The sequence below is a fragment of the Mustela nigripes genome, chromosome 10, assembly GCF_022355385.1.
Source record: "Mustela nigripes isolate SB6536 chromosome 10, MUSNIG.SB6536, whole genome shotgun sequence".
NCBI lineage: Eukaryota > Metazoa > Chordata > Mammalia > Carnivora > Mustelidae > Mustela > Mustela nigripes.
This window is the reverse complement of record NC_081566.1, coordinates 63,451,445-63,516,391: the sequence shown is the minus strand read 5'-3', so window position 1 is coordinate 63,516,391 and position 64,947 is coordinate 63,451,445. Positions and strand designations below refer to the sequence as shown.

The following is a 64,947-nucleotide window of genomic DNA, read 5'->3' as shown; positions in this document are numbered from 1 at the left end:
GGATACATATGATAAATGCCAAAAAAAATGTCTCCCATTGGCCCAGGAACAAATACAGTTAAATCCTACACGCTACTGTGGTCTTACTCACAGCTTCCCTGGGGGCCTGTCCCGACCAGCCCGAGTTTTAAATGCTCAAGAATTTAGATGGAGTAGCACCATGAGCCAGACATTTGGACAACACAGCCTGGGACAGTCCGTGGTAGTCTCACCTTCCAGGGCCCGCCGTGACCCAAACCTGATTCATTCACCTCCACTGTGGGCATTTAGAAGGGGCTTAGATAGGCCATCTCCTGTGTCCCCAACCACCACCAGTCTCATCCCTTCTGCTCCTCCCGCCCACTCCCCTGCTGAGCACCTCTCGGCAAAGCTGAAAAAGAGCTCGGTGAAGTCAGGCCCACTCGGCACAGCTCGCAGATGCGCAGCTCAGAACTCCCTGTCCCTCAGAGAAGGGTGGCATGGACATCCCTCCAAAACAAAGGTCCCTCCATTCTTTTCCAGACTTTTCATCCTCATGGGGTCTTGCCCGGTGCTCGGGTCTCTCTTTCTCATGCATTTTTTCTAACCCATTATGACGAAGCATTTATGTTCCTAAAGCATTTTGTTTCCTTCCTTCCTCAGCTGAAGAACTGGCTGAAGATTATTTATTCTCTCCTGGTCCCTTTTCCTATCCTCGAAGAGGGAAGAAGTGAGATGATCCAGGTTATTAGTGGGTCTAGAGTCAAGCCAAAGGAGGAGAGGAGGGCAAATTCTACCTAAATCGTCACATCCGACGTCCCAGGTCTAGCCCAGCACAATGGGTTACTCACAAGTCTGCCCGAAGTTAGACCTGGACCCAATCTGTCCTGACAATGGACTGCACCTCCAGGCACTAGCCAAGGTCACAACAGAGTCTACGCAGAGGTCCACCCTCAAGGGAGTCTGAGGACGGCATCTTCCTGTTTGCCTGCCTGTTCCTCCACTCTCAGCCTCCTCTAGGAAACTGTCCAGAGAACTCTAGAGCCTGTGCTCCAAGGATGCAAATTCTCTGTGGTCAAGAAGCACGAGGAAACCAGCAGCATGAAATGAAAGGAGAGGCAGTGGGCTAGCACATCCCACCAGATCCTTCTGGGAATTTGGAAGGAGACTCTGCTTTCCTCCAATTTTCCAGTGAGTGAGTTAATTCCTGGTGCTACCCCTCCAGCTCAACCCCCACTTTTCCTCTCTAGAATGCAGGCTCTCTCTATGCCTGTAATCCTGACCCCAGGCCACCATCCTCGTGTGTGTCCAGTACTAGCTCCCCACTCTGTCTTCTTCTTGTGCCTTGTCACACCCTCAATCCGCCCTTCTCCTGCCGAGCAGACGCATCACCTGTGGTCCGTCCTGACGACGCATCACCTGTGGCCCGTCCTGAGGACGCATCACCTGTGGCCCGTCCTCAGGACGCATCACCTGTGGCCCGTCCTGACGACGCATCACCTGTGGCCCGTCCTGACGACGCATCACCTGTGGTCCGTCCTGACCTGGATGCCCTCCCTCTCATCTCCCCCTCCTCAATTTCCACATGTCGTCAGCATTCCCTAATCCTTCCCCATGAGCTCTATCCTCTGACAGGCCCAATTTCTTGGCCACTCCCATCCATTCTCATCTAGGGTCCATCTATTCCAAACACCACCGTCCACATGCGGCGTTCCTCGTCTCGGGCACACTCGGGCCACTGCTCCTGTCTCGGCCCCCAGTGCCCCTGGCCGTAAGGCTGTCCGATCTCCCAGACCTCCCAGCGCCTCCGCCCTGGCCTGTGATCTCTGCGTCTGCCACTTGCTCCAAAGTGTCGGCTTGTCCGTTCCTTGGCCATCAGGCCTCTCTTCCTTTCCTCTGGATCCCATGCTCCAGATCGCTTTACTTCCCACCCCACCCCGCCTTTCCGTCCAGATCTCTCCTGCTTCCCAAATCTTCCGTCCGTAGGACCCGTTCTTCTGAACCTCCTTCCACACAGGCCACATTCCTGTCCAGAACGGCCCTTGCCTTGTCCACCTCCAGATGCCCGTGAGCTTTCTTCTCTGATGGGCACCTGTGTCTGCTCTCCCTCTGTGCTGGGGCTCCGTGCAGCTTTAAAGCTGGGGCCTTACTGGGCCCTGCTGGTGCCCCAGCTCTGAGACACCGTGGGGACGCCTGGCAATGAGGCTCCCCAGTCTTCACAGACATCACGGGGGCCCTGGTCCATAAAAGGGCAGAGGCTGTATCTAAGCCAGATACTCCAGGCCAGAGGCCAGAGAGTTAGAAGACAGACCCTTGGAGCATCAGTGACTCTGGTCACAGGCCCAGGGGCTCAAGAACCTCGGTTGTGCCTAATATTGGGAGTAAAAGGGATTTCTTTGTCCTTTAGCTACCTCAGCTCCTCTTCCCATTCAGCCTGGAAGAAGCCAAGAGGAGAACCTCGTACGGAGACTCTGTAACAGCCGGAGAAGAACGGCGTCCATCTTCTGCAAGGCCTCAGTTTCCACAAAGCGTGACCAGGAGCATCTCCCTCCCAGGCACTAAGGCTGCCCTCACACAGGAGGCCTCCGTCTGACGAGTCAGAGGAAGGCCTGCACCATTGTCCTTCTCCAAGAACATCCAAGAGCCGGTCCTAGCCTCCGTGGGACTGGCCTTCCCGAGGCTCTCCCAGCGAGCATGCGGTCTGCACACTGGACACGGGCTCAGAGGACGGGGTTTTACTTTGAGGAACCAGCTAATCTCCAGGCTCAGATTCTCTTCCTCTCTAAGGAAGGCGCGCTGCATTTCCACGGTCCTCTCTCATCCATCGAAGAGTCTAAGAAACAGCGTTAACAGGAGGCATCGTGATGATAAAAGTCTTTTTAATTAATTAATTCTTTTTAATTCTTCATCTCATCTTATCATCAGAACTCTCCTCGATCGTGGAAAGAGTGATGATCATCATCCTCATTTTACAAAAGGAAGGCCTCGACCGAGGACAGTTTGGGGCTTGCCAAAGTCCTCAGCCGGGAAGCAGTGGGCTGAGCAGAGCCTCTGGTGCTACTCAGACCTCTACCCTCCGACCTCTTCCGCCACGGGCAGGTGTCCCCAGACGGTGTGCTCTGAGAGCCAGGCATCCTGTGACACTGGTCTGAGACCCTCCCCACAAGTCTCTCCTCTGCCCTTGTAATCGAGGGGTGGTGGCCCAAGGGCAGGACAGGAGGACATGTGACGGCCACGGGTGGAGGGTAGGTCTGCAAGCCAAGCAGATCCAGGCTAAGCAGACAGAGCGTGGCGCCTGGTGAGGGTGAGTAAGCCCCTGCCCCGTGGTCTCCCCTCAGTGATTCCTTGTCCCTTCAGTCACCAGAGGTCAAGCAGAGGAACCCACGTCCAGATAAACAAATTGCCTTCCTCCAGGTCGGCTGGTCACTCACAGAGCTGCGTCCAGTCCCAGGCTTTCTGGTAGCTCCTTGAGGGCTCTTGGTACACTGCTATGGGGTCAGACCGGTGGAGTCTCCATGCAGAATGGAGTGTGGGGAAGGGACCGTATGCTCAGTCTTCGGTCATCACTGAAAATGAGAAAATCGAAAGGATCAAGTAGCCTCGTCTTGGAACCACTGAATGCCCAGAACGGAAAGAGATTTTAAAATAATTTAAGTTTCATGTTTAACATTATGCATGAGTTGAATTTTTACCATCTGATCTTATTACTTTTATAAATTAAGAAAAAAAACTAGTCTGAAGATTAAGTCGATAATGCTAAGTGCGTGAATATTTGCTCTTTATTTTGTATATTTCTGGAGTCTATAATTTTTGTCAACCCTCTCATCTGTAATTACATAGATTAGTAAACTCATGCCCACAGAAATTAAATTACTTACCCAATATTACAAAAATAGACTAACTGCTGTGGTCCGACCAGAAAAATACAGACTTTAAAGTCCGGATGGACCGAGGTTTGAACCCCAGCTCCGTCACTTACTGCCTGACAGTGAGTGCCTCAAGGAACCTTCCTGGGGCTCAGCTTGCCTATTTCTTTCAGAACTCACAGAAGCGAGAGCGCCTGCCTTGTGGGCCCATCACAAGGCATCAATGAGACAAAGAGGAGAAACCCCGGCAGCCCCGTGCCTGGGTCTCTGTTTCTACAGAGGAGCTGCTTGCTCAGGTCGCTAATGGCTTCCTCGCCATCAGATTCACAAGGATCCCGTCAACTTTCTGCAACATTTCACACCAAACCCACTTCGCTCTCCAGAACGTTCACTCCCCTGCTGTCCGTGGCGCGCTGGCCTCTCCTATCTCTCGTCCCCCCCTTCTCTGGCCCCTTCCCAGCATCCCAAAGAGCAGCGGTTATCAGACCCCCAGTCAGAATGTCCGCAGCATTTCACATCATTAAATAGAAGAGACGAGAAATGGTAGCCGAGGTTAGGACAGGAGGAGGCAGAGCACAGTAGAACAGAAAACGGCAGAAGGCATCTCCTTCTAATAAGACCCTGTATTATTTCCTGAAACATTGTTCTAGTTAAACGTACAGGTCTTTGTGTAGACATGTGTGTTCTCGGTTGTAAGAAAAAATAAATTGATTTCCTCTGTGGGTTGTGGTCAAACACACTGCCCTCAAGTGTGCGTGGCTTCTCTTATCTTCTATTTTCTCCCTAAATCATCTGAAAAGACACCTTAGCACAGATTACCCACTAGGAGCTGAGCGCGCCGCTCTTCCCACCTGACGGCTGGCCTGGCTTATTCAGCAACCTTGAAATAACCGCCCCTCTGTGACTCATGGGCATTTCAGCAGTAAAATGTACAAATCCGAACTTACATTTCCCCGTAAATCTTCTTCTTTCCACGATCTACTGATTCATTTAATGGCAGCGCCATCCACCCCTCGTCTATTAGTTTATTTATTCTGCCAACCCATGAACATGTTCTCCATGTCGAGAGATGCGCTGGGCACCGGGAGCACAGAGATTCTGAGGAAGCCACATCTGCCCTCCCCAAAGTCAGAGTCAGAGACAACAACCGAGCAGAATCACATGGGAGATTCACGCAGGGTGAATGGTAATAGGGATTGTGGACAGACTAACCCCGATGAGGGTCTGGGGAGGTTTGCTGGAGCCACAGACATTAGCTGTAGAAAGCAGGAAGCGGTGTTCCCGGGAGCAAAAGAAGGGGTTGGGTCAGGGAGTGTTTGCATGCACGGGCATGTGTGTGTGTGCGCGCACACGTGTTGGGGAAACGGGCAGAACAGGGCTCTAAGAGAGGACAGCAGGATAGAGAGAGGCCCCAAACCCTCTATCTGTGTGATAAACTACGAGAAATGGGGGGTCACGAAGCCCGGAGTCCCGGCAGAGCGTGACAGCCCGTGGCTGGAAGAACAGATCGGGGAGACCTTCCCGTGTCATGTTCGGGGCCTTTGATGTTAATCCCACAGGAGATGCAGGGGCCTCGAAGGGTTTAAAGTCAGGGAGAACTGCGATCTGAGTATTTCAGAGAGATCGCTCAGGCTACCGTGAGCTAGAACATTCCCAGAGGGCACGTGGGGTGGAGACTTCGGGCCCTCGCCAAGGTAAGACCTAACAGAGGTCCGTACCCCAGGCATAGAACCGGCTACACACAGTGGATTGAAAGGATGAGACCGATGTGACAGAAAAGAGCACGAGGGAGACAGGAGCGGCCGTCGGGTCACCCACGTGCGAAGCCTGGAGTCTGCAGCGACACCTTCCCTCAGTCGGTTCCCCGGTCACAGCAGCCCCGGAGCCCTGGGAGTTCTGCCTCTCTGGGACCCTCAGATCCAGCTGCCCCCGGCTCCTGGAATATTTTCATAACCCCTCGCTTGTCCATCTGCACCTGGCCCTTTCCCCATCCACCCTCTGCCGCACAGCCCATGGTGCCATGGTGGTTTTTCTGGAAGGAAAACCCGTAGCCTAGAGAAGAGCCTGATGGCGATCTAGAGTCTGACCCCCACCCCTCTCTTCAGGTGCCTTTACAGTCATTCCCCACTCACACCTAGCCTCATGTTGCACGATGCCCAAATACTCATAATCCCCTAAACACACACACACACACACACAAGCACTGTGCTGGCGATGCCTTGGTATGGGCCCTTTCCTCTTTCCAGAATGCCCTTCCCTTTCCCCGCTCCCACATCTGCCTGCTAACTGCTCCTTCTCCTTAAAGACTCAGGTCATTCTCCCCCAACACCCACACCAACCGCCGCAGACTGGAGCCCACCCAGCTTCACACCGCGACTGCCCCGTGCACACACGCCTCTTGGAGCACGGGGCACACGGCGCTGCCCTCACTGTATGCGCGTCTGAGTCCTGCGGGGCATGAAGCAGCAGGAGCCCCTTGTGCCTTGTCAGTCTGCACAGCGCCTGGCCAGTGGTAGTTACTCAGTAGATGTGTGCTGGGGGAGATATGGATAAACAATGGATAGAACAGGTCTCTGTCTCCCTAGCCTGGAGACTGTTCCAGAACGCCATGTGTGTTTATTTTTATAATGAAAATATGACATGGGAACCCTTAAAATGAGACCTGAGAAGTTAAGACTTTTTCCACCGTTCTGCCTCAAAGTGGTATCGAAACAGTCAGCTCTGTCCAGGACTCCAGTTTCTGCGCCCCGTCCACCGAATGTGTGGTGTTAGTGTGGGCCCCAGAAGCCCACCCTCAACACAACTTACACAGAACGAATCTCCCTCCGTCTCAAAGTACTATATCTCAGGAAAAGATCCCACGGTTCAGCATCTCCCAGGTCCATCTCTCAGCCTGAGAGCGGCGTCTGCCTTCTCCCTCTCTCCTCCCACAACCACCTCCAAACAGAGCCCCTCCTTGTGTTCCCAATGTCACCACCCCAGCTCGGAACCTCCTGACTTCATCCCCACATTTCTGTAATTACCTTTTAACAGATCTCCTTAGAATGAGCTTTTAAAATTGTTTTCTAATCACTCCACTCAGAAGCACGGGATCGCTGTAAAAATATTAAATATATCATATAAACAATTAGAGTTCCCCTCCCTTATGACTTACCTCTCACTCCCACCCCAGAACTCCTAATTTTCCAGGATCAGAATCATCGGAGCACTCCTCAAGTGCCTATGTGCCATGTACCATTCAAAGAACTTTAAATAGATTATTTCCTCACACTCTACAACCCTAGGGGATATGATGATTATCATTATCTCTATTCTCCACACGGGGAGAATAAACACTGAGAGGTTAAGCACCTTGTCCAAAGTCACACAGCCATAAGTAGCAGTTCGACTTAAACACACATTTACATGGACGTGAAATGTAACCGAGGCACATCTACTATTCGAGGCTTCTTTCTCATTTTTCACAAAAAGGATAATAGCATGTGTACCTTCTTTGTATTTTCATTTAACAATGCATCTTGGTTATCTTTCCAACTTGGTATATATAAATTCACCTCATTCTTTTTAACTGTTATGCGTTATTACAAAGTATGGATATAGTATAATTTATTTAACCAATTCTCTATTGATGGATATTTTGGTTCTTTGCCATTTTTCACTGCTGGAAACAATGACATGATTCACATCTATGCACATAAATTACGGCACTCGTGTGTGACTAGACGTATAGCACAGATTTGTGGAAACAGCACCACTGGTGTTTCAATTTTTAATTTTGATACATTCTGCCAAAATATCTCTAAGACGGCTGCCCCAATTTACATTTTCACTAACAATAAATGAAGGTGGCTATTTCCCCCAAACACTTGCCAACACTAGATGTGATCCATCATTTTAATTTTTAACAATCTGATGGGTCTTTGATACTTTTTAAAAAATTGATGGATTTTGAAAGAGAGAGAGAGAGAGACCACACAAGCAGGAGGGGCAGAGGGAGGAGAGAGAATCTCAACCAGCCTCTGTGCTCAGTGTGGAGCCAGGCAGGGGCTCAATCTCACGATCCTGAGATCTTGACCTGAGCTGAAACAAACAGCCGGATGCTTAACCCACGGTGATACCCAGGTGCCCCTAGGTCTTTGATACTTTTTAACAATCTCAGATGTCTTTGTTACTTTGACTCCTATTTCTCCAAATTCAAATGCCCTTGACCATGTTTTCAGATGTTTAATAGATAAGTGTGTTTCTCCTGAGAATTCCTGCTCCCATACTCTGTCTAATTTTCATCTGGACTGTTTGGCTTTTTATGTGATTTATTAGGTATTTTGCATGTTATCCATGGGACACTTAGCTATATGTATTGTAAATAAATTGTCCCCTGGCTATAACTTACTTTTATTATTTTTTTAATCTATGGTATCTACATTTATATCATTAAAAAAAAAAGCAGTAAAACTTGTCAATCCTTTCTTCCATGGATTCTGGGTTTTATGTCTGGCTTAGGAAGGTCTTTGCCACTCTGAGGTTAAATATATTTTTTCTACAGTGTTTAACAATTTCTTTTGGTTTTCTTTGTTTATAAAATTTAGTACTTCAGTCTAGCTGAAATTTACTTTTGCATTTGGTCTGAGGGAGATCTCAACATACCCCATGCCAGTTGGCAGATAGATCATCTATTATTCTGATACCATACATTAGACAGTCTAACCCTTAGTCAGTGACTAGAAATAGTGTATGATATAATGCATGATTCCTCACATACTAAATCTCCATACCATTTTGTGGCCATGACCTCTTCTTTCCTGCTCCCTTGAATCTGTTATGTGTTCCTGGACAATACTTCAGTGTTCTCATTGCCGTAGTTTTAAAGTAACTTAGGATAGCTGGAGCACCATATCTCTAATCTCCCCGACCGCATGTGATCTATGGTTACTCTTGACTTTCTTTATAAGGGAATGTTAGGATCAACTGATCAACTCCCATACAAATAAAATATTAGAGCCTAGGTGGTACAGTCAGTGAGGCATTTGACTCTTGACTCTCAAATAAATAAATGAATGAATAAAATCTTCAAAAACAAAAATAAAATAAAATATTGGGATTTAGCATGGGGTTGGCACTTAATTTAAAGATTGAGAGGGATGGGGCGCCTGGGTGGCTCAGTGGGTTAAGCCTCTGCCTTCGGCTCAGGTCATGATCTTGGGGTCCTGAGATAGAGCCCCGCATCGGGCTCTCTGCTCATCGGGGAGCCTGCTTCCTCCTCTCTCTCTCTCTCTGTCTGTCTCTCTGTCTACTTGTGATCTCTGTCTGACAAATAAATAAATAAAATCTTAAGAAAAAAAAAAAAGATTGAGAGGGAAAGAGAATTAACACCATCGTGAATCTGACCGCTAATCTTTAAACACCGATTCAATCACACAATATTCTGCCATGAAATTTTTCTCACTGACATTGGGATAAAGATAAGACTCTGCAGGGGCACCTGGGTGGCTCAGTCAGTCAAGCATGTGACTCTTGGCTTCAGCTCAAGTCATGATCTCAGGGTTGCGAGATTGAGCCCTGAATCAGGCTCTCTACTGGGTGTGAAACCTGCTTAAGATTCTCTTTCCCTCTCTCCTTGTCCCTCTGCTTCTTCCCACACTCTCTTAAAAAAAAAAAAAAAAAATCTGAAAACCTTTTCAGTGTCTAGTATTCAAGTCCTACCCTTTCAAATTTAGTTTAAAGCCACTTCACCAAGTGAATTTCCCTTCATTCTCATCCTCAAAGTTTTTCAAACAGAATAGTGTATTTACCGTATCCCAAATAACGCTTTGTCTCTCTTGCTAGGCAACCACGCCAGTAGGAGAAGTGGTAGCAGAGATCTGAATATAAAGGCAAAAAGAGAGGATTTTTATGACTAAATAACCTATGGAGGGGCACCTGGGGGGCTCAGTTGGTTTGGCATCTGCCTTTGGCTCAGGTCATGATCTCAGGGTCCTGGGATCCAGCCCCGCATCGGGCTCTCTGCTCAGCAGGGAGCCTGTTTTCTGCCTGCCTCTCTGCCTGCTTGTGATCTCTCTCTGTCAAATAAATATATAAAATCTTTACAAAATTATAATCTACAGCAATATGCTGTTGTCTCAGCACTTACGGGTCAGTGCTGACTTTGTGTCCAACAAGCAACATCATGGGACTTTGAAACCCAAAGCGACCTCTCACCGTGTCTCCGGTGGCATCTCTCACGGATGAGATGCATATTACAAGGGATGAGGACTGTTTAGAAGAACTGATCTCATACTACCTGACCAGACAAGACCGAAATTAAACTGAACTCTGGTTTGTGTGTGTGTTGGAGAGACTGAAGAGTCAGGAGCCAGTTGGGGAGGAAGCTGCGAGAGGCTGCATTACAGCAGAGCGGCCACACGAGGGGAGCAGAGGACCGGGAATGGGGCGGGGTCAGGGCGGCCCCACCGAGGGAGCCGAGGACCGGGAACGGGGCGGGGTCAGGGCGGCCACTGGAGGGGAGCAGAGAGCAGCCGGAATGGCTGTGCTCAAGGGAGGCGGGATCAAGGAGTTGGAACAGAATCTCTAGGTCCAGGTAGCACTTTCTACTCAGACAAGCATCTGTGGTCCACCCAGGCAGCCGGAGACAATCCCGCCTCCCTCTGCTCCAGGGCAAAGGGGCACAAAGAGAGGGACAATAGGTACTGAGCTCTTAGAGCAGACCAGGATTTCCCATGAATATGAATGTCCTCCCTCTTCACCAGGAGACCTCGAGGACAGTGCTGGTGATGTCTCCTGACTAACAAATGAAAAGACTGATCTCAAAGGAGGAGGCTCAGTGGGTCCGTCTTCAAGCACAGGGGAGCCCAACTTCAAAGCCCACAGTTTCTCCCTCTCCGAACTGTGTCTTCAGTGAGTCAGGAGTGGCTCCTCAAACTTGCTTAGGCTTCGTAGAACACGACACAGTCACTCGGCCCAACACTGGCCAGAGCTCCCATGAGTGGAGTGAAAACACCCCGAGCGTGCCCCCGTGTCCGGTTCAGCCATGGGAACAGCAGCAGCACTGGGCAGCCCAGCAGGTATGCACACGTGCGCGAACTAGTCCACGAGGAAGCCCTGGGGTGACAAATCTCATCAGGTATCACCTGGCAAAGGTTACCCTTAGCAGTAGCAAGCTCTGGAACTGTAGGGCTTACAAAGGTGTTCAGACCAAAATGGACCATAACTGACCATGAGAGAGTTGAAATCAAGAACAGCCGAAAAATGGGGTGCCTGGGTGGCTCAGTCGGTGAAGCATCTGCCTTCAGCTCAGGTCATAATCCCAGGGTCCTGGGATCGAGCCCCACGTTGGAGTCCCTGCTCTGTGGAGAGCCTGCTTCTCCCTCTCCCTCTGCCTGCCTCTCCCCCTGCTTGCGCTCTCACTCACTGTCTCTCTCTAATAAATAAAATTTTTAAAAATAAATAAATGAAAGTGGTCATCCCCCCTGAAAAAAAATAAATAAATAAACAAAACAGCAGGAAAACATACAAGAGAGCCAGGAGGAGCATGAGTGCCTGTAATCCTCAGACAGGGCCTTCCTCACCCTCCAGGACCTGTTCTGAACCCAACGATCTAAGTGAGGATGGTCAGAGACGAGGTTCCAAAGAGATGAGAATAGGCAGGAAGTCAGGACTTGGGACACACTCACCTGACACCGGGGAGGTTGAGGGGCAAGGTCTCAACAGTCTCAGAACCTGTGGAAGATGCTACATCGAGCCTAGAGAAGAGAAAGAGACGTTTTCTTTCATGAGCCAGAGGGAAACAGCTTACATGGCGCATGATGAGTGAGAATGTTTTCTTTCGTGCATTTACGCAAACATTTAAGAAGCACCTACTATGCGCCAGACGTTGTTACGCACGATATCCTTCAGCTCCTGGCAACACTTCCGATCCAAGCTGACAGGGCTCCCCTGTCTTGTGGAGTTTCCCTCTACCGGGAAAAGCGGCACAGACCGCGAATACGCAAACCAGAGACACATGATTAAGATTGTAGCTGAAAATAAGAGGTGTTTGCAAGGCGGTGGGAAGGCCTCTCAGAGGAGACGACACTGAAGCTGAGATGTGCCAGCGAGAGCAACTCCTGCAGAGCAGAGGGGAAGGTCCCGGCTCCGGAGGGCACAGCAGCGAGCACCAAGGTTTGCGTGGCTTAGACACGGATGCTCAAGGCAGAATCGTGTGGCCACCAGGTTACAGGGCGTCAGAGAGCTAAGAAGGGGCCAGAGTGCTCAGGGCTTTGTAGATAATAAACATTCAGCAATGGTTGCAGAGAAAAAGTCAAGAAAACTACTTACTGAGAAACTCGGTCATGTTTTGCTTTTAAAACTTAACACAACTCGATTCTACCAAGCGACTTACACATGGGGTCCTCTCACAAGTCAGCGGGGTCTCCGCGAGGAGACGTGGACTCAAGACTGTTGGGGTCTGGGCCTCCTCCGTGGGCACTTGCTAACAGTGAGGCTGGGAATCTTGGTTATGAAGTTACGAAGCCAGGAACCCTGAGTAGCTGTATCATTTGTGCCAGGTGCACATGCTGGATTGCTGGAACGCCGGGCACTTTGGAGACACAGCGGCGCTGAGATCTCAGTTCTGCCAGGTAATGTGTGACTCAAAGGAAGCTACCACATTTCCTGAGACTCTTTTTTCTCATCTGGAAAATGGGAATAATTCTACCTCCCAGTCAATGAGAAGACTAAATAAATGAGAGAGCACCTGCCCGGCGAGCCCTCCGCGAACGCGGGATGAGTAAGTGAACGCATGAATATCGGAACCTGAGCGTGAAGGAGAAGCTAAATGCACACGTTCAGCCTCGGCAATGCCTGCTCTCCTCGGTCTGTCATGTTCCCTACCACCAGCAGAGAGCCCAGCGCCTCGGAGACGGGGGTGGGGCCCCGGGCAGAAGCCAGCCTCCACACTCTGTCTCCTACTCAGTCTTTTTCTCTTTTCCCTTCAACGGGCCCAGCTCTTTTGAATCACCACTATCCCCACTGACTCCCACCTCTCCCCACCCCTAAAACATGAACTAACTCAGCTTTCCTTCCCCTCCAGTGTGCCCTGGAGATGACCCCCGGCGGGTTGCCCGGGAGACGGTCCGAGTACCAGGTGCCACTGAGCAACTGTCTGTTGACCGACCACCCCAGTTTGTCCAGCACTTTCCCAGTCTTAGCACTGAACGTTCTGGAAAGTGCTTCAGTCCCTGGGAAGCAGGACGGTTGGCTTTCGTACCTACCCCCTTCCTGTACCTACCCCCTTCCTCGACACAACCCTTTCCTGTCTCCACAGCACTGTTGGGGGGGGGGGGGTGCGGGGTAATACAGATGGCTGGGTCCTAAAGCTGGGCTCTGGGCATTATCTCTTCTCTGCCCACAGGATCAGACAAGCCCACACTCCGTGGGTCCTACTCAGTGTCGTGGTATCGGATCTGTGGACCCCAGAAGGGTCAGTCTTCTGAATCAAATGATGGGCATCCTCCAGTCCATCCATCCACTACTGACAGAGCTATCGCTCTAAAATGCAAATCTGGCACTGACAGTTCCCTGCTTAAAACCCTCCAATGGCTCCTGGTGGGCAGAATTAGGAGCTATCTCTGGTATAAATTCCTTTCACAATCCAGCAACAACTGACCGTGCTGCTTCTTGCTTTCCTGCTTTTGTGCCCACTCTCCCCTCTCTTGTTAATGCCTTCATCCTCTTTATACCTGGTCGACTCCCAGTCCTTCCTTAACGTTTCCCACAAATGTAATCCCTGTCTCTTCTGTGATTCTACGGGCCATATTTGGAATCGCATCACAGTATTTATCACACGGTGTAGCAATTATGTGCGTACATGTCTATTTTCCCTACTGGACTCTGAGCTCCTTAAAGGTTAGTTTCAGACTTGCTCATCTCAAGAGCCCCGCACCAGACACTGACATTTTGCTGTAGCATTTTTTAACATTCACTCCTATCTTGTGATTCTAAAAAGCAAACCATTACTGCCAGACTAGTCTTAATTACCAAGTATTTTGAATCCCTGAATATTATCCTATCCCTGACTTTCGTATATTTCCTCACAGATAAAATAAGACTCAAAACTGGGTTGGAAATTGGAGAGGGGTTAAGAACAGCCACTGATCATTTTATTTTGTAATTGGAAAAAAATAAAACCTGAGGGTTTACAGACTTTTTTTTTAATAGATTGCAACAAAACAGCTGGGTCAAAACACCCGATTTCAACTAGCATTGTGCACTGCGCATAAAAACTCCATAGCTACAAGTGAAAGAATGGAGGAATCCTCAGAGCTCCATTCTTGGACATACGATCTCTTGTGTTCTTATATCCAAGCAAATATGTCCACCAGGTGTGAGTACAAAATGACAACACTCTTGCTTAATTTTGTTTGTATTAACAAATAGATGAACCAGAATGCCATTGCTCAGAAATTTTCTAGAACTTCTCTTTGGGAACTGCCTTAAGAACCACCATGTTAGTCAAACAGTCATCTACTATTACCTCTTGGTCAAATCCTGTTTTTGTATTACCCAACACGAACCACCACTTATCCATAACGCTTGGATCCTAAGGACATTCGGCTATTTTCAAAATTAAAAGCCATCCTCAAAGGATGAGTATTTTCCACAACTGAAGATATGCAAAAGGATATAGCAAGCTCTCAAGTCAATTCCCAGAATGACAAAAATGGATCTTGAATAAGTAGTTGGAAATACGTACATGTATATTAGACATGTATAAGTATACATGTATAAGTACATGTATATTAGAATCATTCAACTTATTTTGGATACATTGTATCTACTTGAAGGCATATGTAGCGGCAGGGGATATGCCAGTGAAATGTGCTTGGTTATATACATGTATGTACTTCTGGAGAAAAATGGTTCATCAAGCTTCTGTGTTTATAAATACGCTATTTCAGCTAAATGCAGTAAAATTAACAGAATCTACTATTTTTCTGTTTCTACACTAAGCACTGGGAATACAAGATTTGTGAAATATCACGTCTGCCCTCAAAGAGCTCACAGTCAGTGAAGAGAAAGACAGACAAATCCTTGCACCACCATGAAAGGTTAACAGGAGGAGTTTATTCCCCCTTTAGTGGTAGCACCTAGCAAGGAGTGATCATCTCTGGCTGGAACACTTCACAGAGGCAGCGGCACCTCATCAAAGTTTGGCTAGATAAACACAAGCGCCAGTTTCATCAGGCTTAATGAGATGAGCAATCCAGGTATAGGAAATAGTATGTGCAAAGACACTGAGGCATGAAACAAAACAGTGTGTTTGGGAAATTACAAGCCATTTAATACTGCTGGAGCACAGAACGCAAGGAGAAGGAAGCCGTGATACTCGTTGGAGAGGCTGCAGATACCCAAGTAACTGAAAATGTGCATTTCTGTTTGCAGATGATTCTGTGTGTCTACTGTCTTTTCGAAAGACATCAATCACCCCATTGCCGAAGAAATAGTGGCACACACATTTATTGCATGATTTTACATTTGCCTGAATTTATCACAAAAACCGTCCCCAGTCTCAGCTCGCATTTGTTCTGTCCCCGATGACTTGCACCTTGCGCTCATTCCCCTCCGTGTCCCGGTCATCCCGCTCAGGTTCCCCTTACATGCCTCCTCCCGGATCGATCTGCGTCCTCCTACAGGCTCTCGGGTCAGCCTCCTCTCTAATGTCAAGCAATGCCTCTTCCCTCCTGCAGAACAAAGCTCAAATGACCTCTTCTATCTAACAAGTCTGCGGGCTAAACCCAGGCGCCGAACACGTAGGCTCTGGGGTAAGACGCATCTGGATCTGAAACCTGGGTCTCTGTGCCCTTAGGCCAGTCGTTTGGCCGCTCCAGGCTTTTTCTCCACCTGAGGCTCAGACACGATCACACCTGTCTGTCCAGGAGGGGTAATGCACACTGTCGAGAAAGCTCGGGAGCACCAAAAGGAATACTAACGGGAAAGAACTTTGTGTAGCACCTGGCATATCGTTGGCTTTTAACAGTTACTGTTAATCATAAATTCAAATTGTCTTGCGATTCTCATGCCTACGTCATATATGACAATTTCATGGGCAGGGACTGACCTTGACTCTTTTTGCTGTTGTGATGTGCTGTGGGAGGCGGTGTTGCTGGACAAATGCAACGCCAACAACGTCCCTCTCCCCCCGAGGTGGAGGCTGGGCAGGACTCGATGAGTCTGGGAAGGAAAGGAGGCTTTTCTTCCAGAGTGTTTCTGTCTATAGTTTAATTATTTCAACTTCACAAATACATTCATGTTTTCAAAGTGTCAATGAGATTTCTGGGCAGGGAGATTTGGGCTTCTTTTTTTTTGGTTTCTATTTTGTGCCACAATTCACTAAGCAAACAGATAAAAACCCTAAATTAATAATACACTGCAGGGAAACTCAGTATTTTAGAAGTCATTCTAGTCAAATTTAGTTAGGATTTTAGGAGAGGGTTGATCAGAAAGTATGTGTCGACAGAAAGAGGAATGAGCACAGGCTTTCAGCTCAAGCAGACCTTAAATAGTAGATCTGGACCCACTATTGACAAATGACATAATCTCTTAAGCCTTTGTTTCCTCATATTTGTAAGGCAGCTAATAATTCCAACCACTTTCAGGTACTTTCTAGCTCCTCAATGAGATGCTCTGCACGTAAAGTACCCAGTGCCAAAATGTGGCAAACATCGGGCTCGGTACCCGTGATCGTTTTTGTTATATGTGTGTCGCTGTCCTAGTTGCTGGCTCATAGCAGGTTAGAATGAAGATGCTGGCTCAAATCGACAATTAAATTGGGGTTGGTATGAGGATTAATAGTTAGAGTCTGTAATAGATTAGGGTTAGGATTGAAATTAGAATTCAATTAAGATTAGAATTAAAATGCATACAGAGGTGATTATTAAGGATGGGGTTAATTAAAACCGGATAATGGGAGAAGGAAGCGGTATGAGGAGTACTGGTCTAGTTGGGCGGAAAATTAAAGAGGAAAGAAATGTGGAGACCCACGTAGAATTCACTGATAAAGGGAAAGTCTCAGAGACGAGAAGGATTAGAGTCCAGAGCAGAACTGAGCCAAGGCTTCTGAGCTGTTTCCTACAGGTGCGGTCATCCCCTTATTGGATGAGTAATACCTAGGATTCCCCCCCCCGCCCCGCCCCCCCCCCCCCCCCCCCCCCCGCTCCCCAGGCTGTTGCTGAGTGGACAGGAGCAGCCAGGAGCCAAAACCCGCCTTCTCCCGACCCTCCTTCTGCGTCTCCCCCTCCCCCAGCCTCCACTGTAACTACCAGCTCTTTAATCCCACAGACAACCTACTCCACACTTGGTGCAAGTCTCTTAGAAATGCATATTGTGTGTCACAGCATTTTAGAGTGGAAAGTAACCATAGAGATCACAACCCAACATGGATACTTTTATTTTACCTATTTACATGATGGAGATAATCCTTGTAGGTCAGACTTGCTTTGCAAAGACTCTCTACTCCTAGTGAATGGGACTGAGACGCTGGGTGTGCATGCATGTACAAAGGGCATTAGAATGATTATAGGCAAGGAGCTATTCCCAATGGAGACATCCACATCCGCAGGAGAAACTACCCTTGCCCTCAGAGACATGCAGGAGTGCGCATTTCCTCAATCTGCACGCTGCGCGGAAGTACTGACGGTCATTCTCCTTATTCCTCCGGCCCCGAGGGGACTATCTGCCTCCCTATCCAATGTGGGGAACCCCTTTCCTGTGCACCTGTGTCATCATGGGAAGTCACTTAACTTCTTCTCGCCTCATCTTCCTCCCTTCAACAAGGGGCATTGATGAGGTAATCTTGAAGGTTGCTTACAACTCTAATACTCTTTCATTCTGTAATTCTAAAAGCCAGTGTCTGCTTCCTATTCCCAGGGCCTAGAGTGCTGCCAGACCGATGCTGATGATGCAGCAAAGGGAAAAGGAACCAGTAGGGGAAGAGCATCCCGGAGTCTCGTGCGACAGCTCTTCGGAGTCCCTCCAAAACCGCTCTCCCCTCCTCCCACCCTGGGTCCTCCTCCCTTGAAGTTACAGCTCGGGGAGGGGGCGCAGCGGACCAGCAGTCCATAGCCAAGGAAGTGAGGACAGGCAGAGGGGATCACAGCAGAGCAGCAGATGGAAAAGATGATTAGTTAGAGGAGCTTGGGACCTAAGCCCTCATCCTGCCTCCCGTCCTGCGCATCCCCTCCTGATGCCGCAGCAGTCACCGGTCCTCCCTTAGGCCTACTCAGATGATCTCTAAGGCTTCTTCTACCTCCAAAGATAATACTCTTTACCCATCAAGACCTTTAACTGGGAAAGCCTGATCCTTCCCTTCTGAAGCCCCATTCTCTCTGAAAACACACCCACTCCTTTTCCTCTGGAGGACCACACTCAGGCCAGCCTGGCGCCACCACCATCAGAAAGCCCGAACTTCCCTCCGGGCCTCTCCTCTCTCTTGCACCCTGGTCTGGACAGCCTTCAACCACACTCTGCCCCGCCCCTCCATTTTAATCTCTCAGAGATTTTAAAATGTCAGGGAACCCCAGGGAGCGGAATGGTTTGGAGTCACTGAAATAGGGGAATGCAAGCAAGTCACACAGCCCAAGGTGGCCAAAAACATCTGCAACCAATTCCAAAAAACTACCCAGACACTCAGGAAACATGTAAGAGGTAAGAAGAGCTCTTCTCCCAGAGACCCCACACAGATTCTAGAAACAGAGAAACAGTGGGGCAGCATTCTGACCTCCTGAAGGGACTTGCCAGAGAACATTCACTGGCAACTCCATCAGTGACTAACATCCATAGAGAGCCTTCCCGATTATGGAGAACCTCCCCGATCCTTGTCCTTGAACTACGAGGGGGCTGACAGTTGAGCCCATCACAGAGGGCTGAGAAAACCTGTCAGAAGGGGCAGAGATGACCCAAACATGAAGGATCCGCATGGTGAGGCACAGTCCCTGTGCAGAAAGGGGACTGGCGTAGGGGTTAGGAGACCTACTGCCCCACGTCCTAACCACAATTTGCGTTTTCTACTATTAACTGTCAGTGTGACCTGGAAACCTTGGAAAGGCAGTTAACCCCCATCACCTCAGCGGCACTTGTATAATGAGGGGTTCTGCCAAATGTTTTTAAGGAATCCTTACATAGCTCAAATTCTTTGATTCAGAGAGTCTAAGATTTGGGGCTGTACACCTAAAACCGAAGCTTGAGCAAAACTGACTTCCAGGGATCCCTTTCTGAGATGTACCAAGAGTCTTCCAGAAATGCACAGATCACACAGAACAGTAAACCCTAGGGACTGGGGCCTTGGAACTAAAAGCAAGTGCAAGTGCAAAGGCCCTTCCCTTCTCCCCACTCTTACATCTGGCCTCAGGGACAAGAACCGTGCTCGCCCCGGAGGCATGGCTCCGTAAAGAAGGCCGATCAGACCATTCACCCAAGAATCTTCTTTACTAAAACTTGAGAAGAACGAGCTCCTCCGGAAGACTGAGAAAGAAGCAGACACACTGGGGGGAAGCGCTGTTAGCGAAGGGAGGGTAGGCAGGACTAAGGTGAAACTATAGAGTTGCTCTGGATGCTGCTTGCTTGAGCAAGACTCTGGAGTGGGTTTTTAGAGGGGGAGTCATTTCTTGAACAAGGGGTTGAGGGAATTGTGGATTCCCATGGCCTGGGGGTTTGCTGGAAGAAGCCTTTCAAGGGAAATTGCCTGGGGCCGCACATTGTTGCTGGACAGATAACTGGGGGCTCTTGGGTCAGAGGAGCTAGGGAGGTGTGCGTTGGAGAATGGGCAGGGTAACTGGCTACCCGGGAGAGATGTCGCTGGGCAACACTCCTGATAGGGCCCCCCCCCCCAGGCTCATGGGGTTCCCCAGATGCCAAAAGAGGGAGGGCGGGGCCGAGGATCTCTGGCTAGTGGGCACGCCCTTGCCCAGGCCTGCAGTGGCCGCTCTCGCCAGCTGGCCCGAGGCCCTGCCCGGCTCCCCTCCCTCCACCCAAGCCTAAGAGGGGTGCGAGCCCGGTCCCACTGCTGAGCCAGCTCCCTCCCTCGGCTCCACACCCGCGCCCGGCTGGCGGAGCTCCCGGGGGAGAAGGTGGAAGGCACCACGAGGGCGCGGAGGGGGTGTGGGAGGCGGGGGGAGTGGGGAATGCGGCAGCCTGGCCCCCCCGCGACCAGCCCAACCCCCCGCCGCCCCCCCTCCACCTCCAACGGAATGGTTTGCTCCGAGCGCCCTATTTAATCCCCGCCGACTGCAGCAGCGCCGGCTCCCTCCCGGTCCCCGCCTCGGCCCCGGGCTCCGAAGCGGCTCCGGGGCGCCCTGTCGGTCAGCGTCGTCGCCCACCCCCTGCCCAGCCCCAGCCCCCGGGGACCCAGGCTCGCCAGCGCGCGGCGGGGAGCCGGCCGGGACGCGCCATGGGGGGCCCCTCCGCCCTGCCCCTGCTGCTGCTCCTCGCCTGCTGCGGGGCGCCCGGTGGGGCCAACCTCTCCCAGGACGGTGAGTTTGGGTGGGGAGGGGGAGGCGCTGGGGTGGGGGGATGCCGGGGCGGGGGCTCCGATCGCAGCGGGGCGGGGGGAGCCTGTGGGCTTTGTCTAGAAGCGGGGTTCCAGTCGCCGCCGCCGCTGGACCCGGGTGGGTCTGCCCGGGCATCCGTGTCGGTGTGGGGCTGGGCTGTGCCGGCTGTGCACCTGCCGTAAGCCTCGCCTCGCTGTCTGCGTGTGCACCGGGGCTCGCTCTGCTCGCAGCAGCCCGGGCTCTGGCTGTGCCTCTGTCCGTGTGCGTGTGTCTGGGTGTGCGCGTCTGTGTTGGTGTCTGCCTCTGCGTTTCTGTGTCAGTATCTGTGTGTATGTCTGTGTCAGTGTGTGTTGGGGGCGGAGTGAGATCTGTCGCCGGTTCAGTCAGGGCGTGTGTCGGGGGTTTGTGTATGTGTCTGGAAGGGCTGGATAGCCAGTGCAAACCCCCAAACTGCTGTATGCAAACATCGCTCCCCCCCCCCCCGCCCCGCCCGCCCCCACCAGCGGCGCAGCTACGAGTGGGCAGGGAAGGGGGCCTGGGTGAGGCTGCCGAGGGGGGCGTGGGCAAGGAAGGGGGGGGCTTCTCCTTGGAGCAAAACAACAACACAGGGCGGGGGGGGGGGGCCAGGATGGCAGTATCCCTAGCGGTGGCAGCAGCTGGGAAAAGAAACCCAGACAGGAGCGGAGGAGGGGGGGAAGGTTGGGCAAAAGGAAGGATCAAGATATTTGGGAAGGAGGATGCCGAGGAAAGCCAAAGCTGTCCTGGGCTAAGCTCTGATTTTGCCAGATTTGGGGGTGGGGTCGCTCGCCTGGTCCCCTTTGCCCCAGGTGGGAACTCAAACCCTCTTGGGTTTGTCAGGGAGGAGACAAGGAAGAGAGTGGGGGGAGCAGGGAGGCGGGGCCAGGGCGAGGGGACTTGGGGAAGAGCCCCTCCCGCCCCGGACCAGGCTATGTAGGTCAGCGCTGTGGGGGCCCCTCGGTTTTCTTAAAGGCTGCTAACGGTTCATGGGGTGGCAGGGCACAGTTTGTAGGGAGCCCAGGAAGGGAGCCGCGGCTCTGAGCCTCAGGTCCCCAGAGGAGGGAGGGCAGGCAGTAGAGGGACTAACGGAATGCATCGCCTGCTCTTCTGCCCCACCCCCAGTCGGAGGAGGGCTGGGCTGCCTTGGGGGAGAGGGGACAGGACCTCTGGGAGCAAAGGGATGTGGGGAGAGTGAGGGAGAGGGTGGTGGCTATGCCCGGACAGATGCCAACGAAAAACAGAAAGAACCGCAGGGGAGGAGAAAGGGGAGGCGGCTCCTGGGCTATGGACCCAGTGGCCAGCAGGGATGGGCATAGGGCCAGGGCGGGGCGGGGGTGGAGAGGGGAGGGGTTGAAACTGGGGAGGATGATGTAAAGAATTTCATCCGAAGAAAACAGGCGGAGAGCCAGGGTGCCGGAGGAATAACTGCTCCGTCTCCCCTGACCTCCTCCCCCAGCCCTGTCTCCATCCCTGTAAAGGAGCTTCTGTTGGGATGAAGTTGCTGGGGATCCCCTCCCTGTAGCTGGCTGGCTGACTCCTTCCAGGCCGTCCCCAGCAACACCCCAAAGGGAGTCCCCACCCCAGTCACCACAGAGACAGCAGCCCCTCCCCTCCGTGGAATCCCCCTTCCCCAGAGAACTGCAGTCATGACCCTACTCACTGAGGAAGTGAGGAGAGTCCCAGGGGCCAGCGAGATGCAAGGCAAGGAGAGACTGCTGGTTGTACATCTCAGTAATGATTCTCTACTAGGCCTTGACTTTCAGCTACAGCCCCTGGATTTCTCATCTCCCTGGCTGCCTTCAGCATAGGCAGTGTGACCCCAAACTCCACCTGTTCAGTAGTGGGGATGGATGGTCCCAGCCTGGGGCCCTGAGTCACCCCAGAAAGCTGGGAGCTCTTCAGCTCTAGGACATAAACATTGTAGATCAGGGTTACTCTGTATATAGCCAAGTATTCCTCTAGGACATAAACATTGTAGATCAGGGTTACTCTGTATATAGCCAAGTATTCCTTCACCAAACACAGTATTATATCTTGGGCCTTGATTCGGGAGCCGGGCATTACTTAGGTGTCGGGTTGAGAGGAAGAGAAACCCTCTGCCCTCTCATTTATAAACACATCCCAGCAGTGCTGGAGGGAAAGAGTGCGAGGCACTAACTTGGGAATGGAGAATTTCCAGAGCAGAGGGGAGAGGTCAGGAAGTCAGAGATGGGGAGGGAGGTCTGCTCCCAAGGAAGAGTCAGATGAAGCCTCCTTTTCCTTGTAGAGTGTTATCTGTCTGGATAGTGGACATATGTCTGATGTGCAATGTCTTGGGACTTACTGGTGTACAAGACACACAGCCACACACAGTCTTTACCTAAATTAATTCCACCTCTTAATTTCTGGACCTGAAAGGGCCAGCTCTGATGCAGGAGGGAGTAGTTCAGCTCTGAGGCTCATGGGTGGTGGTCTTGATGACCGTTCTGACCAGGATCATGCAGAAGGTGGGTGCGGTACCCCTGACGTGACCTGGGTCCCCTGGCAGAGGGCAAGGCCGTGTATTGTCTCCCTGACAATGTTTGCCCAAAACGAGATGCAAAGAAAAGCATGAGCACAACAGGCCCGAACACATGGAGGCTTGAGTGGTCTCGGGTGTGTGGTGGAGTGGCTAGTTCCTCGCAGTGCGAGCGAAACAAACGTCAGGTGCTCCTGGGATACAGAGAGCCCTGGAGGAGAGCACATTTTGAGGGTTCATAAGGCTGAACAGGGACTGAGAGGCTGGAGAAGGGCGGGAAATACTATGGGAACCTGACCGTCCGTGCTGTAGCTGGGGGCCCAGGACCTGTTTGCCCATTCAGTTTGCCACCTGCCCCTTCCCTCTCACATTTCCCCACTAGTCCCGGCAGAAGCTGGCAACCCCCGGGTTGGTAGGTAGGAACCCCATGAACTTAATGTGTTCTATGGTGATCTCTGAGAAGCAGCTCCATATTCAACACGGTGACCAACCTTCCTGGGGCTCCTCCTTCTCCAGTCATTTCGGGAACCCCGGGAGCTGAGCGAGTGTAGAGCTTGGGTGAACAGCCTGGCTTTGCTTCAGCCTGTAGCACTTCAACCTCACACCACACGGCCCCACACACGAATATCTTTCCCTTTCCACTGACCTTCTGTCCACTGCCATCCATTCTTCAGCCCCCTGGCCAGGTGCCCAGTGTAGAGCTCATGCCCAATGTGCCGGAGAAGTCCAGAAAGCATTCACTCCAGAGCTGCCCCCGGGTCTGCTTGGCAGACCTCCTCCATCCTGCTTCTTCCTCCCTGCAGCCATAACCGTTCTGTCCCTGTTCCCATGCTCTCCCTAGTACAGCTGTAGCCCTTGGGAAGGATAGACATGCGTTTCCTGGCACTGAGAAGTTGAGGCCTTCAGGGAGAGGCTGGTGTGGCAGGGATCTATGAACTCCATGCAGGACCAGTCTATCTGAGGAGGGCTCTAAGCTGTGGCATGTCCACTGGCCATCCAGAGTCCCACCAAGGGCTCTGCCCCAAGCTCTCTCTGGCACTAGGCAGCACTGCTGGTCAAAGGATTTTTTTCCAGGACGAGGACAGTGGTTTTCTCACTTTAAGTTTTGAAGATGTGAAATTCCTTTATCACATAAGAAAAACAGATCAAAGGAGAATTGTTCTTCTTGAAAGAGAGAAGAGAGACCGGTGGCTCTTTCACCCTTCTTCCTATCTGCCCCCTCCACTCCCAACAATCTTGACACCCGGGTGCTCTGCTACACACAGCTTGAGGTCCTCTGCCCTCGCCTGACAGCAAGGAAGCCTGCCCACTGCCCTCAGATGCTCTCTGTCCTTCTTCTTCCAACTGAGGAAGACGAGGTCCAAGTCTAATTTCAAGAGTGCCTTGCTGGAGACATTCCCTCTTCACTTGGAGAGTGACTCACAGTCCTGCAGCCATAAAATTTCACAGATGGCATCTTTTGGGTGTGCTGGTCACTTTGCAACAGCAGATTGGGTAGTTGTGCCATTGTTCTGTAGATCTTGAGATCTGACGTTGGTACTCCTCACCGATAGTACTTTCTTATAGTCCACATACCCATGCAGAGGGGGATTAAAAGCTGCTTGTCCTTAAGTCACATGCTAGGACCAATATTTTCACAGTTATCACTAAAGAGATAAATCCTCGGGGAGGATTGGCTGTGAGGCACGACATTCTTTGTTGTTTCCTGCTTCAGTATATTGCTCTATGATCCCTACTCTGTCATCTGCTTCTCAGTAAGGGAATGTCACCTAAGGATGGTGACCTAGGATGCAGATTCTCCATGAAAGCTACTGGCGGCCTGGACTACCTCCTTACTTGACCAGTGAATGAAACATCCCCAAGGCATTAGAAAGTTTTGGTAATTATATTTCCCTCTCTCATTTTTCATGTTAAAATTTAACATTTCCTGTTTAACCACTGGCTATAGGCCCATATACTGGAACATTCTGTTTCCTGGATGAGGTCATGTCCTAGAGGTCTATGCATAAACTCTGAGAACAGCAATCCCCATGGGAATGCTTATAAGAGATAGAGAGAAACAAACCATCAGAAAAAGAGCCCGAAGAAACAAGCCATCCGATATTCAGGTCCCTAAAAACTCAGTCAAATTAAGAAAAAACAACAACAACAACAACAAAAAAACAAGCAACTATAAAATAGAGAAGAGTTAAGTCTCTGGGACCAAGGACCTGCCTCTTCCTCTAGGATCAGCAGTAGTAATGATTCCTTACAAGGTCAGAACCAGCTGGTGCTCAGAGTTCCTATAATCCAAGTAAAAACCCAATCCAATCCTGTTATAACGAGGAGATCCATCCCTTCTAGCACTGAGAAGCCAGGCCTTCAAGTGTCTCAAAGCTGCTGACACTTTTTGCAAAACAGAGGTTTAGCAAAGCTACATATTCTTCACTGCAGCAACAAGTACTAGAGAGAGAACTAGACTTGTCCCTTTACCAAAATTTATCTAAGTGTAAAGAGACTGACCAAATGTCCCAGCTATGTCATGAACACAAATGCCTTCTCAAGAGGTGTGATCCATTCCTCTTTCCCACGCATGATGAAGACTGGACTGTCCATGGCAATTTGGGGAAGGTTCAGGGCACCCTGACTCTGGCACATCTCACAGCCTATCTGATGGTAAGACACACTTTGGCGTTCTCATGCCCTGGTGTCTCTGAGGGGACACAGGTCTGTGGCACCATTTCCCTCATTAGAGAATACTTTTATGCATAATTGACTGTGGCAAATGAAAACCCCCTCCACCACCACTAATACTCAGGTAATCATAATAATTACTAAGGCTCATGTTGACAAACTCAGTCTGGTGGTTGTCCTCACTTTTTTTTTTTCACTTTATTTTATTTCGTTTCAGTGTTCCAAAATTCATTATTTATGGACCACACCCTGGTCCTCACTTTTTATATGATCTTGGAGATATATATCCATATATATATGTACATATATATGAATGACAGGTTCGAACAAAGTATTTCAGGAGGGCTTTTAGAGCAAGTGATGGGTATAGCACGATCATAACAGAAGTCCTGATGTCTGTGGTTTCAGTCTGACTTCTGGCCAGCTGGATGCCTTAACCCATGATCCCTGTTCCCCTCTGCTTTTTGAGGAAGGAACTGGAGCTCTGAGCTCTCCATGGTGCTAGCCCCCACAGCCACTACAGGCTCTCTTTGCTGCTCTCCGTGGTCCTGCCCTCCCTCCAGACTTCCCAATTTCCACCTTTCCTAAGGTGCATCTCCTTGCCCTCACCACAAACACATATGATCTTGGCTATGATCCCTGACCAGCTCCACCAGGAAGAGGAGACCAAACCTTGAGATATACATATGAAAGGTGCTCACGACCACCTAAACAACTGTAGGAAGGGGACAGAAAGAGCAAGGGACTCTGAGGCTGAGAAGAAGAACTGTTTGAAATGCTCAGGAGACGAGGGCCTACAGTGACCTCAGATGGCCTTGGAAGAACTGGATGTTTTGCCACATGTGGAGTCATAAATGAAAAACAGAACTACAAGTAGTCCTGTTTTAGATTAAGACAGTATTGCTCACACATAGTAGTACCACATCTGCCCTGTAAGTGTGGAACACGTAAATGTGCCCACCTCAGTTTGCTAAGTATGCCCCTCCTAACGCCACCCTGAGCCTGATGACCAACTCAAACTGTCCTGTCACAGTGCTTATTTTGTCTTTTCCCTCAGCCTTAGCAGTGAATACAAAGATCATACATAAAGATGAGATATCTGAATAGATAAGGGAGGAATTTAAGATACGAGAGGCACCAAAACAAATACCGAGACCCTGACTCACATCCCCCATCTTTACAACCATCTTATCCCAGAGGCCAAGTCCTTGGCCAAATCTCAAGAGGTACATCTTTAAACTGGACTCTGCTACTCTTTGGGGGTATCTGCCAATACTGATGACGTCATATGCAGCTAGGAGCGGAGAATGCTCAGCCCCTGCCAGTCTGAGACTACACAACCTGTTCCTCCCATTATGTTGGAACCACACAAGCTTATTGTCCCCTACATGCTGATTTCCCCATATCAATTTCTCAGTAATAGTTCCTCTAGGAGATAACACTGGTGAATGACCTACAACAGGATCTAGTTGGGGAGGCAAGCTTCCAGGATGAATTTCCAGGGCCCCTCTTCCATCTCCTTATGTGAAACAAGGAGAAACTTCATTCCTCAAGGACAGGTAATGGAAGTGATTTATCTCCATGAGCGAGCCTTCAGGAAGACAGAAGTTGGGTTACAGTAACAGCTGGAGTATCTCCTATCTACTCATCTCTCTGAGCCCCCTGTCCTCCTGGGCAGCAGACATGTTTCAGAAAGGATTCTAATGCAGAGCTTCCAATATTTTTGTTTTTTCAAAATGTGTATCATTCTTCTGCGCTGAGTTCCTCCCTCTGGGATTCCTTAAACCTCTCTCTCCCTGTCTCCTAGAGATCTCCAGGAGAATGATAAGAAAGCTAAACAACAAAAAGAACTTAAATGTAGTCTTCTCTAAGGATTTATTTTTCCTTACCCCAGCTAGACCTGTACTAATTGTGTATTGATTGCTAATTATAAGCACCTTTGGTTCATTTACTTCCAGTTCAGGGTCAGGAAGGTCAGATGCATCACCTTGCCCTAAGGGAAAAAAAGGAACAAGAAATGAAGGCTGCTTTCTCAGCCATTCATTTCTAAGCTAACCACTACTTAGCTCTGCACTTCCTTCATAGAATCCCAGATATTAGCTAGGCAGAGTGGGGAACCAGTACTTCCAATACCAGATTTCATTGTGAATATGCAAATCCTGGCTTCCTAAACTTATTTGTCTTCTTCTGTTACCCTGATTCTTTGCTTCCAATCCTGATTCTAGAATTCCAGCCAAAGCCTCATGGTAAAAAGCTTCAGAGAGTGAACTGGTTTCTAGAGTGTCTGACTCAAATACCTGGTACTTCTTAGAACCCCAGCAAGACTCTCATAATTACACTGATGACAAGTAACTTGAGACTTAGCATGGCTTAGGTCAACCTCCGAAGAGCCTAGAGCCAAGTTCTTTCCTTATTATGGAACAAGGGGCCAATTTTGCCATCTGCTCCTAACCAGTTGTCCCTCAGCAAATGCAAAAATGACAGTAGGACAATTGCATTCATTCTTACAAACTCTTACTCTAATTCCTAAGGCTGAAGTCTCTCCAAACACATATTATGTGTTTTCTCCTCTGATCTCTATTCTGTCATCTCAATCAAATATAAAAACCACCACTACTAAGCCCGTGGGCCTCACATATTCTCATTTATCCTCAATTACTGCTTCATGCCAGCCCTCTTCTGGTTTCCAAGCCCTGGAGTCCAGTGTCAGTGACAGATGGCCTGAGCCTCAGCCCTTGGGAGGAGAGAGGATTCTGTCCCTCTCCTGGGGAGCTTGAGCAGAAGAGAGAGCCTAAATTCTGCTTTGGGGAGAATCTCTGAGTTTAAGCCATATGGTTTTCTGGAAGTAAGGGGCTCTGACTAATAATGGGCTGCGGAAAAGGGCTCTGTATCTGGGTCATAAGAAAAGCTGTGTTTGTGTCAGAAAAAAATAAAAACAGAGATACACATAGTGAAAACTCTAGCGTGTGATGTGTGTTGAGGGACACATGTTGAATGAGAAAAAGAGGATAAGTCGCTTGGACTATATGTACATCATGGAGAACAAAAACTGAGTATATACCCTCCTCAGAGAAGCGACTCCATGAAGGTTTAAGAAAAGAACAGGAGATCTGTGAGGCCCCGTTGTGGGGACCATGAAGTCTGTAGCATGGAAGAATATGTCTGTTTCACAGAAAGTCTCAGCTGCCCCCGGAAGGGCCAAGTCAGGCTAATTGGACAACGTGCCACCCTCAGGAAAACACATTTTTTTTTTTACGTGAAAAAAGTGAAAGGAAGAGATGAAGTCTGTTAGGACGGAGCGAGGGGGCCTGGAGCAGCGTGGGTGCGCACAGCCGAACATATCTGTCTTCATGTAATTCTCCTCGCCGCTGCCCTGAACCCCCCGGCCACACCTGACTCTCGTGACGCAGGAGGGAAACAGTAGAGCCAGAAGCAGCAGAGATGAACCCTTGCTTGCCTGACTTCAAACAAGCGAAACTCTTCCCAGCATTGTTACCCCCACACCAAGCCAGTGGGCTGAGGCATCTAAAGTAGGACTTTAGCGCCAAGGAGAGTACGAGAGCCTGCGGAGAAAGGGAGGCCGACCCTGCGTCCCCAGCAGCCTGAGGCTCCGCAGCCCAGACAGGGCCCCTCAGGGAACCCGCTCTTTACCTCTCGCCCATGCCCCCCGCTACCTTACCCATCCCCAGTCCCTCCTTTTCAGCAAACGTTCTGTCCAGGAATCTGGTGGAATTCTGCTTTCGTGTGCTCCCCCTGCCTCTGTTAGGTGTCCTTTCCCATGTATGTTCCAAGACGGGAGATTTTTCCCCAGTTCTATTCCACACGTGTGAAAGCAGAAAGGAAAACTTAGGGGAGGGGTATGAAGTGCCTGTCGCTGGTTCAGGGGGACATCTCAGAGTTCAGACAAAGCCCGGCTTCCTGACTCCCGCATCAGCCTGCAGACCCCCGGGTCCCACCTGCCCTGATGTCTGCGTGCGTGAGCGTGTGTAGGAGAGGAATGAGGAGCTGGGCTAAATGGACGCTCCCAAAATGGCTCAGAGCTGCTCTCCAGGGAGTGATGTCATGCCCAGCCTTGCAGGCTTACCTGAGCAACAACGGGTGAGACAGCCCCCTGCACAGACCCGGGCCGCTCTCCCAGCAGCTCCTCCCGAGGCGTCCTCTTTGTTCTGCCTCATTCCCTCCCAGCCTCTTAGTCCAGAACACTAGATGCTTGTCCCCAGGACACAGCCCAGTCCTGCAGGGAAAGAGCTCAGCCTGGGGAGGGGCTCTTTGGGGATCAGAGACCTTCCCCTCTGCCTCCCAAATGCAGTTCTTGCTACGAGACAGTACTGGCTACAGAGGGGCTTGTTTCTGCTGGGGGCCAGCCCGGGGCTCCCTCCCAGTGCTCCTGCACCAAGAACACTGACTCAATAGCAAATCAAAGCAACAGCTGTCCCCACCTCCTTCTCCGCCACCCACTTCCCAGTCTCCGCTCCTTGGAATCTTAACTAAGTCTCTGAGGGGCCCCCTCAGCCTACCACAAGCCCACTTCTGCCTCCAGATTTTTCTCTCTCCTGAGCTCAAGAATAGGACATGCTCCTCTGCTTTTTCCTCTCTCGGAGCTGTCCCCCTCCTCACGGCCAGCCCGGCATCCCGCCACTCTCCACCGCCAGAGGCCAGCACACGTGTGTGCGCACACAGCCTGTCCTCAGCCAGCCTTTTCACAGCTAAGGGCAGGGAAGTGCCTTCTGCCTCTTGGTGTCCCCTCTGGGGAGACGTGGAAGCAGCCAGTAAGACCCTGAGTCTGTGAAGATGCCATTCCTCACAGCCGCAGGAGCTCACACCTCGTCTCATCCCACCTCTAGCCTGCCTGGCGTTTAGGAGGCTTCCCTGCTTTGAGGTCCAGGGTGGGGGACCTGCTACCATCCAGAGGGGGGGAGCAGAGAGGGTAGATGTCACAGAAAGTAAAATCACACCAGCTGGTAACTTCGCCTCTCAATCCCTTGGCCCACAGGACTGCAACCAAATGACAGTAACCACTGGGGACGGGCTTCTAACCATGGGTTCCACCGGCTGCCTGTGTGACCTTGCCCGAGGGCCTCAACCTCTCGGAGCCCTGGGTTTTCTTCTTTAAAATGAGATTTGCACTAGATGTCACTTTGGGTTTGCATCACTTCTCAAAGTCTATGCTTCTAAGAATGATAGAGGAGGAAATATTTTGGGGAGGATCAGGCATAGCAGAAGGAAGAAAGGGATTACTATTTGCTAAGAGGTCAGAAAGGACACGGATCCCGTCCTCCGTGTGAGAGAGTCAAAAGGGTTTTAGGGTTAACTACCTCCGGCCATTAGGGGTCAGTAGAAAATGACCAGATGAGTTTTAGGAAATATACAAAATGTATTTATTCATGACATATTAGAGTTTGGTACTTTTTGCTAACATTTGGGTAAGACAAAACATTTGGAATAATGAAGTTTGCTTTTGGGGTTTGGGGGAGTTTTTTTGGTTTTTTTGTTTTGTTTTGTTTTTTTTGCTTGGTTCTCTTTTTTTTAGTGAAAAGAGGGTTAACACACAGATAAGCTTTTCTTCTTAACCGCAACCTCACGCCCACCACAGGCGAGCTAGCCGACGAACCCAAAGTTCCCTCCTCCTCATTCAGCCTGGAAAAGCTTAGCCACACACCATTCCAAGCCCAGGAAACAAAAGCCTTTCATTTTCAATGACCTGCTTAGGATGGAACCAAAAGGCATCTGCCAACGTTCAGTAATAAACCTGTTGGAGCCTGGACCAGCCCCTTCCAAACCTAAATCTCTTGGACGATCGACTAGTGTAGGATCCCTGGTTCTGCAGATCTGAACCTCTGGGCCACGCTTCAACAGGCCACGGGGCAAGTCAGCATAACGGGCACTTCTTCTAGTGAAGGTTCTCTTTCTCACTCTGTTTACCATCTATTTTCACTTATATCCTGCATGCCTCCTGGGACAGTACAGCAAGGCTGAGAGAGTTGTGCCTTCTGGGCCCAAGAGGCTGCTGGGAGCCAGAGGGAAAGGAGGTAAACACGACTCCAGGAGGAAAAGCCAGACGGCAACAGAGAGAACGGAGGGAGGAAACAAGCAATGGGGTCTCAGTGGCCCTGCCACAGAGAGGGTGGACGGGAGGCCGAGGTGACAGAGGCAGGCTGCTGGGGCGTGACTGAGCTCGGAAGTCCCACAGGAACCATGAGCTGGAGCATCCCTGAGCTCAGCCAGGTCACCCTTTAGGCGATCCTGCAGCCTGGGCAGGGACAGAGGCCGACCCCAGTGGAGCCACAGAGAGAGCAGGAAACATACCTGGAAAGACAGAAAATCCCAAATTGACAAAACTCCCACCTCTCATGACCCCAGCTTTTGTCTGACTGCACTATAGTACAGAGAGAAAGAAAGAGGGATTGAGAGCTCGGGGGAGGGCAGCGTTCGAAAGGGACAGAAGGTGGAAGTAAGAGTTTTTCGACACTCAGGCCCTCAGTGCCCCAGACAAGAACCACCACAGTAACATCAGCAGAAGTAGCGTAATTCCCGGCAGCACACAAGGAAGTGTAAAAGTATGAAACAAATTCTTTTTCAATCAGGGTGTTGTGCTCTAAAGTCTCTCGGGTCAAAGGGACTCCCACCAGATCTCAGAGTCAGCATCTAAATCAGGACCCGCACAGGACTGGCCCACCTTCCTCCAGACACAGAATCGGACATTCACTGTTAAGCGTGAGGCTCTGGGCACACAGCAAAGGTCCAGGGGCTGAGTTCTAAATCTGATTTTGCCAGACCCATTCTCTTCTGGGTGTGATCCACACGTACACAAGGATTCACGAGTAGCTCAGGTCAGGGAGGAACCCGAGAGAGATCCCCTGGCCGGGACGCCTCGCAAAGGGTGTGGGTAAATGAACCTAAAAGTGGGTCCCTTCAGTATTCTGGGCCACAGCCCCCAGTGTGTTTTTCCCTTGGAGATAACACTCCTCCACCCACCTGTCATGGTAGTCGTGAGGAATAACAAGTCGGCTGGGATGAAGAATATTTTTAACCGTGGAGTTAGAAATGCTGACTCATCACATCACCATCACCATCATCATCAACTCCTACTCAGGGAGCTGGTTTTCTCTAGTCAGGAAAGCGAAGCTCCGGACCCAGGTGTCTGCAAGGCCGGCAGTGGTGACCTGGGAGTGCTTCATCCCTGTCCCCTCACCCCACCTGTGACCCTGTTCACGGGCCTCAGGGCAACGCACCATAGATTCCCAGGGAAGACAAGAACCGAGCCATCAGGGCTCATACTGGCCCATTCTCTTAGGCTTCCCTCCTAGCATCCCTCAGTCAGGAGACATCCTACATTGCCATTCATTGGTGTCGCTCTTTTATTTATTCAATAAATATTTATTGAGCGCTTACGCTTTGTGAGGACAAGTGTTATGAGTGAAAACCCGAGTCACAGGTAGCACTGCGCTCCAAGGACATGCTGCTCAGTCCCCAGTTCCCACCTCTGCTACTCTTAATGTGAACAGTGCATCAGAAGGACATGGGTGGGGGAAAAGGCTACTTTGTCCTTTAAAATGCCGGGAGTCCTAAAGATACTAGAACCCACGGGTAAATAAGCCAGGAATTAAGAAACCCCCAAGGCAACTGAAGGCAAACAAGACACTCTTTTGGTTTTCAGCCCAGACACTAGAGTCCCATGAAAACGTGAGAGGATTCTGTTGGTTTTAACTACACGCATCTGCTGCTTGGTTAACAGAAAAGTCCCCCATTGTAAAGCTCTTGGGGGTAAATGAAGTATCCCCCAGAGGTATAGATGAAGCCACATGAAGAAATCCAATTAACAAGGAAATTCAGCGGGTGTAAGCCATCCCATCACCACACAAGCCCCCATTCCCAACTTGCTACATTGTTACATTGATCATTTTACAGATGAGCCTGTGAATGTTGTTTCGTAGCCACCCCAACCAGCAATGAAGGAAGGAATCTTGACCCCTAGAACCCCTGTTCTCCCCCCTACACACACACACACACACACACACACACAGAGGGAGACAGTGCAGCAGAGATGTGCGTGAAGTCTGTCTGGGCTCTGAGGTCAGAGGGGTCTAAGTTTGACGACTGTCCCATCCCAACATTTACTGGCTACGTCACGTGGATGAATTATTTAACTTTTCTGAGTCCTCGCCAACTTATCCTTAACATGCGCATGATAATACCTGTTCTGGATAATGATTATAGAGCACCTAACTTGGGCTTTGACGCACACAAGGTGATCAATAAATATCGATTCCCACCCTGTTGTAGCTCCTAGAGCTTCAGCCTCAGGATGGCCTACCCTCTCCTTTGTCCTACTGCTGTCTCCTCCTGTTTGGTTTGCTGGTCCCTCTCAAATGGCACAGGCTGAGCCTAGTTCTCACAACAGAAGACGCTCAGCATCTTGGATTCATTTATTAAATATGTATTTATTATGCCCCTCCCTTGTGCAGTGTGCTGCATTAGAGTCAATGCTGGATACGGAGATGAATCAGATATCAACCCCACCTGTGGAATCCTTATAGTGAGGAGGGAAGCCAAACTTCCTGTACCGCACAGAGCAAAGCACAGCTTAAGGATAGTAGATCAAGTGTTGCAACTCAGAGAAACCAGAAGCTCGTTCCATCTGGGACAATTAAGGAAGACTTCTCGGAGGCAGTGCCACAGAGGGTAGGCTTTAAGCACTGGTGGGGCTTGGATGTATGAAGATGGGTGGAGGGCATTATCAGCAGGGTTATGGTAGGAAAGGGTATGTAGGCAGGAAAGCCAAGGGTTTATAGAAAACTCAGACTGGCATCATGCCTGGGATATGGGTAGGATGAAGGAAATACAAAGCTGGCAATCACAATGGCATCAGACTGCACAATGGCATCAGACTGCCTAGGATCTCGAAGGCCAGCCCAACACATCTGGGTATTATGTGCAGGCCATGGGATTCAGTGAAGGCTCAGAAGCAGAAAGACCATAAGGCCCATTTGAATAGAATCTCTTCACCGCTTTTCCCTATGATTAGCCTGATTTCTACCCCCACCCCACCCCCCACGACATACACACACAAGGGACTCTGTGGTCCAGACTGCACGGCCCTCCGGTGTCCCTGCCTGAGCAGAAGGTCAACTGTGTCCACTGCAGAAGTGTCCGATGCCACCCTTTCAGAGGGCTCCTGAGCTTTCCTGTGCAGCTGGAGGGCTGATGTCATAAATGAACAGCACGATCTGAACCCAAAGTCACAAGGTCTTTGCAACCCCGATCATAATTTCTGCTATTTACTCATGTTTCTGTTAATAGCATTATAATCTCTTGTCCACTGCTGGGGGCCATTCTGAATTTATCATTACAGGTGCACAATGCTATAAGAACAGTGAGGAAACTATCAGGCATGCTAACAGTTCTCAAGAGAGGACACGAGATCATAAGTAGTTTTCAGAACTAGAGGGAGAAATATCACTGCAGCGGGGAAAAAAAAAATACACACAGTTCTATGTTCACCTGCTTAAAATGCTACAAACCAGACTGAGTTCCCTGGAAATCTACAGACAATGTAGGCCATTTATTGGAGAGTATCGGTTTTAATTCTCGGTTCCCTCATCTGCACCATTCAATGTGGTTTGAATGGCCTACCTTCCCATGTCCCATATTCATCCTACAGAGGAGGAGAAAATGCCAACGAAAGCAAAAGCCGGGAGGAGGGGAGAGACGGAAGAAATAGAAACAGGGGGAACACCAAGGGAAGGCAGCAAAAAGCACAGAGGAGAGAAGGAGCAGGAGACGAAATCCGCGCTGCCGTTGGGCAGATCCATCCGCTGCCTGACCGCGAGCACGCCCAGCACCGCACCAGGTGTGTCTGAGTGAATGACCGGAGCCAACTTCATGCACCAGGAACCCGATCTGCCCTAAGCGCTGAAGCTACGAAGCTGAAGAAGGTCAGGCCTCTGCTCTTCACCAGCTCCGAGTTTAGATGGGGAAACTGATCAGCAAACAAGTGGACAGCCGCACAATGGGCAGAAATGCCACACGGAAGAAAAAGGACCTGCTGGAAAAGCTTTGAGAGCCCCCGGGGGAGAGAGAAAGCGGATCCTTGAGAGGTGTGCTGTTTGTGTGCCTCTAGGTAAGCCACAGGACCTCTCTCGACCTCATCTCTAAAAAGCGATTGTTTGGCTGCCCGTCTCTCAAGGTCGTTTCGTCAGCCAGTGAACCGGTGGCTGAAGATCCGCCCTGCAAACTGAAAAGTCCTGTGCCAAAGTTTCAGAGGGCTCTTCCCTCGGCTCACCTGAGCAAAGGCCTGTTGTGCCCACTGCACACAGCACCAGGACTGGGGGTGGGCACCCGAGCACCCACTCCTCTCTGGCTTCTCCTTGTCCCTCTAGCACCCCAACCTGCCTTTCCGCCCCCTCCGTCCAAGCACCCACAAATACACAACCTGGAGAAGAAGATGAAACACTCACCAGCATCAGGTTGCCTCCAGCCTTGAAGTCCGGGGAAGGCAGCGGGCAAGGGCCCGGCGCGGGCTGGGGTGGGGTGGGGGGCATTGCAGGGTCTGAGAGCCCCCCCCCCCCCCCCCCGTGCCAGCACCGGCCACCTCTCCGGGCAGCCTCAGCCTTCTTGTCTCCCTTCACCAACACTTTGCCGCCTGCTTCTCTCCACGGGGTGCAGGTGCTCCGCTGTCTCTACTCGACTCTCCTCCCCATTTGGGCATTGGTGCTTCTCCTCTTGGAGATGTTTTCTCGGGTCTCCTGGAGGGTGTGTGTGGGCCGTGGAGGCCGCTGACCCTCGGAGGCGCGCTCGCAGGCTCTAGCCCTCTTTCTCCGCCTCTCCCCTTCCTTCCCCTGCTCCCCCCGCCCACCTGCCCCTTCTCCCCGTCTCCCCTTCATTCGAATTCCGCAATGCCCCCCTCGTCCCGCTCCCTATCTTCTCGGTCTGGTCTCGCACCCCTGGCCCGCATCCCCGACCTGCCCGGCACCGCGGGGGCAGCGCTGGCCCGCCCGTCCGTCTCCCGCGCGCCCGCCGGTCGGCCCGCCAAGTTCCCGCGACTCCCGGCCCGGGACGCGCGGCGGCTCCGGACTCTGCTCGGCAGCCGATGACGTCACCGAGCCTTGCGCCCGTGATTGGCTGGCTCCGGGCCCGCGGCGGGAGACTTGGCCGACTCGCGGGGCGGCTTTCTTTGTCCCCCGCGCCTTCAGGTGGAGCCGGGGAGTCGGGCCCTGGGTGCCTGCGGCGGGTGTGCGGCGGGTGCAGGGGCCGCGGCCCGGGAAGACTAGCGCTGACTCGGGCCCCGGCGTTGGCTGTGGCGGGCAAGGAGCAGAGCCGGGGGCATCAAGCCGGCAGCGGCCCGGGCGCGGGCGAGGGTCCCAGCTGCGCGCTAGCAGGTGGCCGCGGGGGCTCCCGGGCCTGCCCGCGGTCGTAGCGGCCTCAGCTGGAAAGCAGCGGAGCTCTGCACTTGGGATCAGGCTTGCATTTCCAGTCTTCGCTCTTCCGTTTGTATGACCTTGGGCAAGTCACCGCAGCCTGTTTCCACGCTGCAAAACGGGAACCAGCGCGTTTATTCCACAGGTCCACGAAAAGGGTTAAGAGTAAACCAAGAGTAATCTAATTGTTGGATCTGTTGCTATTTTAGTAGATAATATGGTGTAGCCGAAAGGATCCTGGATAAGGAATGAAAAATCTTCCTTTATCTTTCCTTTACTGGGATGACCTTCACCAAAGTGACTTTTAACCTCTGTAGGCTCCATTGTCCTCGTTTGTAAAGTGGGAGAACCGGACCAGAGGACCTTTTTTTTTTTTTTTTAAAGATTTTATTTATTAATTTATTTGACAGAGAGAGAGAGAGATCACAAGTAGGCAGAGAGGCAGGCAGAGAGAGAGGGGGGAAGCAGGCTCCCCGCTGAGCAGAGAGCCCCATGTGGGGCTCGATCGATCCCAGGACCCTGAGATCATGACCCGAGCCGAAGGCAGCGGCTTAACCCACTGAGCCACCCAGGCACCCCGAACCAGAAGACCTTTAAGGTCTCTTCTGGCTCTGACGTTGTGCGACTGACTGGTAAAGCTTAGCATTCTCCGTTTATCCCGCCTTCGGAGGAGGAGCTCACTTCCTTCTTCGGGACTCTCCTTAAATCTCTCCCCGTTGTGAGAAACCCACTTCTCTTAGGGATCCTGGCAAACCTTTTCACTAAGGGCCTGCCCTCTCCCCCCCCCCCCCCCCCCCCCCCGCCCCCAACCACCAACGTGTCCCAGACCATAGCAGCAAATAGGTAGGGCTCATCCTTGATGGAGATTCTCTCCCCAGGCTACAGGCAGGAGCAGGATTTGGAGCTGGGAACTCTGGCTCCACTCGGCGAGGCCATCAGCTCCACAGTCTGGAGCAGCCCTGACATGCTGGCCAGTCAAGGTGAGAATCCAGGCCCCTCATCTCAATGCCCCTCGGTCCCCTCCACCATCCTCACATCATCTCCCACTCATGTTGCCTCTGCCCTGTGTGCTCACACCCCTCATTACCACGCAGCTCCATCCGACCTCTTAGTTCTTAGTTCCACAGCACCGACTTCTCGCGCACCCACGCCTCTTCCCTGCTCCAGTGTAGAGCCATCTCTACCCCCTCCACCTTTAACCCCCAAAGTAAAATGACTCCAGGAGGAGGGTATTACTCAGAATAAAGAGGATCTGGAAGACACAATGGAGGTAGAATTCTTCAAAGGGACCCACAGATACGGGGATCGCTTGTCAAAACTTGGTATAGGGTGAGCGGTAAATGACAGGTTTCCCAAACCTTTCGTTCAGATGCTTCAGGGATAAATCACGTCCTGGTTTACTCAGCCAGCTCCGTCTCTGGCTCACTAATCTTGAAGTCATCATTTAAATTTTCAAGCCAGGCAGTTACTTGAGGAACAGTACAATGAAAAGGCCACTGCATTGAGAGTCGAAGAACAGGGGCGCGGTCCCCACGGGAGTCCCCGGTGAGCAGAACGATCGTAGGCCATCATTCATGTCCATGGTCTCATTGTCTACATCTGTAAAATGAGGGAATTGGATTCCATGATCCCTAAGCTCCCCCTCAGTTCTGTAATTATTCTAAACACCAAAACCAGCGGCCAGACTTTGTGCTCCCACGTGGAGACGGACACCCCAAAGCACCCGTGCTTCTTATCAAGCCCAGCACATGCCACCTTCTCTCCTTGGGGCCCCTTCTCTGCTAGGAGCATCCATTATGTATTTCTTGGAAACGGAGCTCTGGTGACCAATGAGGAAAGGAATAACAGAGAGGACAGGGGTAAGGTCAGTGCCAGGGGGAGAATGGGGACTGTTTAAAACTACTCAATTAGGGAATGCAGGGAGTAAGTTTCTTGGCTTCCGATTCAGAGAATAAAGCTGCTGCGCTAGCTTAGCCCCACCGGAGGGATGGTGAAGACGCTTCGGAACCAGCCAGAGGGTGTTGTGGATTTTAGTCCTGCGGAGGCCGCTGCTCTCAGGTCGCAAAAAGTCAGTCCCAGAGACGAGGGGCTGAGCATGGGGAGCAGAAGCCATGCTGTGGGGAACACGGAACTATGTCAAGGGGGAGGGCTCCCGGCCAGGCCAACTAGAGGGCCCCTCCCTAGGATACCTTGCCTGTCCTTGGTTTGTTTGTTTGATTTGCTTAAGAAGAGAGGGGTGAGAAAGTATTTCCTTCGCATGGCAGAGAAAACTTGAATCCTCTAAAATAACAGGAGGGGGGTGACTTGGTTTGGTGTGTTGAGAGGACGGTTGTCCTGGTACCAAAAGAGTGTCAGCTGATGATGAAGGGAAGTTACTGTGGGAGGAAGTAGTCTGTGCCAGAACGTTTCAGCTCTTCTTTCTTTTTCTTCTTCTTTACTTATTTATTTATTTTTTGAATCTTTTTGTTCCTTATTCCACAGTTTTATCAGCTCCCTCTTATGTAAATGAACGTGGGACCCAAGGCTGGCTTGGCCTTCTCCTCACTTTTAGTTTGGGGATTACTTGTCTCAAGCGCCTCTCCCGCCCTTTGCTCGCAGAGACAGGCAGAGGCCGGGAGGCGGAGCCTAGACTGACAGGTGCGTGTGCGTGTGCGTGTGCGTGCTTTCACAGTGAGCGGCAGCGCCTCTCAGGAGAGTTGCTTGTGCGGTGCTCTGTGTAGATTGGGACGCGTGTGTTCCCCTCCACTCAGCAAACATTCAACAAATGACTGTTTTTGTGTGCATTGCAAGCCAGAGGAAATAAGGTCTGTCTCCCCTTCCCCACCACCTCTGCTCCTTCTCCCACGATGCCTTAGGAGAACGCAGACACGGGCGCCTTGGACCGTCCGGGTTAGATGAGGCGCGCTTTGCCCCAGAAGCGGGTGGAGGGGCCGGCCTTCCTCGGGATGCTGACCCTCTTGCGCTCCTGCAGATAGCCAGCCCTGGACGTCAGATGAGACCGTGGTGGCTGGAGGGACGGTGGTGCTCAAGTGCCAAGTGAAGGACCACGAGGACTCGTCTCTGCAGTGGTCCAACCCTGCCCAGCAGACTCTCTACTTTGGAGAGAAGAGAGGTACTGCCCCAGGTCTCCTCTCTCCAGGGGAGCTGTGGGCTAGGGCGGGGGTCCGAGGAGCCCAGGGCAGCATGTGCCTGGGGTGCGGAGGCTGGGCGTCTGGAAGGTGTGCTGTTTGAGGAGGCAACAAGCCAGGGGCTCATCTGCACGCTCCAGAGAAACCATGGTGTGACAGCTCCGACCTGAGCCGTGCACCATCCTCCGGGGGAGACACCTCAAAGCAGCCCCAAGACTTAGCTGGTGTCGAGTGTTGCCCCAAGTACTTCACAAGGCACTCCCACGAGATTCAGGCCTACTTTTCTGAGCATCCCTGAGGCTACTGTGCCTGCCCAGTGGCTCAGGAATGTGAGGGCATAAAGAGGGCTCAAACTCAGGAGGAGTTTCCCCCGCCCCAAACCATGCTAGAGCCCTTCTTCCAAAGACGCTGGCCTGGGACTGGAAGATGACCGTGGAAAGTGCCGGTAAAAGCCTTGCTTCCCGTTCTCCCAATGTCCCCAGCCCTTCGTGATAATCGGATCCAGCTGGTTAGATCCACTCCCCATGAGCTCAGCATCAGCATCAGCAACGTGGCCCTGGCGGACGAGGGCGAGTACACCTGCTCCATCTTCACCATGCCCGTGAGGACGGCCAAGTCCCTCGTCACTGTGCTCGGTGAGGCTCCCTAACCCCAGGGGCTCCGCAGCATGCCTCCTTGCAAACACAGCTCCTAGGTGAGCCCCCAAGGCAGTCAGAGGCCCAGTGAGTCTCTGAGCATTTGGGGAAACTTCAGTCTGTGCTTCCTTTGCAATGGAACAAAATGCCGAGAGTACTGGGTTCTGATCCTTCCTGCTCTACTTACTGTGTGCTCCCTTACTCCCTCTGAGCCTGAATCTCCCCAACGATGATAAAAAAGATGCTGACATCTGTTCTGCGTACCTCCTAAGACTGTATGAGGGAAACACGAGAAGTCTTTGCAGTGTTGATTCTAAGGTCCAAGTACCCTCCTGCTGCTTATGTGCTCTCAGCGGGTCCTGTGTTTCAGTTTCCTTCTTTGCTCTCCTAGGCTTCACATCCTTTCTGTAGCCGGCCAGGGGTGCTGTGCGGGGCCGCGCTACGTACTAGATTTTCCCTGTGGGTTCTCAGGGAGGAGATGGGAGAAAAAGATGCTTTCTCTAGTCTTCTACGCATTCTAACCCAAAGTAGGACTCATGCATCCTGAGTCCCTGAGAGGCCATCTCTGCAGGCAGAGCTAAGGTCACCTCATGGTGCCTCTCCTTCCTATCTTGGCCGTCCCCCCTCCATGGCAGGAATCCCACAGAAGCCCATCATTACTGGCTACAAGTCATCATTACGGGAAAAGGAGACAACCACCCTAAACTGTCAGTCTTCTGGAAGCAAACCTGCAGCCCAGCTCACCTGGCGGAAGGGCGACCAAGAGCTCCACGGTAAGTTCTCCCTGCTTTGGGGCTCGGTGGGAGAGGGTAGGATGGGTGAGGAAGAGAGGGGTACACGTCTGTGTGTGCGCACATCAGCATGGTGTAGGAGGAGGAGGACAGGTGTTTTGTGCACCCGTGTGTGTGTGTGTGTGTGTGTGTGTGTGTGTGTGTGTTAGGACCCACATTCTCCCTGTGTGTACATCAGCATTTCACAACTTTCTAAGTTTGTCTAAGTGGAGACTCGCCATCTGTATGCCTGCCGTGGGCCCACACTGTCTGTATGTTAGGGCTCACTCTGTGTCTGTGTGTATGCGCGTGGACGTGTCTGTTCTGTACTCCAGGAGAACCAACCCGCGTTCAGGAAGACCCCAATGGTAAAACCTTCACCGTGAGCAGCTCAGTGACATTCCAGGTTTCCCGGGAGGACGACGGGGCGGACATCGTGTGCTCTGTGAACCATGAGTCTCTAAAGGGAGCTGACAGATCCACTTCCCAACGCATTGAAGTTCTATGTATGTGGTGGGCTTGTGAGGGAAGAAGGGTCAGGTATGAAATGGGGGGAGGGGACGAGAGTGCGCGTGGCTACACGCAGCACCTCATGCAGATCAGCGATGAGTCCACGGGTGACGGCACCAGGCTAAGGGTCGGCAAGCTTCTTGGGAGAGGGCCCAATAGCAAGTATTTGAGGTTTTGGTGGGGGGGGTCACACAGTCTCTGTCTCAACAACTTAATTCTGCTGTTGCTGCAGGAAAATAGCCATAAACTGTATGTCAGCACATTAGTGTGGCTGTGTTCCCATAAAGCTTTATTTACAAAAAGACACAGCTGGCAGGATTTGGCCCCAGGGCAAGTTTACCAAGTCCTGAGCTAGGCCAGGGATGTACCACTAGACCGTGAGCTCTGGCGGCGACTGTAGCAAGCCTGGAATTGGAAGACGCAGGGCTGGTCTCCGCGTCCCCCCATCCCCCACCGCTAGGGGCTGTGCCAGCTTAAGGAAATGGCTTCGTCCAGTGAGCTGGACTCTTTCTTTCCTCTAAGAGAAGATGAACCTGGTGATCGCTAAGGCTTCTTCCTAGACCAACACACTGTGATTTCAGGATCCCAGATCTTCCCTGTGGTCCTCATCGTCTGCCCCAGCCCCCCAAACCAGAGGGTTCTCGGGTTTCTGACCTACAATGACCACCATCACTGTCCCTTCTCCAAGCCTTTCCAAGGGTCCTCATTTCTCTGTGGACTCTGCCTTGAGTATGGACAGGAAACTTTCACCCTCTCGTGAGAAACTGGAAATTTTCTGAGTGCGGGAACCAAGAAAAAAGAAAAAGTGCAGAGACAGAGTACAGAGAATCATAAAACAATGCATTTCTTGTCCTGACTTCTCTAGAGGCTGGTCATTATCCTCAAATAACTCAACTGCTTAACCTTCTCTTTTATGGGAGATCCAGGACTGACTCTGGTGCCCTTTCAAATCATTAGACCCCTTGCTGAAAGCTGGACGTGAGGCAGGTTTCCGGGGGTGCCCCTTTCCATTTGGCTGCAGATGGCCCGGATTCCTGTGAGTGGGACTGCCGCTGACTGGCTCTGCCTCTTTGACCAAAGCTTGCCCTCTCCCAGGGGCTGCTGTGTGCTTCACTGATTAGCAGGAGGGTCAAGGGGAAGATCCCGAGGAAAGAACTCAGCAGACTTCAGAGTTCTCAATCACCCTAAGGTGTTTCTCTGCTGATCGGTCATGCGTGCGGGGCCCCCGGCCTTGGGGTCCTCTCTCCCATGTCCGAACCCCACAGACTGCCCTGCCAGGTACTAGATCCTCTGGCGCTGACTCTCGAGGCCCAACGGTGATCAGCAGTCAGTCAACAAGCGCTAGACTCCAGGCAAGGCACTAGAGGCTTCGATGGGGGTGGGGCCCCCGTATTCACTAACGTATGCACTAACTCACCCGGCCTGATCTCTTTGTCCTCTTTGATTTGACGGAAACACGTTCATAAGCAGGTGGTTAAGGTTGGCTCTGTCCGCAGGGGAAGCTCGGCGCCTTTATCTGTTGTTCTAAACCAGCCTCTGGCTGTATTTGAGCAGCCATCTGGCCCTAGCCTCCTAGCAGCCCTCTGGTGCCCGTGGCAGATGCCATCCTCTCTTCCCAGAGCACATCTCTGCAGCCTAAATATGACCCCCATCTCTTGTTGTTGGGAAACTCTTCCTTCACTTTTGCTCTGACCCCTGAAAACGATACTCGGCGCTCACAGGCTGCTCCCTAGGAGCAGAGGAGAGAGGGTGGGGAGATTGTGAGCTCAGGAAACGACCCAGGTCAAGTTCACTGGCTCCATCAGAAATGTGCATGAAGTCCCACTTCTGTGCCAGGCCCAGGTGAACCAGGGGCCTTTCTCGGCTCTCTGTTAGGACACTCCTTCGGTGTCCACCACAGACAGAGCTTCAGAAATCCTACCTCTATGAGGTTGCAATGCAAATCCTGTGCACACTGAGTAGTAACCATGGACTTTGCTCGTGAGACATTGGGGCAGGAGGTCTGTGTCCCCAGCCCCGCCCACGCCTGAGACAGGTAGGAGTCGAAGCCTTAATGCACAACAGGATGACGCGGGACTGTGGTCCTTGGTCTTCTCCTGGACAGTGTGGCAACGGTGCACTGACATCATTTCCTTCTCCACAGACACACCCACGGCGAAGATTAGGCCAGACCCCCCGCACCCTCGCGAGGGCCAGAAGCTGCTGCTCCACTGTGAGGGGCGTGGCAATCCCGTGTAAGATCTGCTTCCGGGCCTGACACCTCCACACCTCAGACCGCGATCTCCCCTTGCAGTCTCCCCGTCTCCCCGCCGTTCTCAGCCTTTCGCTTTCCCTGCCCCTGCCCTTCACCGTCCATTCCTGGACGGCATCTCCTGCAAAGCCGCAGAAGAGGGGCCCTCCCCAGCCGCCCCCGAGGTCCCCATGGGAACCACCAAGACACAGCCAGACATGAGTTAGGAAACCTCCCTCATCCTGGGGTCAAATCCCGAAGGGTCACCCCTCCCTTCAGCAGCTTGAGCCTGGGTCAAACCGTGATTGAGTTCCTCCTCCCAGATGTACTTTTGTTGGTCCCTTTAGCCCCCTGACCTGCTCGCTCCCAAACACGTGTGATTCCTCTGCCTCTGCAGCCCCCAGCAGTACCTGTGGGAGAAGGAAGGCAGTGTGCCCCCGCTGAAGATGACCCAGGAGAGCGCCCTCATCTTCCCCTTCCTCAACAAGAGTGACAGCGGGACGTACGGCTGCACGGCCACCAGCAACATGGGCAGCTACAAGGCGTACTACACGCTCAACGTGAACGGTGAGCCCTCCCGGCCCTCCCGGCCCTCCCCGGGCATCCCCCTCGCCTGTCTGCCCACCCCACGCTCTGTGACTTCCTCTCCTGAGAGCAGCCCTCGCTGTGCCTTGAGGGCAAGAGGGCCGACCGTGGGAGTGTGGAACTCGGGCTCTAGGTCTGCTCTGGAATGTGCAAGACGGACGCCGTCAGCAGAATGGCGGGCTCCGGTGAGCCCTAGCGGTGCCCCTACCCCTCCTCTCCCCGGGGCAGCACGCCTCTGTGTGGAGAGGCCCCAGAGTCTCGCCAGGGCCGGTGTGGGGGTTCCCCTTTCCAGGGGCCTGTGCCAGGGCTGCTCTTCTGGTGACCAGCAGGGGACCCGTGGTGTCACCGCCACTTCCTGGCCGCAGACAGGGTAGGGTGGGTTCAGGCAGAACACAGACGCCCGTTGGTATGATGCGGAGACACTGGCCACTTTCTCCGAGGTCTTATCTCCCAGAGACACCAGTGATGCTTCTTCTCTGAAATTCTTCCCACAGCTGTGACCACAGAACCTCAGGAGCAGTGACAGGCTGGCACAGAGGTCCCCTTATTGGAGAGCAGGCAGGATTTTTGAAGATCCTAGTGGCAGCGGGGTCCTGTCAGAAAACCTTACAAGCTCAGAATAGGGGAAATGCATTGTCGGGGGAACACTAGAGGCTCCCGTACCGGAAATGCCTGTTCAGTCAGTGAGGTGACAGATAAGAGACCTGAGACCTGGGGACCGGGGTGTTTGTGCAGATGGGGTGATTCTGACTCCAGGGTCAGAACTCAGCTCGTGGGAGCTGCCTCAGCACCACAGACAATGCTGGTGTAGGATGCCAGCGGTGAGGACCAGCGTCAGCCCCCAGAGCTCCCCCGGCCAGTTCTGAGGGTGACTGCCAGGGCGGTGAGAGAGTGTTCCTGGCCCCTGCGGTTGGTGGTTGGTGTCCCGCCGGCCCCTCCCCCACGGTCCCGTCTCACTGTGACCGCGACCAGTGCTGACACCCGGCGGTGGGAGGAGGCTCTGCAGCTCCTTCCTGGGGACTCCAGAGCAGCCCTGACCCTATCAACAGGGAAGGGAAAACAGGGAGTTAGTTCCAGCAGAGACAGCGATCTGCAACTGAAGACCCAGAGGTCCTTTTGGCCATGGGAAGCTCTGTTTTTCTGAGGGATTTCCCTTTCCATAGCCTCTGGAACAACTATCCAGGATGATGATGATGATGATGATGATGATTTTTTTTTTTTAAGATTTTATTCTTTTATTTGTCAGAGACAGAGGGAGAGAGAGCAAGCACAGGCAGACAGAGTGGCAGGCAGAGGCAGAGGGAGAAGTAGGCTCCCTGCGGAGCAAGGAGCCCGATGCGGGACTCTATCCCAGGACCCTGGGATCATGACCTGAGCCGAAGGCAGCTGCTCAACCAACTGAGCCACCCAGGCGTCCCTATTATTATTTTTTTAATGTGAGACTGTGTGCACCTACTGCCTGGGAGAAAGACAGGGGCGACGTCCCTCTGCTGCTTCCCACTCAACACCTTCCCACCCACCCCACTGTATCATGGAGCCCCTAGGCCCATCCTCTCTCTCCCTCCCCAGCAGAGCATAAAAAATCAGAACATAAATGTTTTATTTTCCAATTAGGCGTAGACAGTCAAGGAACGAAAAAGCTGGCCCAGTCAAGCTCGAGGAGACGTGAGGCAGGAAAGACAAAATATATAAGGAGTCAGTGAGGCATCGAGACTCAAGCTGACTCTGTAGGAAAACAGTGGCCTTCCCGTGGGTGGGACAGGTACACCTAGGGCTCATGTAATTTTGGGCGCATCAGAACTGGGTCCCAGGCCTGGGCGCTGTCTCCTCGGGTATTTGGGACGTGGACGAGGCTGGTGCTGACCTCGTCGTGCCTGGTCCAGTGTGCACGCTGAGGATCTACCCCCTCCCCCACCCTGCCTTAGATGCTGCCGTGGAAGGAAGATGGCGGAGACGTTGGCCATCATGGGAAGAAGCTCAGGGTGTGGGTGGGGGAGGGGCATCCATGAAGGAAGTCCTTGACTTTCCCACAAGCCTCTGGAGGCTGGGATGTGACGCTGGAGTCCGAGGCCTCCCGGTGGAGGACTGTGATGTAGTTGGACCCCAGAACTGCTCTTCACAGGGTGACCTCAGTGCATGGCCTTCTGGAGGCGCCGTCAGAGTTCCCCTTCGCAGCTTCATCGGTGTCTCGCTCTCTGTGCTTGGGGCAACGAGGAATAGGCTGGGGGCCCCTGAGAGAGGCCAGCTCTGAAGGGCAAGCAGTCAGGAGAGAGAGAGAGAAGGAACAGTCTGATCCCCCCGAAAGTAAAAGCAAGAGCGAGAACAAGAGACGACATGGTCGTTAACAGGATGAATTTGACCAGAGCTTCCGGGCCAGAAACACAGCTGAAAGGGTTGAGTGTGAGCAGATCTGTCAACTTATTCACAAATACACAATTTTTAAGGAGAATTACTGCATTCCAGACGGGGTGTAAGAAAGAAGAGTGCAAAACCAGGCATGTCCCCTTTGCTGTTCGGTCCGGTCCGCTCAGCGGATGTCAGCCCGTGTCCTGTGCCGTGTCAGGCGGCCCACGGCCGGGCCAGAGATGCGCTCAGACAAGGGCTCTTGCAGGTCTGACTGTGCGCCCCCCCCCCCCACAGACCCCAGCCCGGTACCCTCGTCCTCCAGCACCTACCACGCCATCATCGGCGGGATCGTGGCGTTCATCGTCTTCCTGCTGCTGATTCTGCTCATCTTCCTGGGCCACTACTTGATCAGGCACAAAGGTCAGAGGCAGCGGGGAGCCGGGGTGGGGGGTGGCGGGCAGGGAGGCAGCAGGGAGCTGGCTGCTCCACCTCCTCTGGGGACTCCACTGGCCCTTGGAGGGCGAGAGGAAGAAAGAAGACAGCCAGCCCTGTGATGACTGAGCACCACCAACCCCACAGTAGAGCCCCATCACTTGGTGATTCTCCAAGTCAAAGGGACCCTCCATCTCAGTCCACGCTGCACCCCCCGCCCGCCCCCGCCCTGCCGCTCTGCCCCCAGGGCCTCCTGCTCGGAGAGGAGACCTGCCGGTCCCATCTCTTTCTGCACTGGCTTCCTTTCTCCACTCTTTGTCCTTCCGTCCCACAGCGTCTCTGCTCCTCTCCCGTTTCCACGCCTGCCCACTCCTCAGACTTTCCCCTCTGTGCTACTTCAGCCAGCAGCCCCGCTGCACGGCTGACCCAGACCTCAGCTTCCTGTTCACGGCTGACCTGCAGTTTCCCTGTCCCCACCTAGGGTGTGCATGTGTGCACACACATGGAGGCACATATGTGCACACACATACACAGACGGGAGCACAGAGGTCCATGCCAGTACTACACGTACAGGTGCACACACACCCGCGCACACGTACCCACAGGTACACACAGACATACACGCACCTATCGGCACACACCTGTACGCTCATACACACCTGCACGCACGTACCCACACATGTGCACACACATGCGTGCACACCCAGGTGTGCACATGCACACTCGTGCAGACTTGCGGGTGCATAGGCGCATGCATACACCCACACACACGTACACACATGCACACACGCATGCACACATGCACAGATGTACACGCAGGTTTTTTCTTGTTTTATGAATGAGATTCTAGTTAAGGGCAGCATTCAGTCACTGTCCATGGGTGTGGTCAGGTGATGGGTGTTGGCAGCAGGATGGAAACTGGCTCAGGTGGGGACCTAGAGAGCTCCAGGCCGGAGAAATGTTGCAGGAGCAGGGGGGGCAGTGCACCGTCAGGGCAGGGGTTGGGGGTGGGCTTTGGAGGAGTGGAAACTGCTCCTGCGACTGACGGGAGGGGTCTCTCGGTCTGTGCAGGAACCTACCTGACACACGAGGCCAAAGGCTCTGATGACGCCCCAGATGCAGACACGGCCATCATCAACGCAGAAGGCGGGCAGTCGGGCGGGGACGACAAGAAGGAATATTTCATCTAGAGGCGCCCGGACCCCCCCTGCACCCCAGGGGCCCCACGGGGACTGCTGGGGCCATCACCAACCTGGACTTGTACAGAGCGACCCCAGGGCCGCCCCTCCCGCTTGCTCCCCAGCCCCCCCCCCCCACCCCCCTGTACAGAATGTCTGCTTTGGGTGCGGTTTTGTACTCGGTTTGGAATGGGGAGGGAGGAGGGCGGGGGGGAGGGAGGGTCACCCTCAGCCCTTTCCGTGGCTTCTCTGCGTTTGGGTTATTATTATTTTTATAACAATCCCAAATCAAATCCGTCTCCAGGCTGGAGGGCCAGGGGCCCTGGGTGAGGAAAGCAAAACCCTGGAGTGTAGGAGGAGAGCGAAGGCGGAGGGGTAAGGATAGGGAGCCAAGCCGGGCTGGTGTGGGGGCCCTGCCCCGCAGCTCTCCGTCCTCCCCCGCTTCATGGCCTCCTGGGGGAATGGGAAGTGGTGAGCAGAACCTGGAGGGGCTGGAGGGGGCTTTTCCTCTGCTAGTCACGCACCTCAAGTTACGGACAGGGAAGCGGGCCGCCCTGTCACCCCTCCTCCTCCATGACAGGAAAGGGGTGAATGGGGGTCCCCAGGAGGTGTGAGCCAGCAGGTGGAAGGCAGCCATGCAGGGACCCAGGGCTCCCACATGGGAAGGACACAGGTCCCTGCCAGGAGGGGGTAGTTCTGCAGGGGGAGGCTGGCGGAGAGGGGCCTCTACCCCTTGCGCCCGATGTCCAGTGAAGCCCGGCCCCAGGGGCGAGCGCTCTAGCAGCTGTGGGAGAGGCGCTGCTGCGGGCCCCTGGCTCTGACCCGAGCCCTGACTGTCGCACGGCAACCGCTGCTCCCGTCTTGTACGGCCTGCCCTGCCCCTTCCCGCTCCCTCAGCAGCCAGGCAGACGTAACAACAAAAATACTAAAAGGAGCTTCAGTGCACTGAGCTGTGTCCTGCCCAAACGAGGGGAGTGATGTGAACTCTGTGAGCGTGTGGTTCTCGTGTTTGTGCCTGCATCTGTGTGTGTGCACGCGTGTGGAAGGGGGGCGGAGGGAGCGCCCAGGCGGGTGGGGGCTGCGGGACGCTTCGCAGAGGAGGGCTTCAGGCGGGGAGGGCTCTGAGTCGGGCTGTGGACCTCACCTGGGCTGTGGCTCCGTGCCCGTGTGTCCCGGGTCGCCCTCGGTGCCCATCTGTCATGGAGAAAACAGTCCCAGGGGGTGTTTTGCTCAGTTGTCCATCTCATCTGTCCCTGCCTCAGTTTCCCTTCTCAGAGCCACAGAGTCAGGGCCACAGCCTTTGCTATGCACCCCTCAGGCCTCTCCCCGGCACTGACCCTGGAAGGACCACTGTCACTTCTTCCCCCCCATAGTCTGACCCCGGGGGGCGAGGGCCGGGAGCGAGCCTCTGTCTCCTTCCCATCTCCACCCCCGCTTTTGATTTTCTGTCTTCCTGCACTGCCGCTGTGGAGATGAGGTCGCTCGCCCCCCCTGTCCCGGCGGGGCCCCACTCACTTCTCTGCTGCAGCCGGCAGGCCTGTCCGCCCCCCTCAGTTCAGGTAATATCCTCGGGATTCTTCCAGCCGCTGGTTAGGGCCCTTGGGCAGCACGGGCACCCCCCCCCCCCACACACACACACCTCAGCCAGGGCCTCCCCCCTCACAGCAGCAAGGCAGCCTAGGGCCCCAGGCCTGTCGGCTCCCTGTCTCCCAGCACCCGCTTTTGGGAAAATGACCTTTCCTCTTGGAGCTGAACCACTCTGTCCATATTACACAGAAGCCATATTTGTACGGGGGCGGGGGGGCGGGGCTGTTGTGCTGTGTGTGTCTGTCTGTGGGTGGGGGAGGGAGCAGGGAGGGGGTCGTGTATCTTTATAATCTTTCTAACTCTCCTGTGCTAATCTCCGAGGGGCCACCCTCAATATATCTGGATTATCCGTGTCGCCCGCTGCCTCCTTCTTGCTTGCTGCTCCTGCTCCAGACGGGGGGTGTGCGCGTGAGGGGGGTTCTGCTGGTGTCCCCTGCGCCTGGACCCCCCCCCCCAGGGGTGGCCCCCTCTCCCAAGGGCATCCCTGCGCGGAGACAGCAGAGCTCTCCAAGGGAGAGCAGGCTGTTCACCCCCTCCGGCAGGGTCCTTGCTTTCTCGCGTGGTCGGGGAGGGGTGTCTGCCTGCTCCCCGCTGCCTCCCCACCGGGTACCGGAGAAGGACACAGTGACGGCAGAGACGCCGCTGGCCCCACAGCAGGACAGACCCTCCCCAGGGCTACTGTCTAGCCCCGCTCACGCTCACGTTGAACATGAATCCGGAGCAGTCATCCTGGGAAGAAAGGGGTTGGCGATCTATGTAAGGCACCCACCTTTGCCTCTCGGCTCCCCTACTCTGGCTCCATGCACCCCTGCCTGAATGCAAAAGGGCTCCTGGTGAGATTGCGTTGAAACACCCCAGGCTCTCCTGGAATGAGATAGTGTCGCCTAACCAGCTCCTGAGACCCCGTGACCCGAAGGTCTGGCCGTTTCCCCACCCAAGAAAATGCAGGGAAAGAGCAGAGACTGTGCAGAAGCCCTGGAGGGGTGAGGCTGCCCGCAGCAGAGGTGTGGGTTCTGGGGCCTGCATGTGCAGAGTAAATGCTTTCACTCTGCCAGCCGGGGAGAAACAGAAGCCCCACCCCTGTAAGGAACTGCACACATAGCCCAGAGGCCCGCCAGTGAGTCCGTTCAGAGCCTTTCTATGCCCAACACAAATATGATCGAGAGCACCCCATGGGCGACAGTCCCATTGTAGAATGTGCTGCCCCATTGTCCCCCAGAGCCTGCTTTAACTCGTCAGACAGCGCATCATGCTTGGTATGGAGAATGCGTCCGCGGCGCCCATAGGTGGCTAGACCAACGCCCAGCCGCTCCCTGAAGCAGCTTCCTCACACAGCCTTGACCGCTGGCCCCCAGCCCTTCCTGTCCTCACGCTGAAGCACCCAACACCCACCTACCGCCTAGCCCTCGGCTATGTGCTCGCGACACACGACACACACAGCCACACACAGAGACGGCATGCGCAGCGCAGGGCTATCAACGGGGGCCGGTCCGACCTCGGGCACCACTCACAGCCCCTCCCTCGAATGTCCCCCTGGAGCTGTCTTTCTTTGGATCCAGTTCAAGGGGTGGAGACTCGGTGAGAGTCATCAGCTGCCCCTTCCCTCTGCCTTCCCAGCAGGTCTCTTATCTCTGTCTCACAAGTTACCCCTGGCCCCTCTTCCTTCCTGGTGCTCGAAGACTCCATCCCTGCTGGAAACCCCCCTGGCTTCTCAGCCCCGCTTTCCACCTTCGGGAAAACACCCGCTATCTGCCGGCCATCTTTTTCCTTTCCTGAGTGCAGGTCCCCACCAGTGAAATCCAACCTCAAAACAGGAAGCCCCGGGCGATTGCCCCTTCTGGGCCTGAGCTTGAGGCGGGCCATGGGTGTGGGGCGAAGGCTTCCTGAATGCCCGGCTCCCCCCCACTGCCTATCCCCTAGCCCTGCCCAGAACTGATGGCCTTCATTAGCCCCTGGCACTTATCTTGGAGCCGCAGCCACCCACGGGACGTTCCCAGCCCTTCTCTCTGCCTGCCCTTAGCCCGGCAGCGCCATGGGGAACTGTCTGCAGCACCAGGTGAGTGTGGGGCTGGGCCCACAGTCCTCCATCTCTTTCCCCCACCACCTCTTTCTGTCTGCCCCAGGGCCTTTGCACCTCTTTCCTTCTCCCCTCGCCTCTTACCCTTCCCTCTGTTTCCTTCTCCTCCTTCTTACTCTGGGCTCCGGGGTCCCTCATCCATCCAGGTCCCTGGCGCCCTGACCCGGACCTTGTCCGGCTCTCGCAGCCTGTCCGTTCCCGTCCCCTGCTCTTCCTCCCAGGCTCCGAGGCTCCTGTGCCATCCTTCCCTGCTGCCCCCACTGCATCCCCTCCTCCAGGCTGGCCTCCGCTCCATCTCCCCCTCCCGCTCCCTTTATTCCCAGGGACTCTTGAGCGGGGTAGACAGATGATCTGACTGTCCCCTCTGGGGCTGTCCTCCAGGTGGCGAATGAGGACGCTACTAAGTTCACCTTCGAAGATGACATTTGGGATGACTTTAATGATTCCTATGACCTGAACTATAACTACAGCAACGTGGACGCCGCTGCCCCCTGCCGCTCCTGCAGCCTGTTGGACGACTCCTCCTTGCCCTTCTTCATCCTCACCAGCATCCTGGGCATCCTGGCCGGGGGAGCCATCCTCTTTGCCCTCCTCAGACCTCTCTTCCACTGGCAGGTGTGCCCCGAACGGCCTTTCCTAGTACAGCTGGCCGTGGGCAGCACTCTCTTCAGCATTGCGGTGCCCTTCCTGGCCCCAGGGCTTAAAGAGCTCCAGGGCACCCCTCTGTGCCACCTGGCCCACATGGTCTGGTACGGCTCAGCCTTCGCCCAGGCTCTGCTGATAGGGTGCCATGCCTGCCTGGGCCCCCAAATGGGCACAGGTCAGGTCCCCAACCTCACCCTGAGGCTTGGTGTGGGACTCTGGGGAACGGCTGTCCTGCTGGGGCTGCCGGTCACCCTGGCCAGTGACACTTCTCGTGGATTCTGCTCCCTGACATTCAGCAAGAGCCACTGGTTTCTGCCGCTGTCACACGCCATTGCCTGCTGCGCCGTCTTCACCTTGCTGCCGCTGGGTTTGCTGGGAGCCAAGGCGATAATGAAAATACGGAGCAGGGGGCAGCGTCCCTGGGCCAATGTCCTGTGGGCCTGGTTTGTGTTCTGGTGGCCTCATGGGGTAGCTGTGGGCTTGGACTTCCTCGTGAGGTCCAAGGCCTTGGTCCTGTGGACATGTCTGGCCCAGCAGGCTCTGGACTTACTGCAGCACCTGGCGGAGGCCCTGGCCATTCTGCACTGTGTGGCCACACCCCTGCTCCTGGCCCTGTCCTACCACCAGACCGCACGCGCCGCCCCGCCCCCCCTGCCCCTGAGACGGCCTTCTCATCTGGACGCCCAGGGAGGAAAGTCCTAGCTCTCTTCCTGCCTGTCCACCTGAATTAAAGTCTACGCTGCTTTAATGAGGCTGTGGTTTCTTATTTTATCTGGGGACGTAGAGCAGGCAGGAGAATGGAGAGAAACCGGACCTTCCTGCCGGCGTCCGTTTCTCTAGCTGGCATGGGGAGAAAGTGAATGACATACAAACTTCCTCAGGGTGCAGAGATGTTCTCCAGAGGTATGAGGTTATTGCCGTCTCAAAGGGGAGGAGATTCGCCTGAGTATGAGGGGAGCAGGGGGCCTGAGAAACCAGAAGAGATGGAGGAGGAAGAGCGCCTGCTCGGGAAAGCAAATGAAAGAGGACTCAAAACAGGAGAGAGAAGACCAGAGGAGAGAGAAGAGCCGAGAGCATGGCCCCCGTCCTGTCCGACTTGTCTAGCCTTCCTCTCGGACTACTGTCTCCCGGACCGCTGTTGGCTTTGCTTAGAGATCAGGCAGAGCAGCATCCCAGGGGGCCTCACTTTGTCCAGGGAACATATCAAGACAATTCCAAAAGCCACTTCTTAGGAATCATCTCCCCGAGGTTTGTTTCTCGGCAGGACACTAATCCCTGTGTGTGTGAGTGTGCATGTGCATGTGCGTGTGTGTGTGTGCATCTGTGTGTCTCCATCTGTTGGAACCTACATCTTGCTGGGTGCAAGCACGGAATCGCACCGGTCCACACGCGGGGCCGCCTCGGCACCGCGGCCTGCGCCGCACCCCGGCCGCACCCCCGCGTGCCTTCCCTCTGACCCTCCCTCCTGCGGGCTCCTCCCTCTATCCTTGTTTTCCGAATGTGGAATCAGGATTAATGACTCACTCCCTTACCCAAATGGGCTTTCTTTCCCCTGGCTTCTATGCTGAGCCTTCTCTGGGTGTCTGTGTGGGATGCATACAGGGAACTAAAAACCAAGAAGTCAAGGGGGTTGAGGCACTTTGAGGGGAGGGGCCTGATCTGACTCGTCTTCTGCTTAGAATCCTCTGGATTTTTCCCCCATTCAGCTCCTGAAAAGGGTCTTTCTTTCCATCTGTCACACCACAGCCCCATGTCCTGCTCATAGTCATAGTCCTGGAGGGTTTTTCTCCAAGTCTGGGTAGTGGTTGGAAGGACAGTGGATAAGCCCTCTCCGTAAGGGGGAGAACTTCGGCGGCCACCGACAAACTCGCCCTCTGCCCAAGAGGCCACGTCCCCAAGGTGCCTCCAACCCAAGTGAAAGCTGGGCAGACTTGAAGGTGCCTCCCCTCTGTCTGAACCCCGACAGCCTTCCCGTGTTGTACAGATGTGCTCTAGCCGCTCCCCCTGCGCCGGCTCCGCTCGACTCTGGGCTTGGAGACACTGCGAGAGCGCAGGAGAGGCCCAGGCCCAGCCGGAGCATCCTCGGGAATTTTCCCAGGTGGGTGCGTGACAAAGCCTCCGACCCCCCCTCCCGTCGCTTAGCAACCGTCAGGGTAGCGGCTGATTGGTGCATCCTAAATTGAAAGGCGGGACTTAGGGCCGGAGCCGCAGGAGGCGTTCGTTCTGAGACAGGAAAGAGAAGGAAAATGAAGAAAAAAGAGAGAATTTACAAACCTAAATTATGCTAAGGCCTCCGACCACAGTTTGCGAAGGCGGCACAGGGATTGCTCTCTCAGCCGCTTTCCAGAGAGGACTTCTCGGAACCCGCCAGCTCCTCCCCCTCTGCATCCTACCTGACATCCCCCCACAACCCCCTCCTCCAACGACACCGGACACCCCCCCACCCCCGCTCAGGGCTCTGCCTGAGAGGCTGACCTAGCGGAGGGGAAGCGCAGGGTGGTCCCAAACCTTCCAGGGTCAACCTGATGCTCAGCGGGCTGTCCTCCGCCTCCGGGGCGCTGTGCAACCAGGCCTGGCCCCAGCCCCGGCGACCCCAGCCCAGGAGACACAAACTGCGCCTGCAGGGTCTCGCTGGAAAGAAGCCCAGAGAGCCCCCTATCACATCCCTCACCAAGCCAAGGCCGAGGCAGAAGCCCGCGGCTGATAAGAGGTCCCTGAGGCTGGGGAGGGAGGTCTGGGGAGGGCCTCCGCACACTTATCTCCCGCCCAGCCCACCCCTGCCCTGCCGCTTTACCCCAGTCCTTCCCCGCGACCCTTTCCTGCACGGTCTCCTGCACTGGGATGCTTCTTCTGAGTCTCATCCCGACCTCGGGTGTTTCTTCAAGGCTTTCGTGGGGTCCTCCCGAGCCCAGGCTGTCACCCCAAGCCACTAACCCACCCACCACCTGCCACCAGCTTCCCCAAAACTGGTCCGAACCTGGCATCTTCCCAACAACCCCTCAGGAACCCAGCTCCTGTTTCCTGAGAACCCTTCAGAATTTCATCTTAGGGTTGGCAGGGACCTTCCCTGTGTCTGAGTTAGGGGGCCTCCGGGCTAGGGGAACAATTGTTTCCCACAGAGAAGAGCAGGGAGCAGGCCAGCATGGGGCACTCACCAGGCCCTGGGGAAAATCCACCTGCACTCCTGGAGGGAGACTTATTCCTTTGGGGGAAGACTGAAGATCACAATGACACCCACAGGTCATTTATTCCAGGCCCGGGGCCCCTCCCAGAGGTTGTAGGAAACAGATACCTGTGCTCACACCCTTTTCCCCACTCCCATGTCCTGACCCCACAGCCCCATCATCATCTTCCCCCAGAGGTGGCCCTCTGGGGAATTCTGATTGAGAACTTCACTGGGATTTCAAATCCAATTCATCGCCAGCTCTAATTGCCAGGGATTTGCATGAAAACCATCGTATGCTATCTAATTATTCTGACAAGAGCAGCCCGCCGTCTGGGCACAAGGAGAATCGCAGCTTTAATTAACAATAATGCACCTTGTAGACGAATGTGACTGTTTAGGTTAATTAACAAGTCCAAGTCCTTCCAGATCGAATCCGCACATCTTCTGGGTGATTTGGGCAGGTGGGACATGAGCCAGGAGACAGGACCGGTTGAGAAATGAGTTCAGCAGAGGTGGGCGTCAGCTTTCTCCTCCCCTGTGACTACCGGTTGGTTGTAGGATCTCCAGAAAGCCCCTTGAAAAGCTGGTTCAGGGGAATTAGAGGGGCACAGCTGTAGGGGATTTCAGCCGTCTTGATGTTACACTTAGATTTAGGACATCTTTCAGACACAGTTGTATAAATGGGAGGAAGAAGTCGTTGCAGTTCCTCAGATGTGCCTAATGCACCATCCAGGTGTTTGGGAACCAGGCTCTCAGCATTAGAGCCCCATCTACCCAACACTGCCAAGTCTCTCTGCCTTTCCTTGTATCACATTTTGGGAGCACTGAAAGTTGCCTACTCCCAAGATTCCCAGATGATGTTCCAAGTCCCAGCTTTGTCCTCCTCCAGGCTAATGGTTTGAACCTTTTCCCGGCGTCATTCCCTAGGTTCTGAAAGAATGATACACTGTCTATGGCTGCAAATGGCCTCTTTCTGAAGGACCTGAGCCTGCTTTTCTCCCTCAAAGTCGGGTATTACTAATGCTTGGGGAAGGGGAAATCCTAAGTCTCTTGGAAAATCCAGTGAAAGTGATGAATCTCTCTTTAGGAAAATAGAATATTACACTCACAATTTGGCATGGAGTTCTTCCCCACAGCCCTTGGAGTTAAACTCAACACAGGAATTTCCGTGATCAGACAGTGGCTTCGTCTCCCGCTTGCTCAGGAAGCTTGAGGCCCAGGGACCTAAAGTACTTTCTGTTCTCTGAATGGGCAAGTCCCGTTTCTACTCTGGGCTTTGCACTTGGCGTCCCTTCTGCCAGAAACGCTCTTCCCTGTGCATTTTCCGTGACTGGCTCCTTCTCATCCTCCAGATCTGAACGCAAATATCACCTGTCCTGACATCCAATGAGAGAGAGCCCCCACCTACCCGGCCCTGTTACTCTCCACCAGCTCACCGGGGATGTTTCCAGCATGGTGTGTATCACACTCGGAAACTGTCTCCTTTCTTCATTGTTTAGTGGCCAGTTTCCTGCTCCTCTGCACCCCTCCACCCCCCAAAACAAGTGTCAGGAATGTGGGAACTTTTTCTCTTTTGTGACTAGAAGTCAGAGCTCAGGAAGTAGGTGCTAAGTATGTGAATTAATTAACTTCACACAAATAAATTGTGGTGCTCCAACCTGGAGGGCTTACAGGCCCCTGGGACTGAGGAATAAGTAAGCACAGGATTCCCCCAGAACAAATGTCAGGACATGGCGCTCCTCCTCCCGAAGGCCTCCAGGGCATCTCTCCCAGCCCTAAATCATCCGTGGGCTGAAGAGACCGGAGGACCATCAGCACAAGATTTCTGGCCTGGGTAGACGGAGGACAGTGGGGGGATGGGGTGAGTGGGGGGTGGCCTTCGAGGGGGCACTTCTACATAAGTGATGAATCACTGAATTCTGCTCCTGAAACCAGCACCACACTCCGTCTTAACGAACTTGAATTCAAATAACGGCTCAGAAGAAAAAAAAAAAAAATAAAAGATTTCTGGCCTGAGAACCTGTTTTCTGTGTCCATGAGGGCCAGCGGCAGCCAGGGGACTCTGGACTCCCCACAGGCCCCAAGCCCAGGTCGGAGGAGCGAGGCTCACTTTCCTCTGGGACAGTACAGCTCCGGGCGGCAGGGGAGGGCTGGAAGGCCTGTCACTCTTCATCTTTACTTGAGGGAAAGTGAGTCCCCAGGGACGTCCCGAGTTCAAGGAGACAGTCTTCCAGTGGCTCAGAATCCAATTTGGAGTCCAGCAGCCTTCTCAGATTTGATCACACTCAGGGAGGGAGCCCACTGGAGCTGCTGGCTTTTTATCCTTCCTTCTCCTCCGCTTCAGTTCCAGCTCAGCCTGTGGCCCCCACTGCCCATTGCCACTGCCCCCTCCAGACCTCTGGGCTCTGGCTCCTTCTCCAGCCTTCTGGAACCCAGCCCCACCCACCGTGGCCCATTCATTCTCTCTGCAGTTCTGGGCCCTAGGTCAGGTTAACCCTTTAAGGCACTTAGGGGTATGTAACGCATTTCATTTAAAGGATGTACTGAGTGACTCCTAAAGTCAGCACACTGGGAGAGGTCCCAGAAGACCCAAAAAGAACCCAGACACAATTGCAGACATCGACATCTCCCTGAACCCACCTGGCCCCTCCCTGTATCTCTTCCTTCTTAGGTTCTCAGGACTTCTCAGCTCTCTCCTTAATAACCTTTCACGAGTCTGGGTCCCAGGACACATGGACGCCCCGCAACATCCTCGGTCACCTTGATGGCTCAGTCCCGGTCCTGGCTTCTATTTCACGCCCACAGACCCTTAGCCAATCACAAAGCCCTGCATGAGCGGGTGGTCCTGCCTCTCTGGGGTGGATGGGAACATTCTTTCTGTACAGACACAGAGAAGATGCAAGAAGATACAAGAAGGGGGGGGGGGGTGTTTTCCCTTCACACTCTTCCAAGGTGGGTGTGGTGGATTATGAAAGTCAGTACAATGAGAGCAATTACCCAGAGGACAGGGAAAGGGTGGGGAGCTTCGGGGAAGAAAGCCCTTTACAAATTAGTCGGTCCCTTTCCGCCTGTGACCCAAGGAAGAGATGAGGACGAAGTGGACTGTCTCTGCCAGCAGCCTGCAGGCTCCAAAAGCATGCCCCTGTTTCTCCTCTGTGGCCACTCCTTGAGTCTCCAGGACAGGGCTGCTCCCGCCGCGTTCTGGGCTGACTGACAAGGAGAAATCCATGGAAATCTCCGGGAGCCCAGAGTCGGAGGGACACCCACTGGGATAGCAAGAATCGCAGAAATTAAATACGAGTTAATAGAAATTAAGGCAAAACCTGTGTTTAAAAAAAAAAAAAAATCAATTGCACCAAAAAAAAAAGGAAGAAACCTGGCTTGACAGACGTTCTTATTAAAAAAAAAAAAAAAAAAAAAAAACCAACACCAGCTTAGAGGTTTCACTTGGCCACAGGCTAAAGATGATTCAGTAGTGTGTGCGGCAGCCAAAAAGCTAATGCAGACTCAAGCTCAAATCGGGGATGAGGCAGGACGAGCCACCGCTCCTTCCTGCCCTGCCCTGGCCAGTTTGGGAACCAAGAGCTCAGCTCTGGGGCCCACACTAATGAATTAGAGCTCTTTAAAGGGGAATGGTCGAAATGACAGACCCCCACCCCTCACAGAAGGGCTGAAGGAGCAGGGGAGGTGGGTGAGACCCTGACTCTGGGTGGATGCAGAAAACACCCAGCTATCTTCATGTCACTGAGGGGCTGTGCTGTGAAGGGAACATTAGAGAAAAGTCAGCTGTAGCTTAGAACTAGGGACCCTGGGTCGGGGGGAAGTAACAGATTGGTTTAGGCTGAACGTTAAGTAAGTCTTTCTGCAGTTGGAATACAGATGACAGGGATGGGCTATGGCATCCTTGTTACTATAAAAAATACATGCACACGGACACACTCACGTGTGTGCACACACAGTCCTCCACGCACGCACACACACACACGGAGCTCCGCACTGCTCTGTGCTCTTGTTTTACTGTGGCGAACACATGTGAGGACGGCCTGGCCCTTGTGGACTTTAGAGACAAATGTGAGCGGCAGAGATGAGACACTAAACACGCAGATAACTTGCACGTGCTTCTAAATGCTGTTACAGGAGAACAGAACTGGTATCTTGCAAGAGAATAAGAGGACAGATCTGATTTGAGTTATGAGCTCACAGTTACAGAAAGGACTCAAGCTGAGGCTGAACAGTAACAAATCATCAGACACAGCGGAGGGATCTCCCATGCACGGGGACCCAGCCAGGGCTAGTCCAACTGCTTTCCCCCAAATTGGCAGTGCATCCGAATCGCCTGGGGAGAGGCTTTCAATAGTCCTTGACTCAATTCAAGATGTTCTGAATCAGAATATTTGGGGCCAGAAGACTCTGAAATCCCTGGGATGATACGTTAAATGAAAGAGCTAGTAATTCTTTGATTCCGGTGTCTGGGTCCCACTTGTGATGATTTTAATCTCTTTGCTTGGATCCTTGAATTAAAGTCCTCTGGTTCAGAGCTAGGATACTTTGGTCTCTTCCAAACCGGGTCTGTAGAACAATGAAGGATTCTTAGCCAGATAAGCACCTGACCTGAATCTTTCCAAGAGGTGGGGACCATTCCTGGCACCAACTGCTGCAAAAACCCGAAGCTGGTGCCTGGGGTCCCTCTAGTGGCCAGAGGTGGTCACTTCGGCCCCTCGTCTCTCCAGACCCAGGTTTAGCTAGAAATTACTAGTTGATATGGGCCGTAAGAGGACGAAGGAAGGGAAAGCAGAGAAACCAAAATACGTATTTTTAGAAAGCCCTCAACAGAATTAGCATTAAGAAATGGAGGTGTTAGAATGAAGGCACCGCTGACCGATTGCATCCACCTGCCCCTTGTTGCCAAGCCTGGGATGATCCTAACCTAGACCCCCTCCACTAACCGGAGTGCACCCCTCCGCGGGACGCCCAGCCACCAGCCAGGGACTCCAAGGTCGCCTCTGTGCCCTGGGAAGGTACACAGTGGTGAGGACGCGGTGCTTGGCCGAGCGCTGGGCTGAGATGGGACGGCCAGGTCCAGGCGTTCTGAGCCCGTCACTGGGCTCTCCAGGCTTCCGTCTGCCCACTTGAGAAAAAGCTGATACTGATGCCAGTCCTGCTGCACTCCCAGATCTGACCTGGAGATTAAATGAACTGACAGACGTGGAAGCTGTCAAACGAGTTCCAGCTCGGAGGAAATACACCACCATTAGTATTAAGGAAGAGTCTGCCCTACAGGCAGCTGGGAAAGCATCCACTGCCTTCGGGGCCGCTCACTCCCCCGGCCCATCAGCTCCGCCAGAAGGAGCTGGACTGCTGGATGCTCTCCACCTCGGCTCCTGGGTCTCCACTTGGCCCGGGGACCGAAAGGCTAACACACTATGCCCGAGACAGCCTAACAAGAAACTCCGAGGAAACGTTCCTTTAAAACAGAGGCCAGCCCCGCAAAGGCGACAATGCGGCTGTTGTAGGCATTTTCCGGGCATTTGGGCAGGCTTTGGCTGCATTACAGTATTATTTAGGGCAGAGCATAAAATGTTCTTGGACTGCCAAAAAGCAGCGATACCTCCTCCATGCTGTTTATGATACTGAGCCCTGCCCCAGGGACCCCAGTGTGACCACGCCTAAGCTCCTCGCACATGGTCGCCTGTGGTTTCTCTCCCTTGGAACACGGGTCCTTTCGGAGGCTCCTTGTTGTGGGAGAACCAGTCCGCTCGGGAGACGCTGAGCTGCCCTCAGCAATCTGGCAGTAGATTAATGGCACATGTTCTATGCCTTTGCCACTCAAAATATGGGCTGCGGATCCCAGTATTGGCAGGACTTGGAGCTTGGAGGAAATGCAGAGTCCCAGGCCCAGCCCCAGACCACGGCTGAGTCAGAATCCGCACTCTCACAGGATGCCGGGCAACTCGGGAAATTCGTTTGAGGGTGAGGAGCACTGCACGCTTCGGCGGGCGGTCACCCCCCAGCCCTCACACCCCTCCCCCAGCGGGTGAAGGCCTGGCTCCTAGGATGTCCCCCTTCTTCAGTCTCCTTGCCCTCCAGACTGGACTTCAAAGTTCAGACCTTTCCATGCACTGGCTCTGCATGAGCTTAGTTCCCACAGTTTAGAAAAAGTGAGAAAATAAAAAAAATAAAATAAAACAAAACCCACAAAAACACTTTCTCGTTCCTTCCCCGGTCCCCTCATTCCCAGAAGTAGAGACGACTGTCTCATCTTCGAAGCCCCACAGGGCACAGGTCGGAGGGCGAGGTGATGGAGAACCGACCTTCCTGCCTTTCTGCGGTTCCCATGCTCGTGCTCTGGCTGGGAGGGACGCCGGGAAGGCGACTGTGGGAAACGGTCAGCCGACCAGAGGGGCAGTGAGTGTAGGCACAGGCAGGACAGAGCATCTAGGGGCCCCGAGGCGCTGGTCGCGAGCCGCAGGAAGGAAAGCATCCCTTCCTCGAGGTAGCGAAGACCACAGAGCGTCACGCGGAACACAGGGTCTCACACCAGGCCACGCAGTCAGGGGGCAGGTGGGTGCGCTCACACGTGCGTATGTGTAGAGCCACACACAGTCTTCGGCTTCTGACCCCGATCTGGGCACCTTGTCCTCTAGCAGAGGCCAAGCTTTGCTGCGTCTGGTGGCACAGAGCCGACCCCAGCAGGCGGGTCTCTGGGCAGCAGGAGGCAGCCTCGCCCTGTGACGGGAGCACCGGGTGGGCGGTGGGAGGGCCTGGCGGGTCCCTCAGACGCCTGCCCTTAGCCTTCCGCCTCTCGCCGGCCAACACCTCCTCTCACCCAGGGTTCCCCTTTTAACGCAGAGTCCCTCTAAGCCGGGCCCTGAACTAAAGCCCGGACCATACGTGCAAGTTCGTGTATTCGAGATGCCGCTGCAGGGGCGCCACGGGCCGCAGAAGAGAACCAAGCGGCCGAGGCCCATCAGGAGCCAAAGGGAGGAAGCAGCAGAGATGCGGACCCCGGGCTCCTCCTTCCCGGCCTCGCAGTTGGGCCGAGGCGCAGCTCTGGTTCACAGGGCGGGATGTGGGCACAGATCCGCCTTCTCTGGGGCCCGCGGGGGAACTAGCGTTTCTAGCCTCTTGATGGGTTTCCCGGGCCCACCATGACCCGTCCTGAGCACATGCCCCCCGCAGCAAGAGAGATTCTGAAAACACACCCACCGTTCCGCCGGCCGTCACCGGCTCCCCACCATCCTCGAGGAAAGCCCGGCCTCAGCCCGGCACAGACAGCCCTTCCTTCCTTCCTCGAACCCGCCTTGCCAGTCACGCGAAGTTCCAGACACCATGTGTGGCGAGCTGCTCCCCAAAGGAAGCCGCCTCCTGTCAGGCCCGGCGCCTCTGCGTGGGGCTGTTCCCCTGGACTGAGCCCTCTCTACAGCCCCTCCCCCTTTGTCTGGCCAACGCCTACTTGTCCTCCAAGTCCGCCTCAGGTGTCCCCTTACCTGTGGCCATCCTCTGTGCTCCCAAAGCATTCTGGGATCTTAGCACCCCGGGTTATGTCACCTCTGTCCTTGGGTGCCCCTTCCCCCCAGGTTAGATGTCTGAAGGACAGAGTCTATGGCTTCCTTGTCTTTCCGTTGCTAGAACCTTGCCCAGGGCTGGACACAAAGCGTGCATTTGCAGTGTCTGTGGTATATACTGATGCATGTATGCAGGACAGAGGTCAAGTACCAAAAGGGAAAAAGGGGACCCTTAAATCAGAAATTATGCGATTTGTCGATGCAGGAATTGTTAGGACCCAGAAGAACCGGAGATCTGAACCCAGGCCCGTGTTGCCGGCTGACTTTCAAGCGTGTTCCCTTCTCGCTCGCATCCAAGCTGCTGGTGAGTCACATCCGCACTGCCCCGTTGCTCTATTTTCCATCACAGATCCCAGACATTCAGATCCGAGCTTCTGGGAGGGACCTAGAAGCGAATCAGGCTCAGCCTTCTTGTTTTCCAGCCCTCGGCTGAGCCTCAGGGGTGTGGAGGTTTCCCCGGTCCTTGTGATCCTCCCGTCAGTGCCGTAGCGGCATCACAGACAGCCGGGGTGGGTTGGGAGGGGCTGGCGATGAGGAAGGGGCCAGGGAACAGAAGGCCCGCTGCTCCTGCTCCTCCGCTTTGCCTGGCCAGATCAGGCTGATTCAAAACCAGAGACGTTTATGGGGCGGGAGCCTACCCAGGGGCCCTGCCCCCTCCCCAAAGGGCTCAACAGAGCATCTGTTTCTCCAGCCACGCCCACCGCCCAGGGGAGAACTGGACAGAATCCACCACTTGGAGCCCACTTCCTTCTGGCCTCACCACAAGGGGCCACAACCAGATGGAGAAAATAGTTAAGAGGGTCGCACATTTGCATACATTTGCATGTGTTTGCATATCCGCACAAGAACATGCGGTTCATTCTCAGGCAGTTTTCAAGTGGATGTGACTATTGCCACCAGGTTGTCATGGGTTGATTCTGCTCTTCTCACCCGCCGCCTACAGGCCCTGGAGCCCCCGCACTGGATGCCTGCGTGTGGTGGGGTGGGGAGGCCAGGGCTGAAGGCGAGCAGCAGCGCCCAGGGGCGGGTGGCGGGGGAGGGGCGGCGAGGGCAGCCGGTGAGCCTCCGGAAGAAGCAAGAAGCGGCTGGATCATATCTGCCGTGCTCACATGCAGCTTGGACTCTGGGCAAGGGGCTCTCTCTCCCC

The 64,947-nt window shown here is 53.5% G+C and overlaps 2 protein-coding genes across 4 annotated transcripts; both read left to right on the top strand.

The window, feature by feature from the left end:
• Positions 1–20,066: 20,066 nt before the first annotated feature.
• On the top strand, positions 20,067–49,382 carry CADM3 (cell adhesion molecule 3). 3 transcript variants are annotated; one of them, XM_059413551.1, is made up of 10 exons: positions 20,067–20,323; positions 37,825–37,926; positions 39,918–40,058; positions 40,557–40,709; positions 41,345–41,482; positions 41,815–41,985; positions 44,133–44,223; positions 44,617–44,786; positions 47,445–47,570; positions 48,654–49,382. In XM_059413551.1, exons 1-10 carry the CDS (start codon positions 20,242–20,244, stop codon positions 48,770–48,772), a joined length of 1,293 nt encoding a protein of 430 aa, XP_059269534.1. In that variant the 5' UTR covers positions 20,067–20,241; the 3' UTR covers positions 48,773–49,382. The 3 variants fall into 3 exon arrangements, with proteins under 3 accessions (XP_059269534.1, XP_059269535.1, XP_059269536.1); XM_059413553.1 differs by lacking the exon at positions 20,067–20,323 and adding an exon at positions 35,474–35,649; XM_059413552.1 differs by lacking the exon at positions 37,825–37,926 and having other exon boundaries at positions 20,070–20,323.
• A 1,286-nt stretch (positions 49,383–50,668) lies between these two features.
• Positions 50,669–53,817, top strand: ACKR1 (atypical chemokine receptor 1 (Duffy blood group)). The gene is made up of 2 exons (XM_059413554.1): positions 50,669–52,403; positions 52,806–53,817. The coding sequence occupies exons 1-2, from the start codon at positions 52,380–52,382 to the stop codon at positions 53,769–53,771; spliced, it is 990 nt and encodes a 329-aa protein (XP_059269537.1). The 5' UTR covers positions 50,669–52,379; the 3' UTR covers positions 53,772–53,817.
• Positions 53,818–64,947: the final 11,130 nt, after the last annotated feature.

Excerpts from the sequence above, each read along its gene's own strand:
- ACKR1 (XM_059413554.1), top strand. The coding sequence starts at position 52,380 with ATGGGGAACTGTCTGCAGCACCAG. Across the intron at positions 52,404-52,805 it reads GGAACTGTCTGCAGCACCAG|GTGGCGAATGAGGACGCTAC; the intron begins GTGAGTGTGGGG and ends GCTGTCCTCCAG.
- CADM3 (XM_059413551.1), top strand. The coding sequence starts at position 20,242 with ATGGGGGGCCCCTCCGCCCTGCCCCTGCTGCTGCTCCTCGCCTGCTGC. Across the intron at positions 37,927-39,917 it reads TGACATGCTGGCCAGTCAAG|ATAGCCAGCCCTGGACGTCA; the intron begins GTGAGAATCCAG and ends GCGCTCCTGCAG. Across the intron at positions 40,710-41,344 it reads GTCCCTCGTCACTGTGCTCG|GAATCCCACAGAAGCCCATC; the intron begins GTGAGGCTCCCT and ends CCTCCATGGCAG.